Source organism: Oryctolagus cuniculus, chromosome 3 (assembly GCF_051225735.1).
Source record: "Oryctolagus cuniculus isolate XC-2025 breed Fujian yellow rabbit chromosome 3, ASM5122573v1, whole genome shotgun sequence".
NCBI lineage: Eukaryota > Metazoa > Chordata > Mammalia > Lagomorpha > Leporidae > Oryctolagus > Oryctolagus cuniculus.
Genome location: NC_142869.1, coordinates 15,646,014 through 15,718,102, shown reverse-complemented (window position 1 = coordinate 15,718,102; position 72,089 = coordinate 15,646,014). Strand labels below are relative to the sequence as shown.

Sequence of the window (72,089 nt, the reverse complement as noted above, 5' to 3'; positions counted from 1 at the left end):
GGTTTATTTGCATGTCATAGAGACATAAATAGACACAGAAAGATATCCCATATACTGGTTCACTCTCTAAATGACCACAACGTCCAGGGCTAGGTCAGGCTAAACTAGGAGCTCAGAACTCAATCCGGATCTACAGAATGGATGCCAGGGAATCAAGTGCTGGAGTCTTCACCTGTTGGCTCTCAGGGTGCACATTAGCAGAAAGCTGGAGCAGAAGCATGGGAGCCAGGAATCAAACTGGGCACTCCCATATGGGATTCTGGCATCCTAAGCAGCATCTGAACCACTGGGCCAAATGCTTACCCCACTACTAAAAATGTTAAAGGCATCAGACTCATAATTTCAGGAGCATATTTTTCCAATTCTTCATAGAAAACATAAAACCTATGATGTATGTATTTCAACATTGTGTTCCAAATTATCAGAACTTGATATAATACTTTCCACTCATTCAATGAAAATAACTATAACCCTGATATCAAAACTTGACTTGAATAGGAAAAAGTGAAGACAAAAACTGTAGACACTGATATTATATTATTAATAAATTAAAGAGACACTCACAATTTATTTTAACAGATCTTAAGATATGCTATTTAACCATTGATACAATGTGACAGTTGTTTCTATTTTTAAAAAGATATTAGCAGAAGAGGAGTAAAAAGACAATTATTTTATTAATGTTGCCTAATTGAGGTCAAGAGCAAATATTTCATCTAATAGAGATTTGAAGCATGCTCACCCAAATTAGAAAGGAGACAAAGACACCTACCATCATCACTGTTCTTGGCAGTATTGAGCAATGAAAAAAATAAGATACAAAGGTACATATTCACTCTGTAAAGAATGAAATCTGAAGGTCATTATTTTAGATGATGTGATCATCTGTCAACTTGGAAGACTCAAGGGAATAAAAAGAGAAAAAAAAACTCAGAAGAAATAATAACAGAACTACCATCGATTCAGAAATCTCACTTTTGTGAACGTATCCAGAGAAAATGGAATCAGCATACTGAAGGGATGTCTGCACCCCTGTGTTCACTGCATCATTATTCACTATCATAAAGATATAGAAACAACCTGAGTATCCATTAAGAGAGGAATGGGTTTTTTAAACAATGAGATATATTCAGTTTTTTTAAAGAAGGAAATCTTTTCATTGGAAACAACGTGGAAGAACTTGGAAGACATTACGCAAGTGAAATAAGAGTTACAAAAGAACTCATACTGCATGATTCTGCATATGGGATGCAAACTCAAAGAAGCAAAGCGTACAATAAGGGGATGGAGAAAGGGGGAAAGAAGAGGTGCTATTCAATGAGTAGGAAGTGACAGCTATGCTGGATGAATACATCCTAGAGATCCACTATACCACAGTTCTGTGGTTAATGGTATAGAGCACAGTAAAGTTTATAAAGAGGGTAGATCTCATGTTAAGTGTTCTTACCACAAAAACAAAACAGAAGACCACAGGAAACTTTGGAAGATGTTGGATCTCTCTATTACTTTGATGTGATGGCATCACAGATGTCTGCCTATTTCAGAATTCAAAAGATTATGCACATGAAATATGTGCACTTATCTGTGTATCAATAATACCTCATTAAAACGATTTTAAAAGGCTTATAAAATACCTAGCAGCAGAAAAAATAGCAAATAAGAATGTTTAAAAGTGTTCAGAATTAATTGCTTTCCATCAATAGTGATAATTGCTTAAAAATATAATGGCATAAAAGCGTTACAATAAGATTAGTAACAGAAACTACAAAACTACTAGAAAAAAAATCCTAATAAAAATATCAATAGTTATATAAAAAACATGAAAGATGTTCTAGGTAACATACATTTCTAAGTGGAATGTGGGACTTGGTAAACCATTTCTTAAATTGATCTGGAAGATAAAAATGCACAGAAATGGTCAAGAAATTCTTACTAAGAAACAAGACAAACATGGTCCAATGTAAACAGACATCAGTGAAAATTGAAGGCAATGGCAATTTTAGAAACACAGTTTGACTCAGAAGTAAAGAAATAGATCAAGAAAATAAAGAATCCAAAGTAGACCCACATGCACATAACACCTTAGTAACAATGATATTTCAACTTGCTGGAGAAAGAAAGGCTTCCACACTAAAAGGTATTGAAATCATTAACCTGCTGGGTACAGCACAGTAGGCTGTTAGGTTAACCCAAAAGAGGGACTACTTTGCATAGATTAAGGAAGCAGACTCAGATTAAAGATTTTAATGTGGGGAAATCAGGGACAAGCGTCGACTGCCAAAGGTAGAGGCAGAGGCAGAGGCAGAGGCCCAGATGTCTGGTTACTCCAAATATTTATTATCAACAGTGATGTGATCGATTAATCATAAAAAAATGGGCAGTTTCGTGAAAACAGGATTTCATGACGAGGGAGTCTAAACGTAGTTAAACAGGGAACAATGGGGAGTTCTGGTGTTTACAGGAGAGATGTGTTTGCTTGGAAGCTAGGATTAAGAGAACAACTACAGTGTTTAGGAATCTTGAGGGGGACTAATTATTAACTGTGGCGAACACCCCATTGCTGTTCACCAGAGCTCACTGCACTTCCTAAGCTGCTTCAGCGTCAGGTCAAATGGCCTTTGCCATTGCTAACACAACTTGACTGACCACCTCTGCAATCTGGCCAAAGCGTACCTTCAGCAGAATTCTAGGCCTTTAACAGAATTCAGGCATGTGGTAGTCCCCAGCATCTGTGTGGATGCATGTGTATATATATACATGTGTGTATATATAGAATGCACATGTGTATATTTGTGCATGCCTGGGTGGCTATTGATGTACATGAGACATAAATATGTAGAGAAATGAGCTTCTCACTTTACACTGTACGTAGAAATAATTTCCAAATGGATTAAATAAATAAAAGCCCAAGAAAACATGAATGCCATAGGAATACTAGAATAAAATATCTGACAACAAATTCAAAATCTTGGAGATAAAAAGACCGGCCAGAATAACCAACAAAACTGTCAAATGAGAAAAGACTAAAAAAGTTGACTACAGAAATGTGCATTTGACTGGTAATTAAGACGCCTGTATCCGGTAACAGAGTGCTTGGGTTGGATCCCTGGCTCTGCTCCTGATTCCACGTTCCTGCTCACGAGCATTCCGTGAGGCAATCGAGATGATTAAAGCAACCGAGTGACTGCCACCCACATGGGAGACCTTATGTGAGTTCCCTGCTCCCAGCTTTGGCCCTGTTCAGCCTGAGTTGGTGCAGGCATTTGAAAAGTGAACCAGTACGTGGCAGCTCTCTGCCTCTCATATAATAAATATTACTTTAAAAAAAGAAAAAGTTGACCATGTAATAACTTTCAAATTATTTGCAAAAATGTATGAATTTTTTTGCTCTGTACAAATTTAATAACAAAATTATGATCAAAAAGAAAACTGGTAGCATAGTGAACAAAATAATGATATTTATAATATATAAATAACTCCTACTAAGAAGATCAACAAACAAATAGAAAATGACCAAAACATTTGAACAGGCATTTCCAGAAGACAAAACACAAAGCTTGACTAACATGAGAAGATGCTTAATCTAAGAAGTACTTGGGTAAATCCAAGTTAAAACAATAATGGGTGCCACGCCTATGCCCAGCAGATTATTAAGAATAGAAAATGCTGAGAATACTTGGTATGGCCATCTATAAAGGCAATTAGTCACCTGCAGGTCTTCAGAGGGAATGTGTTTTAGACTTTATAACTGTAATCTGATGTCATAAAATTAAAATATACACATTTTTTAACTTAAATATTTTAGCTGTCGATGTCTAATTTGCAAAATTGCTCGACACATGCAAAAATATATTTGTATGAGGAAATCAATAATTGATATTATGTGCATTACAAAACAAATTATTGATAATATCATAATGATTTCATAATGTTTGATAGATGACTCTATAAAATACCGTGCAATCAGGGAAAAAAATGAGAAAGACACACAAACTTATCTTAAGGCATCTCCAATCATGATTATTATTGGAAGCTAATCAGTAACTATTCTGTTCTTTTTCCTTACTGACTGAACTCTCATTTTACTTGAAGTAGCAATGCACCAGGTAAAGCTTCCTTGCTGAAAGGGGTTGATAATGCTGTGTAAGCAGAAGTCAGTGAGCTTCTGGAAGAAGTTAGTAAAAAGAACTAGCTGGCCAGGCCACGGCTCACTAGGCTACTCCTCCACCTGTGGCACCGACACCCTGGGTTCTAGCCCCGGTTGGGGCGCCAGTTCTGTCCCGGTTGCTCCTCTTCCAGTCCAGCTCTCTGCTGTGGCCCTGGAAGGCAGTGGAGGATGGCCCAAGTGCTTGGGCCCTGCACCTGTGTGGGAGACCAGGAGGAAGCACCTGGCTCCTGGCACAGCGCGCCAGAGGTAGCAGCTATTTGGGGGGTGAACCAACGGAAGGAAGACCTTTCTCTCTGTTTCTCTCTCTCACTGTAACTCTACCTGTAGTGTGGGGAGCAACTCGGACTAGACTGTTACTAGAATTAAGACTTATTCTATGCATCTGCTCTCCCACAATATGGCGCTGAGAAGGGAGTAACAACTTCTACGCAGCTGCCTCTCGCCAACTTGAGTGATGACCTGCAGGAGCTGATCCTGCTCCTGATTGGAGGAGAGCAGTGTACTCGGCGTGTGGGTAGCAGAGTTGGGATTGGTGGAAGAGGACTATAAAGGAGGAGAGAGACAACATGCACCAGGAACATCTAAGAGGAACACCTGAGCAGCCCCCGAGAGAGCCGGCCGGTGGTGTGCCACTCCCCCGCGGAAGTGGGGAAAGTGGCAGGGGGAACCGCCCTTCCACGGAGGTGGAAGGGTCAGTAGCCAACCCGGGAAGAACCAGCAGCAAACCCGGGGAGGGCCGAGCAGACGAAAGAACAGCGCAGGGTCCTGTGTCATTCCTCCACGAAGACGGGGAGTGACATTCCATAACAAACAGGAATTGAAAGAATTTGTCACCTCCCAGCCAGCCCTACAAAAATGCTTACTGATGTGTTGTACACAGGAACACAAAATATGGTTATCACTACAAAAGGTAAAAAAAGAAAATCTCTCAGTAAAAGTTCAAAAGAAATTCAAAGCAAGAAAATAATAATATGAAGAAACAGCAGAGCAAAGTCATTACTTTGTCGTTCCTCCATGAAGAGGAGGAGCGACACTGTAGGAACAAACAAACAAACAAACAAGAAAAACTAGCTAACTTAGAACTGAAATCCTTGAGAAGTGGATAAATTCCTGGATATATACTACCCACCAAGGTTAAATCTAGACAATAAAGAAAATTTAAATGAACCAATAAGTAACATAGGTTTGCTTTTACATTTTCCTCAGCTCTTTATTCTTTATTCTTATCTGGAATAGGGACACAATGGCTAGAACTCCAGCAGCTATCTTGGATCAGGAGGTAATCTTGAGAATGAATGTTATATTCTAACGGAAAATGGAAGAAGTGAAAAACAAAAAAAAAAAGAATAATATGTGCAAGATAATATGATTTGTTTTTACAACTGCTTAAATATGCTTGCAAAGGTGTGTGTCCATGTATCTCTTGTGCATGTGAGAGAATATATAGGGGAAAAAAATTTAATGACCTACACAATCTGGTATAAATGTTTTCTTACAGAGAGCAGTCCAGTGTGGTTGGTTATCAGAAACTCCTGCTTTGTTTGCTTTGTTTTGTTTTGTTCTTGCTACTTTTGAATTGCTTTAATTTTTGAAAAATTACATCGTTTTGTAAATGTTTAAAATAATTAAATATGTATTGCCTTATATTCAACTATAATTTTGGTTCTGAATAGTCATTTATTTTTGATTCCTTCAAGAAGCACAACATTGATAAAATGGTACTAAGTTGAAAACAGACATTACAGATTTTTCTATTTCCACCTCCAAATTGTATAGGTAAATATTCCACACCCTGAAAATTGAGTAAAACACCTCAAAGAAATGCAGCTACCTGAGACTACAGGTTGGAAAGAGCTAACTCATTAAGAACTTAGTTTGGATGTCCCAAATTAATATAAGCAAGGCGCCTTCTTAAATGTTATAAGGTTATAAAGTCATTATTTTCCTATATATTTTATCATTACCATTCTTTATTTGCAATCTACATCTCTATTTTATAGACAAGGAAAGTAAAGTTCGAAAAGTTTACATAATCAGTTTCCCTGAGGACATACACCAATTAGGGGAGGATTCAAAATGTAATCTGTCTGCCCCAGCCTCTTTCCACTTCACCATGTTGTCTCCCACACAGTCCCTTGTGCAAAGCTGTTAAAAAGCAGTGAATCCCAGTAGCTCCCAAGTTAATTTCCCCCATTGTTATTTATTTGTTGAGTGTTATGCAACAGCCACCAGAGAACCTCATCCCCAGAGAAACTAGTCACACTAGACTGCCCACTTGACTTGTTCGATATAAAGTTACTCCCAAGTTGCTGAAGAAAGATTGTCCCTTGTTCCGTTAATTGAAGTGGCACGAAATCAAATGTCAGTGATGCATGGCCAAGAGGCTCACAGAAAATAAGGACACATCCAAGAGTTGCAGGCCAGGGATTTCAAAGTTTCCAGAGACAGGATCCTTGGCTGGTGTTCTGCAAATCAATCAGTGCTTGGGCATCAAGAAAAGTGGCAACAAATTCAGAACCACTGACACACGGATTTTTTTTCTTCGGAAGCCAATCCAGTGTCAATACAAGGCATAATAGGGCAAAGGAGAATCCTAACAGCAGAGGAGCAGCGTGAGTCCCAAAAGAGCTCACAGCACAATGAGAAAGTCACGAAATTCTGCAATAAATCCCTTGAATGCATTTTGTTTTGTCATAGATTTCTTCCCATTTATATTTATGTTGGCTTTAGTATTTTTAAAGCTTTCTTTTCCCAAACATTCACTCAAAATTTATATCCAGGCAGATTTGTCATCTTTGGTTAGGTGTTACCACAGAACAGCTGAGAATTATATGGAACTGATAAAAAAAAAGAATTGATAGATTCAGATTTCATCAAATATCAACCATTTTTAATAAAAATAATCCTACACTGAAGTGGAAAAAATAATTCCTATGTATTATTTTAGGGGAATTATTAGACTGGAGTATCAGAATATTTCATCTTTATGCAGGAAGAAGTAAATTCCAAAGTTCCCATGGCTAACAAACAGAAACTACTTAGCATATCTTCCAAAATTAACATCATTAATATGTATATTGTTATTCATAGCAACCAATTGACATAACACAAATGAAAAGCTTGATCTAACAGCTACATGTAGAACTCTGCGCCCAGTGTTTAAATAAGACAGTCATATTAGGCTACCAAAAAAGTCCCAATCACTACCCAAGAACTGCATTTTCACCACATGACAATAAAGTTTGAAATCCATTCTTTATTTTTTTTTAAGTTTAGAGTTCTCCTGAAATTTGAAAGCACATTTTTAAATTATTTAGGATTTGAAGGAAAAAAAATAATCACAAAAGAAATTTGAATATGCTAGAAATTGAGGCACAAATGCCCCACAATTCTGATCACCTGCATCCATGCCTCTTCTTTGGAAAGAATCGTATATTCATGATTTCCCTCTCTGTGAATCTCAGGCAATGTGCTCTCTGCCCTGGGGCAATGTCCATTCACAGCACAGCAAGGTGATGAGAGCTTAGACAATGGACAAGTTCTTGTGGGTTCTCACTTATAAGTGGAACCTAAAAAAAGTTGATCTCATAGACATCTGCAGTAGAATATTGTTTACCAAGGCCTGAGAAGGATGTGGGGGAAGCAGAATGGAGAAATAAGAATAAAACAAAACAAAATAAAATAAAATAAAATAAAATAAAATGGGCCAGCATTGTGGCCTAGTTATCTAAGCCTCTGCCTATGGTGCCGGCATCCCGTGTGGGCGCCGTTTCGTGTCCTGGCTTGCTCCCCTTCCAATCCAGCTCTCTGCTTTGGCTTGGGAAAGATGGTCTGAGTGCTTAGTCTCCTGCACCAACGTGGGAGACCCAGAAGCTCCCAGCTCCTGGCTGTGGATCAGCTCAGCTCCAGCCATTGCAGCCATTTAGGGAGTGAACCCGAGGATGGAAGTGTGCATGGTCTGTGTATCTGTCTTGCTAGATATATTCAAGTATCATAAACATTTTGCCTGTAGATGAGACAACTCAGACCCAGTGAAGATAAGTCGCTCACCCATGGATACATAGCTAGTAAGAACCAGAACCAAACATTTATAAAAAAAATTATTTTTTGGTGACACAGCAATTGCAGTTATTGGTTAGAATACGGCATTCCAATACAGGTATATAAAAGTTCTTTCTGTCTCTCCCTCTCTCTGTAACTCTGCCTCTCAAAAAACAAAACAAAAAATGGAAAAAGAATGGTTAACATGTACAGGCACACAGTTGGCTAGGAGAAATAAGTTTTAACATTCTACCGTTCTACAGAAAAGTAGAATAAGTGTGGCAGGCAACCATTAGTTGTATTATTTCAAAATGGCGTAGAGAGGATTTTGAACCTTCTGGGTACACAGAAATGAAAAAATGAGAGGATCAGGCCGGCGCCATGGCTAACTAGGCTAATCCTCCGCCTTGTGGCACCGGCACACCGATTTCTAGTCCCGGTCGGGGTGCCGGATTCTGTCCCGGTTGCCCCTCTTCCAGGCCAGCTCTCTGCTGTGGCCAGGGAGTACAGTGGAGGATGGCCCAAGTACTTGGGCCCTGCACCCCATGGGAGACCAGGAGAAGCACCTGGCTCCTGCCTTCGGATCAGCACGGTGCGCCGGCCGCAGCGCGCTGGCCACGGCAGCCATTGGAGGGTGAACCAACAGCAAAGGAAGACCTTTCTCTCTGTCTCGCTCTCTCACTGTCCACTCTGCCTGTCAAAAGAAAAAAAAAGAAAAAAATGAGAGGATCGCTATGCTAATTATCCCAATCTGGTCATTACTAATTGTATACCTGGATTGAAATGCCATATTCTACCCAATAACTGTGCAATTGCTATGTCACCAAAAAGTATTTTTTTAATAAATGTTTCATTCTGGTCCTTACTAGCTGTGCATCCATGGGTGAGCGACTTATCTTCATTGGGCCTGAGTTGTCTCATCTACAGGCAAAATGTTTATGATACTTGAATATATCCAGCAAGACAGATAAACAGATGAACAGATAAATGGATGACAGAGAGAAAAAGAGAGAGAGTGCGATGTTACTACAGCTGACATAAAGTAAGCACCACGAAGTGTTTGTTGTTCCTTGTATTGCTAAAGGAATATCAGTGAACAGATGGAGGGGGCTGTTTAGGGAGTGTGAAGTCTCACAAAAGGCCTAAAATCTTGTTTTCACACAGCTCCTTTCTCTGTTTATTGTCAAATCAAACCTGTATTTTAGTTCAACCAGAATTTTAAGTCATTATCTTTCTCCCATTCTTCCATTCTGGAGTTTTAACTGCAGAACTCCCTCAAGTCAGAACCCGAGCACACAGGCAAAGTTGCAGAATTCCAGGATGAGCCTTTCTGCAGACTTCCTCAGCAATATATTGAAGATGCAGGAAAGATTTATTCTATGAGAGAAAAAGAATCACATTCTACTCTAAGATAATTTAGAATTGAATTTAACAAAACCACCTCAGTAACACACAGGGTGTTTGTTTGCAGAAAGCATCCTCTTGGTTAAGAATAATAAATCTGTGTGGTGAGACGGGGGTGGCATTGTTGCTTCTGCTTTGTCCTTCTTGTAGGAGAAAGGAGACTGCAGCATCGGGAAAGGTGGGATTGATTCCTTTCCTGTCTTGCTCAGGCCACAAAGGCCGGGCCTCTCCTTTGAAAGGTAATGGAGCTTCCCCCCAGTCCCCGCAGGTGGCTGTGAAGTGGACACTTCCATCATCTGTGCTTACTGATTATTCACTGCTTCCCACGCGTGGGAGGAGTGACTCATCTGATCATTTAGAGGGAGTCCAGGACGCAGGAGCAGGTTCTGTGCCTTTCTATCTGCCTTCTAGAGACAGCCTGATATTTTCATTTTCTTCCTCTCCGTCTCTCTCTCTCTTCCTCCCTCCCCTCCCTCTACCTCCACATCTCCCTCCAACTTCATGCGAGTAAATCTTTCTGCCCCTGCTCCTCTCTGTCTGGCTATCTCATATTTGTGGTAGAATACAGGAAGGAGGCATTTCTCCCTTTTATAATACAGCCAGAGGCCTAAGTCCACAATACTCTCATGTATGTACTCTCATCCCTCATTCAGAATTAGGGATATGAAGTAAATTATGGGAGCTGATTTTTCCCAGTATATAAGTATTTAATTTATAATATTGAGCACATGAATTAAGAAGTGGTTTTACCATTATATGATAATCTTTACTGAGATGGTCTCTTCTTGAGCTCAAGATATCACTGGAACTATATATATTCAATGATTCTGGTTATTTCAGACCATTTACCTAAACAAGTAACAGAAAACTTTTATAGTTCTACGCAGCTTCCAGAAGAAACAGATGTTTCTTAGGGAAATACCAAGAAATTACACAGGAAGAAAACATAAATAGGCTGCTGATAGGAAGACAAAGTGTCCAAGGAAGATAAGCTGCAAACCACAGGGAGACTTCTCAGTAAAATTTATTTGGATCCTCCTCCAAACAGTAGATTAAAAGGATCTGTGCAGGGGAATCAGAGTTTATGGCAATGTTCTCTAATGGAACAATTTTTTCAGGGTAATTGCAAAGAAAGCAATTTGGTGGTTTTATTGAATAGCACAGGATAATTTAAGGATATAAGAGCGCATACACGCCACAAGTGATGACCCTCTTACTGGAAGGGCGGCCTCCGCGTTGCAACCATCGCTGTGAGCATTCCAGGGCCCTCCATGGCTTTGATGAATTACTTTCCATGTATGCTGTTTTATTAGGTAGTCTTGCAGTGAGAAATGAGAACCGATTTGATCACAAAACAGCTTCTGCTGAATCAAAGGCTTAAAAATATTAATCAAAATGTGGTGAACGAGGGAAAAACAAATGGGTGTAAGGAAGATCTCAAAATCCAGCTGTTTCATAACATGGGGCCACCCTAAATCCTGTGCCACCCTTCACCTAGACTTTTGAGGTAAAAGGTAAAAATTCAACCCAAATCCAATTCCTTTCCAGCTGTCTGACATATATATATATATATATATATATATGAAACCTTTAGTAAAAAAAGAACTAAGTGATCAAATCTGGTTAGACTAGTTAGGGGAGTTTTGGGTAAGCAACCATTACAACTAGTAAAAGGCAGAGCTTTATGTTTTCTATGAGGATGTTTCAAAAAGTTTATAGAAAATGGAATTAAGAGATAAGTTTACTTTGATGGGCCAATATTAAATCTAGGCATAGTTATTTCACAATGTATATTCTCGGTGAGCTTTTTGAAAGCTCTTGATATAGACTGGATTAGGAAGGCTATTTCATCCTCAGACTGATTTAAAGACTAGTTGTAGTGTAAACCCACAAGAAAATTAAGTAGGATGTAACTCTCTGTATATAAGTGCCCTATTCCTCTGTCAGTATCCACTGATTGATCCTCTTGAACTTGTATCCACATCTTAACTCTGGGTAATCAGTCGCTTGGTCTTACCTTTAGTTAATACTAGAAATTGATCAATACTTGGGGCCAGCACTGTGGCTTAGTAGGTAAAGCCACCGCCGGCAATGCCAGCATTCCATATGTCCTGGCTGCTCAACTTCCAATCCAGCTCTCTGCTATGCCCTGGGAAAGCAGTAAAAGATGGCCCAAGCCCTTGGGCCCCTGTACCGGTGTGGGAGACCTGGAAGTAGCTCCTGGCTCCTGGCTTTGGATCAGTGCAGCTCCGACCATTGCAGCCAATTGGGGAGTGAACCAGAGGATGGAGGACTTCTCTCTCTCTCTCTCTCTCTCTCTCTCTCTCTCGGCCTCTCCTTCTCTCTGTTTAACTCTGACTTTCAAATAAATAAATATATCTATAGAAAGAGATTGATCACTAGTTGTTTGATGCTGCTGTTATTTGTTTCTTCTGCCATCTCGGATAACCTCTAGAGACCTCAGGACAGATTTCTTATTTTATTAAAGCTTCCTGTGAATCCCGGGAAATGTAGGGCACAAAGAAATGTTCCACATGAATTTTCATAGTGTCGCTCCTCTCCTTGTCCTTGGAATACAAGCCCAACCGCACTCTGGCTCTCCAGCTTCATTTCCTAGCTCTACCAACACGCACCTCACCAACACTGGTTCCCAGCATACTGGGTCTGGGCCATATTCTCCCTAAGTTTAGCCTTTGCACATGCTATTCCCTATTACGGGGACACTCTTCTCTTCCTCCCCATCATCTGGATTATATCACAATTAATTTGACTTAAATATTTTTTTACCCTGGAGGCTTATCCTAAGATCCCCACACTGGAGTCAAAACCCCTCCAGCGCACCTCTGTAATAACCACCACTGTTGCTCCATTATCCTATAAGGCCTTAGAGATTTCTGTTTGCCTGGGACTGCCTGGAGGTCATGCACTACCCATGCTTCACGGCTGCATCCTTTGGGAACAGCAGTATTTGAGACATATCAGCCTCCCTCTATGTCTGCTGAATTAATGAATGGGTGGATGGCCTATCTTGGTGTGTGGTATCAATGATATCTGTTAAAAGAAATTCTCATATATTTAAGCTCTCATCCCAAATATTCTACTTTTAAGTTTGTTGCTCATTCTGACATATTGTGGGACCATTTAAAGATTGTCCTGGCATCCAAAATTTAAAGTACAGTTCTTCACACAATTGAAGAAAGTGGTGTAGACAAAGCAATGTTGTACCTACCAGAGAAATTGTTCTGAAATATCCCCTATATAGCTTCACGTGGAAATTATAATAAAACATTGAATGCAGTACCTATGCTAGTATATAATAAATGCTGGCTGGGTAAACGAATGCATCAAGTAACTCTTGCTCAGGAAAACACTTTGAAAATAAAGTCCTCACTCATATGTCAAGAAAGTAAAATAAATTGAGACAAACTTGGAGATTCACCTTGAAAATTATTAACTAGTTACTCAAATGCTTGATTTACATGATTAATTTAGCTTAAGGAACAAATTTAATGCAGTTTTCAAAGATTATTTATGTTTCTTTGTGTGCTATAGTAAATACACAATGCCTTGATTATACCTAAATTGCTTTTTCTAATGGGTGCTTTGTGATCAGGTTTACACAGGCAGGGCATCCAGGCCTCTGGCCTTGCCCAGCCTGGAAATTTGCGCATTTCTTTATCTTGGTCATCATTTCAAAGGGTAGAACTATCAGGCACACAACAACACTTTGTTTTCTTTCCCTGAAGTTTTTCTGTGAACATCCCAGAGTGTTTACCCTACAGACAATATTTCTGGCCAGTCCCTGGTTTGCAGAAATGCTCAGGAAAGATTGGTCTAATCAAAGATTATTGAACTCTGTTGACATTTTGGAAATCACCAGAGTTATGACTCAAGAGTTGAAATGATGTTAATGGGAAGGAAGTAATCTAAGCAAACTCATCTTTTAAGGGATTTGAGTTGATTTTCCAAAATTTGATAATTAGTGATATGGGAATCTACAAAGACAACATTTACTTTTATAGCAACAGGAGTTTTGCAGATCAATTTTATTTCTTTTCCATAAGACATAAGTCCTCCTGGATCCTTCAGGCTCAACCTGCCTTTATTTCTTCTTTACCATCTTAAATTCAAAATTAAAAAAGATTCCCTTGATTTTAGGAGCATGAGGTAAGCAGGTAACTCTGACATGCATTACTAAAACCGAAAAAGAGAAGATAAAGAAATGAAAAAATCCAAATTGCAGTGTGGGTAGAACACTAAGAACATCCTTTCTGTGGTGGGCATTTGACACAATGTTTAAGTTGCCACCTGGGAAACTCATATCAGAATGCCTGGCTCAAGTCACACCCCCTTCACTTCTGACCCAACTTCCTGTTAACATGAATCTTGGAAGGTGGCAGGTAATGGTTCAAATACTTGAGTTCCTGCTACCCATGTGGGAGACTCCAATGGAATTCTAAGATCCTGGCTTCAATGTGCCCCTCTTGACTGTTTCAGAGACTTGGGGAATAACCAGCCTGTGGAAGATATCTCTCTCTCTCTCTTTGTGCCTTTTAAATAAAATTAACATAAATAAAAATATGTTTTAAAAATCCTGTCAATCCTTATGAAAATCAAGAAGAAAATTTTTTTATTCTTTGTCAAGTGGGAATTTAAAATGATGTAAATGAATGTTCTAAAGAATTGACACACCCCTTAAATGGAAAAAAGAAGAAAGAAAGAAAGAAAGAAAGAAAGAAAGAAAGAAAGAAAGAAAGAAAGAAAGAAAGAAAGAAAGAAAGAAAGAGAGGGAGGGAGGGAGGGAGGGAGGGAGGGAGGGAGGGAGGGAGGGAGGGAGGAAGGAAGGAAGGAAGAAAGAGAGGAAGGAAGGAAGGAAGGAAGGAAGAAAGAGAGGAAGGAAGGAAGGAAGGAAGGAAGGAAGGAAGGAAGGGAGGAAGGAAGGAAGAAAGAAAGAGAGGAAGGAAGGAAGGGAGGAAGGAAGGAAGGAAGAAAGAGAGGAAGGAAGGAAGGAAGAAAGAGAGGAAGGAAGGAAGGAAGAGAGGAAGGAAGAAAGAAAGAGAGGAAGGAAGAAGAAGAGGAAGAAGAAGAGGAAGAAGAAGAGGAAGTGAAGGAAGGAGAGAAGGATGGAAATTAGAATTATGAGTTTAAAATTGTATATATGAAATACATGAAACCTGTTCTCTTTATGTAAATGAAAAACAAATCCTGACCAAAAAAAAAAATGCTGATATACTTTTCAACTAACAAAGCTTTATGAAATAAGTTGAGAAATTGCATTTTCAATGCATAAATAATAACATAATAAAACAATAATTGTGTAACTCTTTTTAAAGCAACGTCTTTCACACATATCCACTCTTCCTGCCCATCCAATAAACCAGTAAAACAGTCAAAATCCTTTTTCTACTTCACAGATAAAGAAACTGAGGATTGGACAAAAGGAGAAATGAGCAGGCCTAAGTCTCCTAAGTATTTTGCCTCCTTCTCTATCTAAGTCCAAAGAAATCAAATTTTACTCTGGTTAACAGTGTGGCATAGAGCAAAACACATCACTTTTCTGCCAATGTCATTTTAATTCAGTTTAGTGATAAGCTAGCATCATTGTGGACTAAGGAAATGAGTTTCTATGAAGAGAAAATAAACTGTTTCTCTTGCTCATAGATGGGAGAGCAAAGCATTCACCACTTCAGTGATGATGCTTCTACCTAGGCATCCTGTGAACCCAGAAACTTCTCCTGCACAACCTGGGAAGTCCTGGCACCCTCCAGTGTGTCCTAGACGGCTGTCATCGTACTTCAGATTGCTCATTCTTACTTGAGACTTGTATGTCCCTTGAAATGAACATTTCCCTAATAGTTTTCTTTGTCTTATTTAACCAGTAATAAACAATACACTTTCAATGAAAGTTATTTGCTATTATTTTCATATTATTCAATTTGGAAAAGACAGTTACGAACAGACTAAAGCATAACTAAATATTAAAGAAGAACTTCTGACCTCTGCCCTCCACTTTCCATAAAGATTTACCCTAAACCTTTTCAGCCTCTGTCCCAAAATCATTTCTCTCTCGTTAGGGGTGATTCAAGTTCCTTGTGACTGAGCAGTCCTCCTTAGTTTTGGGTGCAGTTAATCCATGTGAAGCTGCAAAGCATGGCATTCAGCCTCTTTTTCCTTCTCCTCTCTGAACCAATGACCTTTCCTAAACTGAAACTTGACCCTGAAAAGGCAGCTCCAAACTCTATGTTAAGTGGCCAGAGAATGTAACAAGCCCACTTGGTTCTGTCTGTAAGCTATATTCTTCACCATTAAGGTGATCAGCAATACTCAAGAGTGTAATATTTTGTTTTTGCATCTGTTGGCTCTTTTGTTTATTTTCTCACTTTTTTTAATCATGCAGGAAAGGAAGAATTATAGCTATTATAATTTCCTTAAAAATCTCACCAGAAAGAATAAGTTTTTTTAAGAATTAAAATAAGGGGAAAGCAGAATACAAATAGAATAAAAGTGAGTTTTGAAGATGGCCCCCACTCTGAAGGGAGAAGAGAACTTCCACTTTGACTATGACCTTGTGTAAATAAAATCAAAGTCGGCGAACTCAGAAGGCTTCCATAGCCTTGGCAACTCATGAATAGAGCCTAGGGAGATTACTGATGCCATAAACAAGAGTGTCAAATTGTTAAGTCAACAATAGGAGTCACTGGGTACTTACTCCTCATGTAGGATCTCTGTTCTTAATGTGTTGTTCAATATGAATTATTGCTATCACTAGTACTGAAACAGTATTTTACACTTTATGTTCTGTGTGGGTGCAAAATGATGAAATCTTTACTTAATATATACTAAATCTATCTTCTGTATATAGAGGTAATTGAAAATGAATCTTGATGTGAATGGAATGGGAGAGGGAGCGGGAGATGGGAGGGTTCCGGTTGAGGGGAAGTTATGGGGGAGACAAAGCCATTGTAATCCATAAACTGTACTTTGGAAATTTATATTTACTAAATAAAAGTTAAAAAAAAAAAGAAGATGGCCCTCAAATCTCAAACCCCTTGATTTTCCTACATGTATAATCTAATTCTTTTGATTCTGAGGGGTACTAGTGAATATTCTAGGTAATCATTCCTGTGATCAGATTATTCACAAGTTGACCACGAGTTAGTCAAAAGGAACTTTATCCTGTGTGGGTCTAAACAATCAGAAAAAAAAGAAAGAAAAAAGAAAAAAAGTGGCTCACTTGGTTAATCCTCCGTCTGCAGCGCTGGCATCCCATATGGGCACCAGGTTTTAGTTCCGGCTGCCCCTCTTCCAGGCCAGCTCTCTGCTGTGGCCCGGGAGTGCAGTGGAGGATGGCCCAAGTGCTTGGGCCCTGCAGCCGCATGGGAGACCAGGAGAGGCACCTGGATCCTGGCTTTGGATCGGAGCAGCGTCGACAGCAGCGGACATTTGGGGAGTGAATCAACGGAAGGAAGATCTTTCTCTCTGTCTCTCTCTCTCACTGTCTATAACTCTACCTGTCAAATAAAAATTAAAAAAAAATTAAATTAAAAAAAAGAAATCAGAGATCATCAAATGTTGCCAAGTTCAACATAAAAACAAAGAAAATTCAAAAAAAAAAAAACATTTGAAGCTTCAGAGAGAGGTACCTACTCCAGATCTGGAAAAGAAAACAGCTGGGTAGTGGATTGCAATACAGAGGAACCCCATGGCTAGATCCCCAGGGAAATGTCTGAGCTCTGAGAGTGATCCCCACAAAAAAGTGGGGAACCTCAGTTCCACAACGGTAAATAATTGAATTCAGCCAACAAGATCAAGGTGCTGGGAAGAGCATCCCAAGTTCCAGATGAAAATTTAGCCAAGGCTACATTTTACTATCTTGCAGTGAGAGCATAAAAAGAGAAGCCGGCTATGCCATCCCGGGAGAGTGTGCCACAATAAACATATTGTTGATTCCACAAGGTTTCTGGTAATATGTTAGGCAGCAATATAAAATTAACACACACACACACAAACACATACATGCATACATTGTGGGGTTTTTTTTTTTTTAATGTAATTCACCAGAATTCAAAGAGAGGCATTGGAGAGGAAATCCAATGGCTGTGAATATGTCATCAGTATTGGAGAGATGGAATGGACCCACTAAATGTAGCATGGTGCAATATGTGTCTCTCTGTCTTTTGTAACTAAGTGAAAATAAATGAATTAATTTGAAAAAGTTGAATAATAAAGAAATGATACTACATCAACACAGAAAGAGAAACAGTCATGCAAATGAAAGTCAACCTATGGATTGTGGAGAAATATATTTTTGAAATTATATATCTGACAAAGGGTTATTATCTAAAATGTATAAAGAACTCAAGTAATTCAATAACAAAAATAGAATTTAAAAATAGGGCCTAATAGATATTTTTCAAAGACATACAAGTGGTTATAAGTTATATGAATTGAGGGTCGACATCACAAATTGTCAGGAAAATGGAAATGAAAACCACAATGAGGTATCACCTAATACCTGTTATGATTGCTACTATATGAAAAAATTTTTAAAAACACTTTTGGCAAAGATATTAAGGGAAGGGAACTCTGGAATATTGATTGTGAATATGTAAATTAATACAGCTGTTACAGAAATCAGTGTGGAAGGTTCTCAAAAAATTAAAAATAGAACAAACACAAGACCCAGCAATCCCACTCTGAATATATACCCAAAGGTAACGAAATCAGAGTCTTGAAGATATATCTGCACTGTTTATTGCAGCATTACTCATAATAATCAAGATATGGAAATAACCTAAATGTCCATCATTGGATAAGTGGGTAAAGAAAATGTGCTATGTAAGTACAATGGCAAAATTGACACTGAATCCAATCAAATTTGTAGAAACTACAGAGGAAAAGACAAGTTAAATAATAGCATAAGGAAGCCATTGGCCAATAAGGTGCCAGGTATGTACAAAAAACAAGCAAACAAATAAACAAACCCAAATGATCCAGTTTCTTTAACAAATCACTGATATAAAAAAGAAAATGGACTGGTATAGAATGAGAGACTAGAGAGACTATCAACTAAGTATGATGAAAGAATGTTGTCGGATACTGATCTGAACAAACCAACTACAGAAAGACATGTGGAAAACAATTGTGAAAACTTGTGTATGACCTGCAAATTATTGTTAATTTTTGTTGATATGATGATAGCATAATTATTATGGAGTTTTTAAAAAGATTTTATTTTTGTTGAATTTTATCTGATATACACAATTCATCAAGACCAGGATACGGGCCCAGGTCTCTGGATTCCTTCCCAGCTATTCTTACATATGATGATGAAGATGAGACGATGTTAGGAACCAAGAAAGCCAGAAAGGGGTCCCAGGAAGAGAAAATGTCAGAAAATAGGAATTCTTGTGATGCCAAAGAAATCCGATTATTTCTCAATTATCCCAGATTAATTAAATTGTACTGGGGATAAAGAGGTGCAGGTGCACATCTCTGCTCTCTCCCATCCCATCCAAAAATCAATCCATTCCTGAGCCTTGCTATTCAAAGGACTCAGACCAAGCATGTGAGCACCATAAAGAAGCTTGTTACAGATGCGCAGTCTCAGTACCACCACCAGGCTCTATTGAATTGTAATCTGCATTTTAACAAGATCTCTGGGAATTTGTATGCACACTAAAGTAGAAGAAGCACGTGAGGTAGGAGCACAGGGAAAGGCCCATGGGAAGTGAATCAGTCCTCCACCTCCCAACCCCCCTCTTTCTTCTGAAAGACCCTGTAGAAATCAATGCCAGCCTCTGGGTGACACACTTTATCTCCAGACTCTGATCAGTAGGACTTTTACATAGCTCCAAAATCCTCAAGGCAGACAAAAGCGCTTATCAGTATGCATGACTGGGAAGAGAATCACCAAAACGTACCTGAACAGTTTGATTTGATTTGATACATTTGTTTCTGCTGTTCTTTTTTTTTTTTCCATTTCAGCTTTCTATATCTGCTGATATAGAAAGGCAAATCAAAATTCTTCTACCCACTCTCCCTTAAGTGTCTCATTCCTCATGCTACCTGCCCAAGGAGCTTAAATACAGATTATCTCATATTTTTCCCAAATATGCACTTTCATAAGGTAATACCCTACCTAGGCTGAGCAACTCAAAAGCAAAATTCTGTTTTATTTATATTTTCCATTCTAACCATGGTGCTGTATATTTAATAAGCAACAAATTATGAATGATTTAAATAGTAAATGAATTGAAGTTAAAGGAAACTGGGATGAATGAATTCAGCAGAGACCTAAGCTCAGACTCTCCTGACTTCAGCTCCAATACCCTGCTGCTGTTTCTCTTGTAGCCTGACTTAGTCACATGACTCATGGGCTTGCAGTTGTGTCATCTATTACAGAGAAGCCAGCCAGACTGAGTATTTCTGTGTCCTGGGATGCAGTAAGAATACATAAGCTACAGTTTGTAACACGCAATCAATAAATCATATCACTTTGAAATCCTCAGGTGAGAGTCACCATCTAACGTGCTTTTGCTGCAAGGACCCAATTTTCCCTAGTATACTCTACTCTTGATTTATACTAGATATTCAAGGGAAGAAACACATTGTCAAAGCAGTGGAAAGAGACAGAGCAATATTTTTCTCTTTCCCACAACACTTCTCACAAAAAAAGGGAAAACATTACAAAATATATAAAATCTTAAAAATAACCATTTCCTGGAAGTTCTTTGCAGAGACTCACAGCAGAATTTTTCTCTACAGCCATTTGCTGGCACTACATGATGAACCTTAGAGTAACAATAATACTTATGATAGTGTCAATTTTTCGTATGTGAAGAAAAAGTATAATAGCCTTATTTTGCCTATAACTAATCCAGAGTTTCTCCCAAGCCACTGGATTAGCAGAAATACAATTTACCCAATATCCAGTAGAATAATTTAAGCAGTCTCTTTAGGAAATTAGCTTTCATTTGTGAAAAATACTAGGTGTCTTAATCATCCATCTCCTCTGCTTTTCTCCTTAAGAGGGAGCTTGGTATGTAGGGGAAGGAGAAGGTGCTCGTGTCCTAGGAAACCCAGGAAAGGGCAGGAGTCTTCTGATGCAATGGCGTCACTTCACTCTGGTCTCTCAGCATTTCAGGCAAGAAAGTGCATCTCTCACATTCCACTTCAAGAAATAGCTCTCTATCCACTGTAATATATTATCTGGGAGCCTGCAGCTCTTAGTTCCCTCAAGATCTGCCTCAACTTTGAAGTTGACATCACATTCTCCTAGGAGGGCCCTAGCCCTCCTGAGCAAGGTAGTAATACCCTAGTTGTGCTCTTCCTGTGATGGCCACGTGCCAATACCTGGGCCCAAGGCAGGACTACTCTTAACAGACAAGCCTACTTTGGAGCATCCATTAGACTAGTAGTGACTTTCAAGTATGTATCAGGGAATGAGCTGCTGAACATGCAAACACAAAAACAAAGTAATTCCATAGTTTCTCCTCCATATTTTATGTCCTCAAGTAGCTCAATGTTTTCTCATGGGGTTACACATAAACAGATAATCTTAATAAAATAAGTGCTGATGGACAAATGGTTACTGTAAAGAAAGAAAAGGTTAAATCTAGAAGTATGGGAAAAACAAGGTGTACAAGGTAAGAAGTCAGAGAGAGCAATGACTGAAGGTTCTTCACCAAGTCAGATTTTAGCAAATGAACAAGAACTTGGCAGAGTGATAAGAGTGGAAGGCATGGAATATGCCACATCACTGAATCACAAACATTGTGGGAGAATATCCTTCTTCCCCTGAATTCTCTCACACAGAAACTCCCCAAGATATGCTGAGTTTCAAAATGGACTGGACCCTATACTTCTCCAACGCTAATGTGCTCTAGTCCCATGGTGCTTTCAAATCACAGAAAAGATGAATAAACTGTGCGTTTATGAAATAGGGCTGATGAATTTTCTTACCCTCTTTGAGATATTTTTCTTTAATTTTATGGCTACAGCTATATCTAAGAAAAGCACTAGGATCTCAGGTGGGCAAAAGAGAACTAATAATTTTATATTAAGAGAAAGAGAGGAGACATATTAGGTGATATTAGCAATTATTAAACTTATTAAAACTGTATTGGCTAATTGTGGACATATATATATTTACATAAGATTATTTTATGCAGAGCAAGGTTTTATGCATATACAAGATTATTTTATGCAGAGCATATCACATGACTGTTGGTTATGTGTAAAATGCCTTTTTATTGCATATATGACACACATATATACATAATGTATATTCAAAATATTTTAACATATATATCTCATATATATAGTATTTATATATATTCTTATATTAAGAAGAATTTTTCACATAATGGATAGACTCAAATGTGAGAATTTTACACTAAAGTATGTGCTCCAAATATTTTAGCTATAATACAGCTTAAATATATCTGAACACAGACATTTCAAGAAATTAAACCTTTAGCTTAGCTCTGACTGGAAATGAATAGAAACATAAAGCATATTTATATAATTAAAAACTCTTCTTTTTTTGCACATAACTTTTTTAATAACATGAGTCTTATAAGGATCAAACCTTAAGCTCAATAAATGAAAGGTACAGACCATTGCTTATTCCATCCAGCACCTGGGAAAGGCTGCAGAACCACTAAAGAGGCTCAGGTTGGCACTGCTGCCTGATTTTTGTTTTCTTAAAGATGCAGGAAGCCTGAAGGTTAAGGCATAAAATTGCTTCTACCAGTCTTATGAATTGTGAGGCACCTTCTATACTGTGCTGACTTCAGATTGCAGAACAAGTCAATGCCATAACCCTGAATCTCCTGCTACCATAGCAACCTGTTGGTTCAAAATGGATTGAGCTTCACAATTACAATGAAGAGGATGGGAAGAGGGGCTTCCGTTTTATTTACTTTTTTGGTAGTTCAGTATGAAATGCCTTCTTTCAAAATCTATGTTGCATGTTCAAAACACCATGGTTATTAAATATCCATGTTATGTTTGTAGGGGTTTTTATTCTATTGTCTTTAGGAAGTAGAGACCAAATAAAAAATTTAACTTTCATTATCTGATTGCAAATTCACTTTTTTAAAAAATAGAATTGATAAGCAGATAGAACAATCATTAAATTGAAGCTTGATTTAATCAGTTTCGCTTCTCAAAAGGGATAATTTTAGCACAAACTGGGATTTCAAGCTTAAAATAAACCTGAAATGTTGTTTCATATCACCCACAAACTTTTAAACATTCTCTTTTCTATGAAATAGCCATGGTTAAATAAGACCCTATGACAGATGGAATCAAAACTCGGTGCTTCATCACAAACCACTTTCTCAAAATAGTTGTAGCATAAGAAATAAATGTTTGTAAATAAAGCAAAAGTGTTTTCACCATGTGGCCTATATGTGTGGAAATACGTTACAGGCAATTCTTATATCCCTTTTCCTATGTAGCATCTAATACTAGAGTTTAAATACAGTATAATATGGTTGGCAATAGTGTTGGTTAACTATTACGTTATGTTTAGCATCTACTTTATTCCCAGCACTGTGAAACACTTCATATACTTTGTCAATGAATTCTATACAGTGGCTCTGTGAGGTGAGTATAACAGGATATCATTTTTCACATGATTTTTTTTCTTGGCCCCAAAATCACTTCTCCAAGTAAAAATTCCAAATGTGTCACATCAGAGAAAGTACTGGAATTGATTCAACTGTTCAGAACAACAAGTTTATAAATGGTTTTAGATATCAGGATTAGAAAACTACCAGTTAGGGCTGGTGTTGTGGCACAGCTGATTATACCACCATCTGCAAGGCTGGTGTCCCATATGTGTACCAGTTCAAGTCCTGCTGTGCCTCTTCTGATCCAGTTCCCTGTTAACGCATCTGGGAAAGCTGCAGAAGATGTCACCCAAGTAAGAGACTCAGGTAGATTTCCAGACTTGTGGCTTCAGCCAGGCCCAGGCCAGCCATTGCAGACATTTGGGAGTGAACCAGCAGCTTGAATGGAGGATTTATCTCTCTCTCTCTCTCCCTCCCTCCCTCCTTCTCTGACTTTCAAACAAATAAATATTTTTAGAAAGAAAAGAAAAGACAACTACCCATTAAAAAGGGATTCCAGTGTGGGGATCTACGATAGGATTTAAATTCAAATTAAGCCTTACAAAACCCTTACAGCATGGCACCATTCTGAGTTTCCTGGTGTTCAGAAAGCACAAGATCAGCCCTCAGATGATCATGTGGCGTGTGTAGTACTTACTTCATTCTTATCTACTATATTGACATGAGGCTACAGAAGGCACATGTATTAGCTCTATGAAGTGCAAAGCAGCATAAGGGGAAGTGGGTCATTACCCTAGTGGTTATGACATCCACAACCCAAGTCGGAGTGCCTGAATTAGATTCCTGGGCTAGCTCCTGACTCCAGTTTCCCATTAATGCAGACCCTGGGAGGCATCAGCGATGGCTCAAGTAATTGGGTTCTTACTACTCACAGAGGAGACCCGGGATAGGTTCCTAGCTCCTGGCTCCAGCCCCAGCTGTTGTGGGCATTTGGGGATAAACCAGATAACCAGATCATTGTTTCTCTCTCTCTCTCTCTCTCTCTCTCTCTATCAGGTTTTTTGTCTCTGAAAAAAAATTTTAAAAATCAGAAATTTAAAACACAGCTTAAAGGAAGCTATGCTTAATAACATCTGCTGATTTATTCAACACACATGTTTTGAGTAATACACATGAAAGAAGTATAGCACTAGGTTTTGCAGAGGATACCAACAGGATATTGAGAACTTGTCCCCGACTTCAAAGAGCTTATGATTTAATAGGTTACACAGACAGATCAACATTGCTAGTCATAGCTTTGTAGCAAGACCAGGAAAAATGAATATTGCAATGAAAGTAAACCACTGTGAAAATTGAGGAAAAGAAGAAATATGGACACTTTTAAAGTAACAGCATGTGTACTAAGACTCAGAGGCTAAAATATTAACAGTAAGTAAAGGAACAGGCTGCAGATTCAAAAGTACCAAGATATATACAGTGGAGCAAAGGGAAATCCCAGTATGGCATTTATGTCATTCCGTCTTAGTGTAAACATTGTAGTCCACTGTTTATATCTTCCTCCTCTCCATTGTCCTGCCACATGATCTTCCTCTATAATGTCTGAAAGGCATCAAGGAAAAAAGTGTCTGATAAAACATCAAATATCAAGATATTAACAATACTTTTTTAATATTTATTTATTTATAACTCAGAGTTACACACAGAGAGAAGGGGAGGCAGAGAGAGAGAGAGAGAGAGGTCTTCCATCCGCTGTTCACTCCCCAAGTGGCCACAGTGGCCGGAACTGGGCCGATCTGAAGCCAGAAGCCAGGAGCTTCTTTTGGGTCTCCCACATGGGTGCAGGGGCCCAAAGACTTGGACCATTTTCCACTATTTTCCTAGGCCATAGGAGAGAGCTGGATAAGAACTGGAGCAGCCGGAAATCAAACTGGTACCCAGATGGGATGATGGCACTGCAGGCAACAGCTTTACCCGCTATGCCACAGCACCATCCCCAGATATACATGTTTTACAATAAAATGCCCTGAGAAGGGAAAATAGAATAGTTATAGGTAGATAGGTAGGTGGGTAGGTAGATAGATAGATGATAGATAGATTATAGGTAGATATATAGATTACAGACATAGATACATATTATAGAGATATAGATATAGGTATATAGATATATGTATATAAAGCAAATGCGATGGAAACTAACCATAGATACATATTTAGTCCTCCAGAAAAAAATTTGCTACTAGTTGTTAAAATAAATTATCTATAACGTAGAATCCATCTGAACACTTGCAGACAATTTGTCATTTTCGTTCCAGGGAAACTCCGCTGGCTTCTTGGATCCTGGTTCTTCCTGCCCTTGGGAAGGTATCTATTCAACGTCTAAGGGGCTGCCTACCCCTCCGACTGTCAAGAATAATGGTCTCAGTATAAAGAGCATTACATATAGTATCTAAGTATTCAAGCTGGCATTACTTCTATCAGTATGCAACTAATCTCCACACCATTAAAATAACAGTAATCTTTTTTCTTCTATGGGTAAAATAACTACAGTTCTTACCTGTACCGATAAAAACACAAAAATAACTATAGTTTTGTAGACTTAGAAAACTGTGGCATTTCAGAGGATTGCCAACTCATGGCATGGACTCCTCTGTAATGCCTAAGTTAAATTAGAAAAAAAAAATAGCTGGGCCCAATTTTCACAGCTAACAACTCCTACCTATTCCTTTCCTGACAAGTTACAAAGATATGTGCGTTCTAAAACTCCAGCACATCTCCTTGGGGCAATATAGAAAATTTAGGAAAGAAGGATATTGAAATCTTGATAAAGAATTTTATTTCCCACATTAATTTTATTCTGCAATATTTAGGATAAGTCTTACCAAATTCGCATTGATATCAAAATTGTTATGTGAAAAAATTAATGGGGACAGTGCTGTGGCACAGCGGGTTAACGCCCTGGCCTGGGGCACCAGTTCTAGTCCCAGCTTTTCCTCTTCTGATCCAGCTCTCTGTTATGGCCTGGGAAAGCAGTAGATGATGGCCCAAGTCCCTGGACCCCTGAACCCACTTGGGAGACCCGGATCATGCTCCTGGCTCCTGGGTTTGGATTTGCTCAGCTCCGGCTGTTGCAGCCATCTGGGGAGTTAACAAATGGATGGAAGATCTCTCTCTCTCTTTCTCTCTCTCTCTCTCTTTCTCTCTCTCTAACGCTGTCTTTCAAATAAATAAAATAAATCTTTAAAAAAATAAATGATATAGCTGAATTGTCTATCAGATATCTTTATTTTTTTAAAAGGACTTACTTGGCTTCAATGTTTTAGATTCAAAGTCAGTCTCTATTTTATTTCTTCTCTTTCTTCCATCCTTCTTTCCCTCATCCCCACTTTGTGCCAGGACATCATTACCTGGACACCAAAGAATGTATTTAATGCCAAAATAGTGATGATATTGTCAATTGCTACTAAATTGGAGGTCATTATTTATCTTAATAAGAGGCAGAGATTAAAGTCTGACTGAAAAAGTTCTGAGAATAGGAGGGAAAATTTGAAGAAGTACACAAGATTCTTTGGAGGAATTTTTGTGCAAGGAGCAGAGACATGAAGCAGTAGGTATATGGGAAATGGTGTGAGAAGAGTGCTTTTGTTTGCTTGTTTGGTTTTGCGGATGAGACAGCAGCCTATTTACATGTTGATAAGAATGATTCAATGAAGTGGAGAAAGTTGGTGCAACAAAGGGGAGGACTGCTAAAAACATTCTCAAGTACACAAGAGGGCAGGACTGAGTGCAAACACTGGTTAATAAAGACTGGAACCCATACCAGTCACCCAAACAAACAACAAGATTCAAGTGGGTGGGTCAAAGTTAGGATAAGAATCTGTAGATCTTATTTTTTTTTTTAGTGGAGCAAACAGCCAGATAATTACCAGAGTCGCAACGGTTGAGACAATGTTGGGTATTTTTGGACAGAGGACAATGTATGATGTCATTGTTGAAGGAGGAAGAAATTAAATGGAGTAGGTCCAGCATCCTGGGTCACTTTGGGACATTGAGCATGAATTTCAAAAAAAAAATCATGTCTGTTGCCTCTGTTCTGTTCAGTTGTGTGAGAAAAGGCAAGAGTGGGTGGATAATTGTGCTTCACTGGAGTTGTTGTTCAGCAAACAGAAACCTGAGAGACAGAAGAGAGTTAGGATGTGTACAAGGGAGTAGTTACAGGGACTAACCATGAAATTCATGCTCGAATAGGTAGGTGGTAAAGCATAAAGCAGGGAGGAGGAAGTGGGAAGATGGTAGAATATATAGATTATATTTTTCTAGTGGGTGAAGGGATTATTGAAACTTAGATGCTAGAGGAAGTATCCTGGGAATTTAGAATGTGATTTGTTAGAGTGGAAGGTTTGGAACTGAGATTCAGGATGGGTTGCAGTTATTAACAAGGAAAAGATCAATGAATTTACCATTATTGAAGAGCTGATAGAAGATGAAGTCTGGGCTAGTGGAAATCAACAAATATTAAGACAGAAGCAATACTAGAAGTTGTGACAGTGAGCAGGAGCTACTAACTTCAATGACTGAGGGGAAATGACCCAGGTCAGTAAATGACCACAACAGCAAGGGGTAGTGATGATGGCATCGTGCTCATAATTGGACATTTTTTCTGGAGGAGAGAAGAAGCAACGTGCTGTCAAGCAGGAACAAGGAAAAGGCTGCAGTGGAAGCAGCAGGCTTAGGGGAGAGTAGGCTTCGATGTGGGGGCAGGTTGAAGAAAGTCTTCACAGAAGAGATTGAAGATGTTGAGTATTTTGTTTATGACTGACCATCAGTATCCGAGGGAATAGTGAAAAAGGTTATGGGAGTATAAGAAGGAAAAGAGTCTGGATTCAGAATGGTGGAATATAAAGGTTAAGGAGGCTTGAGTTTATAAGATGAGGAATGACTTTTTACAAAAGTAATAAGTAGTAGTCTTATTACAAAAGGCACTGTAAGATGAATCTTAATTGTCCCTAAGGCAAGTAAGGTGAGAGACTGAGTGACAAGAAGAGGGAAGGCTTGGTAGGTGGAGGTCTGGCCAAGAACATACAGATCAGATTGAGAGGCTCCCACCTGATTCCTCTGGGTGGGGACATGGAGGGTTATAAAGGAACAATGTTCATGCACTGGCCCTTTCCTTCCTTCTTTCAGCTGTAACCCTGAAGAAGGCATCTGCTTATACACGGCATGAGCTACCCTGATGAAGGAGGCCTCTGGGAAGGGAGAGTGGCAATGTTGCCCCAATTCCAACTGATCCAGCTTCCACATTCTTGAATGGTACTTACAGCTTACCTTCATTTACTACAGTGAGACTATTAAAGCACATACTTATAAAAACACTTTGGATAGGAAGCCAGTCTCATGAGTCAACAGCAGGGGATATGGTGATACTACAAAAAGGCAAGGAAGTTTATGACTAATGTCGGAAAGAGCACGGGCTAATAATACATACTCTAAATTTAAATAACAGTTCTGATGCCTGAAATCTCTCAATTAGAAAACCACAGGGGGCCGGTGCTTTGGCATAGTGAGCAGGGCCACTGCCTGCTGCGCCAGCATCCCATATGGGTGCCAGTTCGAGTCCAAGCTGCTCCACTTTCAATCCAAACTCCTGGCTCCTGGCTTTGGATGGGCGCAGTTCTGCCCATTGTGGCCATTGCGGAGTGAACCAGTGGATAAAGGACCTCTCTCTCTCTCTCTGCCTCTCCTTCTCTCTCTGTGTAACTGGCTTTCAAATAAATAAATAAATCTTTTTAAAAAAAAGAAAAAAAATCACAGCATTTGAAGCCTGAGGCTTTAGACAAAAAGCAGCATGTTGTATGTAGTAGACAGGATAGGGTTTACACCCCAGAGATTTGTGTATAAATCCCACACTGAAACTTAATCAGCTGTGTTGTGTCAGTTAATTTGGTCTCATTGCCTAACCTCAAAATGATGGCAGATACCTGTTGAATGGAGATCCGTGTGCCATGTTTTAATTTCTGATTAGAGCCATCTTAGAAATAGTCACACAGTTGGCTTACAATCCAAGAAGCAACTTACTGTAGTACACAGAAAATTATAGGGTACTCAATGGACAGGACATATATTAAAACACTTGCAAAACTTGGCTTATAAATACGTGCCTTAGGGGTTGACATTGTGGCAAAGTGGGTTAAACCATCGTTTGAGGTTCCTACATCCCATATCATAGTGCCAGTTTAAATACCAGCTACTCCACTTCTTATTCCAGGTTAATGCACATGGGAAGCACCAGCTGAGGGCTCAAGTACTTGAGTCCCTGCCACCCACAGGGGAGACCTGGAAGGAGTGACTACCTCCTGGCTTCAGTCCGGCCCATCTCTGGTCGTTTTGGCCATTTAGGAAGTGAACCAGCAGATGGATGACCTCTCTGTGTCACTCTGAACAGAATACCCTGGACACTGAGCCAGAAAAATATCTAGACTTTTTTGAAGGAGCCCCAATTTGATCCCAGGCTACCCCTAATGTGTGGCTCCATGCATGTCAAAATATCAGACCCACAGGGAAGAGTTCCAGTTCTTCGTGTGCTAAAGTTCCACTCCACAAGTTCCATTCCACCACTAACCAACTGTACAACCACAGCAGCTTATCTCACCCCCTCTGAATGTCCAAAAGTACAAATAGCTTCAATCTCAGAAGGCTATAGGGAGGGAAAGCCCCTTTTGCAGAGCAGACACTCCATAATGTCCAATTCAGAGGACTGCCTTGTGAAAGCATTCCAGAGTTAAGACCACAAATTAAAAATATGGTGGAGGCCAGCGCCGTGGCTCAATAGGCTAATCCTCCACCTTGCAGCGCTGGCACACTGGGTTCTAGTCCCGGTCGGGGCACCGGATTCTGTCCCAGTTGCCCCTCTTCCAGGCCAGCCCTCTGCTGTGGCCAGGGAGTGCAGTGGAGGATGGCTCAAGTGCTTGGGCCCTGCACCCCATGGGAGACCAGGAGAAGCACTTGGCTCCTGCCATCGGATCAGCGCGGTGCGCCGGCCGCAGCGTGCCAGCCGCGGCGGCCATTGGAGGGTGAACCAACGGAAAAAGGAAGACCTTTCTCTCGTCTCTCTCTCTCTCACTGTCCATTCTGCCTGTCAAAAATAAAAAAATAGAAAATAAAATAAAAAAATATGGTAGATATAATCATCTCTAAGGTCTCTTCTACCTATAACTTCTAAATTCCACAAAACTGAATTATAATTGTGCAAAAAAGATTCTAGGAAACATTATAAAGTAAGAAAATCTACATTCAGTGTCTTCTCCAATACATCCATGTCTTCCCACTGATTTGTAACAGTTCAATAAGCATAACCATCACACACACACACACACACACACACCTTCCTTTGGAAATGACCTATACTGAGATCTAATGAGCTTCTCACCATCCCACCACTAATATCCCATTCCTAAGTGGAAAGGGTACATCCCAGAAAAGCAGTATAGTGATTCTGGAAACTCATAACGCTGATTTTGAGAAAATTATTTAATCTGAGTTTTATTTTCCATGGTGAACGAGAAAAGGTGGAAAAAGACCCTTGAGAGTGATATAATATAGGCTAAAGGAAGGAATGCATGAGTAAGTAAACTGTTAGTATAGCAACTGGTGCACAGTAAATACTCAATACATAACTTCTATTTATTTTCTTATTTGTTTATGATCATTATTGTTTAGTTGCTCTGCGTGTTTTTTTATACTGATGATTTTTATACTTGATCTTAGCCAAAAGGCCAAGAAGTGATTATACTGATGGTTTTTGTTGTTGATGTTTTCTTTTGACATTAGGTACAGAGGTCACCTTATTGAAGTGCTACACAAATGCAATTATGCTCTGCCTGGAGCAGGGGAAAGGACCCCTGATCTCTTTCCACTGTGACTGACCATTCACTTATAAAACAATCAATTTGGGGTCATTTGGCCTCTCTCCAACTACACAAAAGAGGCAGCAATGGTGACTTGTGGGGACAAGGGTGATTTGGGAATAGGCTTGCTTCCAAGTGTGTAGTCATTTCCGACCACCATGTATACAAACTTTTCTCTTTCTTTTTATGTTTTAATGCAGGATATGGGTATGACACACTTAGGTGTCCTTTATTTATACAAATCAAGGGTTAAGGATACAAATATTATGCCAAAAGATATATTTTGTAAGTCATATATGTGAGAAAAGCCATGGGTAAACATAATGAGTAGACTGTTAGATGAGAGTGCCTTCTACAAGCACAGGGTGTGATCGCAGAGTTAAAGTTCTGATTTCTTACCTGGATTGGTTGTGGAAGGTAACAATATTTGCCTTTTTGCTCCATGCTGCTCACTCCATAGTCATTGTCTCTGACTTTTCAGAATGAAGAGTCCAAAGGTGTCCAGAAATAACATTTATTAATCAACAATTAAACACACAATAGAAAAGGCCTTATAAATAAAACTATATATTTAGAATGCTTTATTTCTTTTGTGCCAGTACTCCACAAAACACTACAGACAGTAACAAAATAATTCAATAAATATTAAAAACTTTCAAGAGAATTATAGGACACTCTTTTTCATATGAGAGCATCAACAATACCACAGCCATTAGACACACTATTAAACACTATCATAAATTATCTTTCTTAATAAGGGACATAATAATTTTTATCCATGAATCATAACATTTACACATATCCATACACAAGAGAACAGCTCAGAGTAAGTAAAGCAGACTCTCCAGTGACTGGAATCATCTACTTGTACATCATTTAAAGATATTACAGTGTTAACAGGATAGAAGTCAACACACTAAAAGAGAAATGGTTGGGATGGGAGGGGTGAAATTAGGGCCATTAATGAAAGCTGCTTACATATTTTCCATTGCTCTCTTAGTAATATGCTCTTTTCCCTTTTCTGCCTTTTCTTGGTTGAGGTATTCCAGCACTTTCATTAACAGATCTTCATCCAAGTACTGCCTAGTTGGGGTGTCATCATTCTTTGGGGGCCCTGCAGGGAACCTTTTGCTGACTGGAGCCACTTTATCAGTCTCCTGAGAGCTGCCTTGATTCAAATGCTCTTTTATGGCCTGCTCAATTTGATCCTCTTCCTGGATGTCATCTTCAGATGAGCCTTGATTGGGAATTCGCTTCATCTGGTTTGAATTCATGATCTCAGGGTATTTAACTAGCATCCTGGCCAAGTACTCTCCTAAATCTTGATCCTTGTCATTCAAGTTCTCATAAGCTGCTTGTCTGTTTTCAGCATCTGGCCCCCAGGCAGCTTTGGGAATCGGGTTCACTCTAGACCTTCCAGGACCGTAGGGAAGCCTTGACAGGACCTTCTCTCGATTATATTGATTGGGAAAATATGGAGGTTTCTGATTTGCTGCACTCTCCACACCCAGAAGATTTAAAATATCCTCAACACTGAGTCCATCAGGTAGGGCCTCTGTCATAGCACGACCAGGAGTTTTGGGGTAGCCACTCTTGGAGAGCATCTTAGCTTGGAAGACATCTGGGTGGTCTAAGTCAGCCTCCGAGATGTCATCCAGGTCAATGGGCAGTTCCAGCTCCTGCTCTGGTTCCACCAACCCATTTGGCTTTTCCCCAGTTTTGAGCATGTCAATTAAGTCTTCAGGGGGTATCTGCAAATTCCTTGAGATTTCAATCAGCTGATAAATGGACTGAGAATCAAGTGGTTTCTCAAAAAGCTTGGTCGCTCTTTCCCCATTTTGCCCATTCTGTGACCTCCCACTTCCTGCAGCAGTCACTAACCTTTTCAGATAGGCAATTACTTTGGAGACATCATCTGAGAGCTGATCTTTCCCCTCTTTCTGGAGATCTTCATCCTGCAGCCCCAGCTTCACTGAACGTTTCATTTCGTCATTCATTTGTTCATTTTTTTCTATGTTCTCTCTGCTATCTCTCACCTCTTCCTGGGCTTGACTCTCTGATTTGTCCTCTACTGGGCTCCAGTCTTCTCCCCCAACCACATCTTCATAGGCAATGTTATTGGCCTTGTAGATATCATCTTCATCATCTGTGTAAAGTTTCTGATCCTCATCAACCCTTTCACGCTTCTGGTTGTTGGGTCCTGTCAGTTTCCCCAGCTCTTGGAAGACAGATTCCAATGTAGCAAGACTTTGAGGTGTATACTGTTCCTCTACTATTTCATTTGTGCGTTTGAATGGATTGTCCCTGGAATTCTCTTCATACATAGGAGGGAATCGCATGTGCTTAAGTTTCCTCTCTGGCCATTGTGACTCATAATCATCAGGCATGTCCACTGGAAAGCTCTTTTCTGAATTCAAGGCATAAAGCTTGTTTTCTTTCGGTGCAGACTGAGGTTCACTTTCAGCCTGTCTCAAAGCTTCCAGTATTATCCTCATCCACTCATCTTCACTCAGTGAATCCCTAGAACTTTCTGGCAAGTGACTTTCATCACCATTTTCTTTGGGCTGAAGGAGAGCAGGTACACCTTGATAGGGATTATAGTCTGGGCTGCTTTCTTCTTTGTGAGCTTGTTGCCGGAGTTTTTCTATGTACTCCAAAGCCCTGATCATTTCCGGACTGGGAAACCTTTGGACATTTTCCAGTCGGAGTTCTGGTTCTTTCTGAAGCAGCTGGTTTCGCTGAAATGAAGCTGCTTCAGCTCCACAGGTGAGGAAAATGAGAAATATAAGAGATACAGTTGCTCCAAGTCGGTGGGTCTTAACTTCAGCCATGTTTTAAAGGTGTCCTTAAAGCACAGAAAACACGAGTTAACACAAATGAAACAGATTAGAAGACTCTATAGCAAAGGAAAGATTTGACTATTAAGGGGAAAAAAACACAGCAGAGATAATTTACTATAAACTTAAAAGTGCTCTTAAATACATGAATATTTCCTACATAATCTCCACAAGTTAACTACAGGAATCCCTAACAAAATTGTTACTTATTCGCATCAAAGTTGGACAAAATACTCTTGCTTAAAATAATAATAAAATCATTGATATAAGGTTTCTCAAGTTTTGCTTATTTACTTCCAACACTTGTAGTTTGGGTTATAGTACATGTTGTTTCTTTTTAATAAAGGTAAAATAACTTGCCAAAATGAATTTAGATTATCCTACATTGCATTCTTGTTGAAATCATTGACAGCATAATATATTGGCTTAAAGCATGAAAACACACACAGATACACACACACAAATTATGTCCTTAAGGTTGTATCAATAAACATGTGGTTTGTTTCTGGAATTATTCATTTAATTTTGTTGGAGAAGAACAGCAACCATGATATTCCTACATAGATAATACAATAGGACATCACATCAACCACATTAAATAGTTAATGTCAATTATATAAAATTACATTGTAGTTCATTCCTAGTCACACATATTTCCCAGAAATAACTTCTTGTCACTCTGAAACAAATGCAGCCACCAATTAATAACCTACAAAATACAGGCCTTCTCCGATCCCAGCTAGTAAGCTAAAACAATGAAGTTTGTTCCTGTATAAGCATAGTAAAATCACAAATCAAAGTATTTTAAAATCTCTGTGCTCATTACTACTTCTAATAATTTTATTATGACTGTCATAAAAATTCAGTTATGATTATATTTCTCATCAGTGCTCAAGAGTTTATAGTAAATAATAACAGATGACACAAAGAGAACATAAGTTTACTTAACTAGTCTATTTCCAAACTTGTGAATGTTCAGATTCAGAATGTCTTGTGTCTGCATCTATTTTTGTATGGATCTGTGAAATCTTAAATGACTCATCCTGTTAGAAAATCTTAAAATAACCACTGTATAACTCCCAATTTAGATAAACACAATGTGTTGAATCCTTCCCACTAAAAATCTTAATTCATTTTTTTCTATAATGTTTTAAAATCTTGCACATGAACTAGCAAGAGGATTGGCTTTTATGTGTCTTATATTTGGCATTGCTAACATTGAAAAAAATATTTTTAACACTTGCAATTTTGTTGTAAGTAAAATGAATGCAAAGAAAATTTACATGTTTGCTCATGCTATCTTTACAGGATCACAGTTTTGTGATAGATTAGCTAAGTTATGTGGTTACAATTTTCTATTAGCTTAGACTTCAATTACAGAAAATATTATTACTAGATCATATTGATGATTAAGTAATATTTCTAGTTTTTAGAGCTTAAAATGGTTATATTTGTAAAAACTGCTTTAGCATGGATATATATATATATATACATATGATATATATATATGTATTAAAAATTTTCCCCTTAACTAGATTAACTTAGTGAAAGAAAAATCTCAAAAGATATTTCAGAGGAAATTTCCAAAATATTTTCTATAAGCAATCTGATTCATAAAAAGAGTTGAAATAAGAGAGGGAAGAGATGTGCAAAATTCCTAGGTTTAAATAAAAGTTCATTTTATATTCTTTGTCTTATTTCAGGATTTATTTAGCTTTGGTAACTTTCAATATGGGCATTTGAAATAGTAATCTTAAAAACCTTGCTGAACTTATTTTCTTTGAAACAATTTTCTTGAAGTATTCTTAACACCTAGGTTGTATGCTTTTCTTTAAAATCATTGTCTTGGATATGGGCTTTGCTATAGAGTCTAAGCAGTTTAAACCACAGCATAATAAGCACTTTCTATTCTTTGGTCATTATCCAGGTTCAGTTTGGATGACACAGTTAACTGCCTTTGAGTAAGACTCAAAAGATTTCTTTCCCAGGTTGCAGTTCTTTTAAGTAATGAAGATGGATTCAACAGCTCTAATACCTTAGAAAGAGTTCAGTTTAAAATTTGATTTTCTGAAATCCAAATAATAGAAACTATGTTTCTCCTTTGAGAATTATCAGTGTTAAGACCTCTTAAGTTAAAATACGTTTTCCATTTAAATCAAAGGAGGATTGACTCTGGAGCATTGGATGTATCTAATTTAATTTGCTAGGAGATTTAAAAAAAAAGAAATATGTGTCTCATCATAATCTTTAGCAAAATATTGCAAACATCCTTCAATATATACATAATAATAACTAATAATCCATATAATTAGTCAAAGTTATTATTTCTCTGTAACTAATGCTCATATACAACCTATAACCCAAGAAAATATTTCACTCTGGAAAAAGGAAAAAGTCTACATTTAGATTCATTCTAAACTATTTTCCTGGAACTAAAATTAAGAGATAATAATGTAAAACCATTTCATAGTATATCAATTCAGGAAATAATTTATACAGTTAGTTCATTTGGAGCTCTTGTAAGGTAAATATCAAAGAAAACAACTAGTTCCAGAATTGGTTGTCTCTATGACTAATGTGTTTGAATCACTGGAAACCTACTGCTGAGAATATTAAGCACATAAATTATATCCCTGGCTTTGTATCTTGCTTTTAGAAGAAGAAACAATACGTTAAGGAAAGAAAACAAAACAGCACGTTTCGTTAACTTTACATTAATATATGTATTGACACTAAAATCCTTAACTTTCTCATGGTTTTTACATGTGGCTGTCTACATAACGTTCTAGTTAATAAATATCCAACAGCAAGTAGTAGACACCACAGATTCAATCACATGCGTCCATATACATTGAACCTCACATTGGCTGACGAGCAGCAGGTTGCTACTCAGTTATTCATCGATATAAGCTTACCAAAAGACGTCCTTCCCCCTTTTCGGCTAGGAATTAAGGGACGAATGCGCAATCTAGAACTTTCCAGTAAGTCGAAAATAAAAGCTGGCTTACCTTGATTTTTTATTTCAGAGAAGATGCGAAGCATGTTCTGGTCCTTGGCGTGAGCGTCTCGGGCCGTTTCAGCACCCGGACAGCTCCCGGGCTTATAGGGAGCCGCCGCGCCTGACTCCGCACTGCCACACTGACGTCACCGGCCTCAGCCACAAACCCCAGCAGAGGCGAGCTTTTTCAAAGAATCCGAGAGAAAAATAATCACTCGATATATTTTTTTAAAGTGTTGCATGCTTACGCCACCTGTCTTTTTGTGGCAAAAATTGCAGTTCTCTTTCATCGAAACCTTTTGGAGGCTTGAAATAAAATGTTCGCCACAATTTCCCTTAAAAAGAAAACTGTCAGACGGACGTGGCTAATTGTAAAGACCATTTCACGGGTGCTATAATACCTTGTTATAGAGGTTTCTCATCGCCACCACGGCGATAAGAAGCTTCACAGACAAGGACTATTGTGTCTTCATTTCTCACAAGGAAATTACATTGCCAGTTCTGGTAAACCCGAGATGAATAGAGTACACATTACGGATACGAAAGACTGTATTTCATATCTTGGCCACAGGCAACATTCTTTTCAAAATCACACTTATTTGAATAAAAAAGAGAGCTGTCTCTTAGAGAGTCATTTCTAATAGCTTCAATGTAGTTTTTGAAATGCATGTTGATAAGGTTTCAAGTTCAGTAGTTGATAATTCTGTAAGAATCCTTGTACAACATCTGATCTCCAAAAAGTAAGCTCAGAAATTGAAAGCTCATGGAAATATCTATAACATTAATTACTAATGCTAATACTAATCTAGTAATAAAGAAGCAAATCCTTTGAGAAAATATTGGAAAATATGACACATATGTAATCGTGTCATATTTGCAATTAATTTGCAATTGAGAGAAAGTTACACTGTAAATATTTTTCTTCTGTTGAATCAAATGAGTTAAATGCCTTCCACAAATGTGACCAATCTAGGGAATAACACAGTAGTTAACTTCCAACCTCTCAGATTTATAATTCATAATCATAGCTGTGCTTTGCCAGGCAGCCTGATTATATATCTTAATAATTTATGTAGGTCTAAATTTTCAACTTCATTTTATTAAAGATATGAGTTCTCTGAAAAAAAATTCTATGTTGAATTATACTTCAAGTATATAAAGTAATCTTACTATAGAAAGAAGTCCCTTATGCCTCTGCTAAATGGATAAACATTAGTCACTGATTTATCCATTCAGTAGGTTGTCATACCTACCAAATGACAGATACATTACTAACTGCCAGTGATATAAAAAATGAATGGTCTTTTTACTTTAAGAATCCTTGAGTCTAATGAGAATGACAAACAGGTTATTTTGATACAAACTGGGAAGCCCTAAGAGAGTTTAATCAGATGATTCAGCCCACAAATTCTGGAGTGAAGGGACCTCAGAGAAGAGATCCGAGGCAACATTTCTCATTCCACATTTCTTAAAATTATCTCTAACCATACTTAATAAAGCGCAATGCCTTGAAAGAAACAGAGAATAGTTATAATATGAAAAAAGTTATCTTGCGAGAAATGATCCTTGATTCTCCCTATTTGATGTCCTGATGAAGACACTACATTTTGCTAAATGACTGGGAAGTCATCTTCTGAGAACTGACATGGAATTCAGATACTGGGCCTGGAGTCATCTGGTCAATTCATCCGATACATTTATGCTTCATAATGGGTATTTAAAGTATTGGCAAATACTGGGTTGAAAATACCTATGTAAACATGTCCTGATTATCAAGCACTGTCTTAATGGCATCAGCTCATTCACTGATATCCTTAGCTTTGCACTTAGAAGACTTCTTAAAAATCTTAACAAGGGGCGTAGCTAGCAACTCTTGAGTTTGACCTCATTTCCTGTCCAGCACTTCTGCATGACCATAACTAATCAGAGTGAGCACAGCCTTGGACAATTCTGCCCAGTTATTCTTAAAGGGTTGAGTTGAACACAGGTCTCAAAAACCCTCATATAAGGTGCTTTTGAACAAGCCAGTTCATCTGTGTACCACTGAACTCTTTGGCAAGGACCAAAAGCTATAGTTCTTGAAGACCGCAAAATCAGCCTCTTGCCAGGAAATGTCTTTTTATCATCCAAAAGACACAAAGCACAACACTCAATTGTTTTAGAAGTGAAATTCCAGGAGGCAGCCACTAGGATTGACTGACTACCAGACTCAAAGTGTAGGTAGACCAAAAGCCATATGTCAGCAATTAAATTCTTGTCTACCTATAATGCTATAATAAATATCTATGGTTTATTGAGTTTCATTATGTTCTAAGCATTGTACTTGGAACCTAATTTAATCTTCCTAACAGTTATAACAGATAGCTATTTTTATCTCCATTTCACAGATGAAGAAGCTAAAGCTCAGATAAAGAGTAAATTGGCCATTATTTCCTGGTCCATAAAATGTAGAACTAGAAATTGAATCAAGTTATTTCCATCAATAGTTCTACAATGAATCATGATTCAGTAACTCTGCTAGGTGACATAGAGAAATGAATATAGCTTGGATACAATCATTAAAGATCTAAGTCTGAATGTGGTTACTTTGACAAAAAAAAAAAAGGCCCCAGAGATTGTCCCCAGTAGCTCTTCCTGGTCACGGCCCCAACAGCATAGGCCTGGACTACTATACGGGGTACCACAAATATAAAGCAAGAATTAACATGAGATCACTTCCTTAATGTTATAAAGCATACTATGCTGTCTTCCAAACAAAACAATATTGACTGAATTTGGAAAACTTCATTCACCAGCCTGGTTTTTATAGATTTTTCAATGTGTTACACTTATTTTTTTCTCTAAAATTTTTTAATTTTTTGCCAACACTTATGTGTTCTGAAGGGAACTATTTACCTGATATAAATCTATTTGGAGAAGAAGTTAAAATGCAATATAGATAGGGAAACATTTTGTTGATATGAAATATTTTAGAGCAGATATAAAACAAAGATAGCCTATACATCCTTTTATCACTGAGTCTGAGACAGGATCATTTTAACATTCCTTACAAAATTTCAATTTTCTGTTGGGTCTAAATTGCCAGTTATCATTGCCTCTGAGAAACAAATCTCTGTATCATGAACATTTTCAAAATAATTATGTACTGTGTATGATAATGGCTTTACAAAATTAGTTTGCATCCTCACCATGGAGCTGTGAAGTTCAAGCGAATCCTTCACAATTTAACTCTAGGTAATTAGAACAGATTCATTTATTTTTATCATTGAGTTTTCTGAAATCTTGGTCATTTTGTTATTTGTTGTTTAATTTTATATTTCATCTAGATCCAATTTTTATTTTTCTGTTATTCATTCAAGCAAACTTCTAAGTTAATAATCTTTTAATTTGAAAGTTATCCCTCTTCCACTATATTACAGTTCTTATTTTGCTTTGATTTATATGACAGTGATTAAGATCCAGAAGAACAAGGTGTCTTATTTCTCCTCTTTCTCTCATCTCCTTCTTCCCCGCCTCTAAATTCCTCTATGAGGAGAGAAGATTCTCATGGAGGGGTCTGAACTGCAGCACCCTGAGCAGTATATTCTCCAACATAGCCTCACTATGGCCAGTGAAGAGGGTGCTATGTCTTTATTTGTTCCTCAAGGTCTCAGCTATTTTCCTTGCTCATTTTTCACCTGTCTGCCTCCCTCCCTTCCTTTCTCTTTTCCTTTTTTTTTTCTTATCCTTTATTTACTCTTTACCTCCTTTATGTGCTGCTTCCAAAATTTACTTAAGCTCCTTTCTTCAGTTACAGTATACTTTGTTAACAAATGTTCCAGTCATAAGATGCTCAGTTTTTAAACACACTATCAAAGAGGAATGAAATATTTTGCCACTTCTCTGTCAAATCATGAGAGAACACACAAATCAGAAACAAGGTCCACTTTGTTTAATAAATGCAACTGTACAGTTTCCCAGAAAAAGTACTCTGGGATAGAGAAAGTAGAGATTCTTTTTTCATTCACTGAATTCTCATACCTAGACCAGTGCCTTCAATGCAATTAATGGCCCAAAATATGTGATGTTGAATCAAGTTGAATTAATGCATTCTCATTCTAACTGCCAAAGCTTCATACACTCCCTCTTGGAAATTTTTAATCATCTCAAAGTGTCCTTATGCAAATGAACTTCCTTTATTCATTTGAGCTGCAGTCACTGCTAGTAAATTAAATTTAGATTATTTTAAGGAAAATTCTCTTTGACTAATGTAGCACTCTATTTTTATGATCTTTCCCTTATTTTCTAAATAAGAATTTCTAGTGTGTGAGTTAAAATGACAATGCACATAAAAAGAAAAATGTGTCATTTTTAATACTAATTTTTTTGCTCTGCTTATCAAGGCACCACATCTGGTAGTCCAGATGGACTACATAGTATTTAAGGCGCCTTCTAATCCTTGTCTTCTTTTCATTATGAACTGGGAATCTGTTGTGAAATGATTTTGTATTTATCTACAAGTTATTAAAATATGATCATTCTCAAAAACTCTCAATGAGAACTATGTAAACCAAATTAATTCAAACATTTCCCTTCATTGATTTTGGATTCTGGAACCATCTAGTGTTCTGAAGTAAAACAAATACTGTTCTCTCAATCTAGCAACATGAATGTTTGGGCATCTGCTCCCTCCATGGATTTCAGGAGAAGGAAGTTTGTGTACTAGAAGTTAATTGCTCATGGATAGCAGTCCACACAGCAGACTTATAGAATGACAATTGCTTTAAGTAACACTCTGACCTCAGAATCAGTCCCTAAGGCTTCTTGGTCTGGCTGAAAAGCCTGTGAAAGCATTTCAGGCATAGAAAGCCAAGATGCTGTGGCAAAAAATGTTCTGCATGAAGGATCTCTGTGAGTGAGACCCCAGTGAAAAGAAGTGGACATCAAAGAAGGATATATTTTTCTTTAAGGGGAGGAGAGAACTTCCACTTTGCTTATGGACTTGTCCAAATATTGATGGAGTCTGTGGACTCAAAAGGCTCTATAGCCTAGACAGATCATGTTAATAGCTCCGAGTGGTCACTGACATCATACATAAGAGTGTTAATTGTTAAATTAATAATAAGAGTCACTGTGCACTAACTCTCCATGCAGGACCTCTGCCCTCAATGAGTTGTATTTTGAGAGTTAACTGTAAAACTAGTTCTCAAATAGTTTTGTGTGTGGGAGTGAGGGGACAAATTGTTGAAATCTTTACTTAGTATAGAGTTGGTCTTCTGTGTATAAAGTTAATTGAAAATGATCTTAATGAATAATGAGACTAGCAAACGGAGAGGGAAGAGGAGGAGGGGTGAGAGTGTGAGTGGGAGGGCAGGAATAGTGGGAAGAATAACTATATTCCTAAAGTTGAACTTATAAAATTTATATTCCTTAAAAAATAATTTTTTAAAAAAAGAAGTTAATTGCTTTGCTTAAAACAACACTGAGTGTCTCAATCTTTTGGACCCTCTTGGCATATTTCCAGCATTCTTGTGCAAATATTTTAATAAAGAAGTTTTCTGCCTGGAAATCACTCATCTATGACCTATTAGACCTCCTTTTTTTAAAACTTTTTTAAATTTTTTTATTTAGTAAATATAAATTTCCAAAGTACAGTTAATGGATTACAATGGCTTCCCCTCCCCCATAATGTCCCTCCCACTCACACAGCTCCCATCTGCCACTCCCTCTCCCATTCCATTCACATCAAGATTCATTTTCAATTATCTTTATATACAGAAGATCAATTCAGTATATATTAAGTAAAGATTTCATCAGTGTGCACCACACAGAAACACAAAGTGTAAAATAGTGTTTCAGTATTAGTTGTAGCATTATTTCACATTGGACAACACACTAAGGACAGATCCCACATGAAAAGTAAGTACACAGTGACTCCTGTTATTGACTTAACAATTAGACACTCTTGTTTATGGCATCAGTAATCTCCCTAGGCTCTAGTCATGAGTTGCCAAGGCTAGGAATCCTTTTGAGTTTGCCGACTTCGATCTTATTCTGACAGGGTCATAGTCAAAGTGGAAGTTCTCTCCTCCCTTCAGAGGAAGGTACCTCCTTCTTTGTTGGCCCCATTCTTTCCACTGGGATCTCACTCACAGAGATCTTCCATTTAACTCTTCCTTTTTTTTTCCCCAGGGTGTCTTGGCTTTCCATGCCTAAAATACTCTCATGGGCTCTTCAGCCATATCCGAATGCTTTAAGGGCTGATTCTGAGGCCAGAGTGCTATTTAGGACATCTGCCATTCTATGAGTTTACTGTGTATAAAATACCCCAGGAGCATAGGCAGTCAAAGCCAAAATTAACATTTGGGATTGCATCAAATTGAGAAGTTTCTGTACTTCAAAACAAACAGTCAGGAAAGTGAAGAGGCAAGCTACAGAATGGGAAAAAATATTTGCAAACTATGCAACAGATAAAGGGTTGATAACCAGAATCTACAAAGAAATCAAGAAACTCCACAACATCAAAACAAACAACCCAAGGACCTCAATAGACATTCTTCAAAAGAGGAAATCCAAATGGCCAACAGACTCATGAAAAAATGTTCAAGATCACTAGCTATCAGGGAAATGCAAATCAAAACAACCATGAGGTTTCACCTCACCCCAGTTAGAATGGCTCACATTCAGAAATGTACCAACAACAGATGCTGGAGAGGATGTGGGGAAAAAGGGACACTAACCCACTGTTGGTGGGAATGCAAACTGGTTAAGCCACTGTGGAAGTCTGTCTGGAGATTCCTCAGAAACCTGAAGATAACCCTACCATTCAACCCAGCCATCCCACTCCTTGGAATTTACCCAAAGGAAATGAAATTGGCAAACAAACAAGCTTCCTGCACATTAATGTTTATTGCAGCTCAATTCACAATAGCTAAGACCTGGAACCAACCCAAATGCCCATCAACAGTACACTGGATAAAGAAATTATGGGACATGTACTCTATAGAATACTATACAGCAGTCAAAAACAACGAAATCCGGTCATTTGCAACAAGATGGAGGAATCTGAAAAACATTATGCTGAGTGAATTCAGCCAGTCCCAAAGGGACAAATATCATATGTTCTCCCTGATCGGCGACAACTAACTGAGCACCACAGGGGAAACCTGTTGAAGTGAAATGGATACTATGAGAAACAGTGACTTGATCAGCTCTTGTCCTGACTGTTGATGTATAATGTAATACTTTATCAATTTTAGTATTTTCTCTTTGTTGTGTTCTAGTACTACTGGTTGAACTCTGTGATTAACACACAGTTATTCTTAGGTGGTTAAATTTTAACTGAAAAATGATCCCTGTTAAATATAAGAGTGGGAGTAAGAGAGGGAGGAGATGTACAATTTGGGACATGCTCAATTGGACTTGCCCCAAATGGTGGAGTTAGAATCATGCCAGGGGATCCCAATACAATCCCATCAAGGTGGCATGTACCAATGCCATCTCACTAGTCCAAGTGATCAATTTCAGTTCACAATTGATCACACTGATAGGTCTAATAGTCAAAGGGATCACACAAATAAGTCTAGTGTCTGCTAATACTAGCTGATAGAATCAAAAAGGGAGAGGACAATCCATCATGGGAAGCAGGATACACAGTAAACTCATAGAATGGTAGATGTCCTATTAGACCTCCTTTTAATCAGAAGCTGAAAGAGATGCAAAAAGTCTTCAAGGTTAAAGACAGAATCTTCGTTCCTGAGTTTAGCATTTTGTGTTCAGGGCTCCCACTGACTTACCAGATGACTTTTCACTGTTCACTTAGCCTTCAAAGGGATTGTGCAGTCTGGCTTCTGTGGTAAAATGACTATGTCAGGGTAGGAATTTGCAGAGCAGCTGCAATGCCACCAAGGATGCCTGCATCCATTATCTGAGAACCTACATTTAAGTCTCAACTCAAGCTCCTGATTCCCACTTCCTTCTAATGCACTCTGGAAGAAAGCAGTTGATGGTGCAAGTATTTTGGTCCCTACCATCCATGTGGGATGCCTAGATTAAGCTCCCAAATTCTGGCATTGGGCTGGCCAATCAACTATTGCTGCCAACATTTGAGAAGTAAACTAGTGGTGGAAGATATCTCTCTGAAATTTTTTTCTCTTGAGTAAATTAAATATTTTAAAAGAAGAAATAACTATGTAATTTCTGGCAGTAGGGCACTACATGTATAATAAGTTTAGGAGCTGAAGAGGGGCTCCCCAATCCAAAGCCTTCTCTACCAAATATAACCACTGAAATTGTTTTCCATGTAATTTTTAAAATTTAATTTAATTTTTTTTTGACAGGCAGAGTGGACAGTGAGAGAGAGAGACAGAGAGAAAGGTCTTCCTTTGCCATTGGTTCACCCTCCAATGGCCGCCACGGCCAGCGCGCTGCGGCCGGCACACCACGCTGATCCGAAGGCAGGAGCCAGGTGCTTCTCCTGGTCTCCCATGGGGTGCAGGGCCCAAGCACTTGGGCCATCCTCCACTGCACTCCCGGGCCACAGCAGAGAGCTGGCCTGGAAGAGGGGCAACCGGGACAGAATCCGGTGCCCCGACCAGGACTAGAACCCGGTGTGCTGGCGCCGCAAGGCGGAGGATTAGCCTACTGAGCCGCGGCACCGGCCTCACCAAATATAACCACTGAAATTGTTTTCCATGTAATTTTTAAAATTTAATTTAATTAAAAAAAAAAAAACCTAAATGAAAGATCTCCATGAGTGAGATCCCAGTGGAAAGAACAGTCATCAAAGAAGGAGGTACCTTTCTCTGAAGGGAGGAGAGAACTTCCACTTTGACCATGGCCTTGTCTCAATATGATCAGAGTCGGTGAACTCAGGGGGCTTCCTTAGCCTTGGCAGCTCATGACAAGAGCCTAGGGTGATTACTGAGGCCATAAACAAGAGTGTCAGTTTGTTAAGTCAACAACAAGAGTCACTGTGCACTTACTCCCCAAGTAGGATCTCTGTCCTTAGTGTGCTGTACATTGTGATTTAATGCTATAACTAGTACTCAAACAGTATTTTTCACTTTATGTTTCTGTGTGGGAGCAAACTGTTGAAATCTTTACTTAATGTATGCTAAACTGATCTTCTGTATATAAAGAGAATCGAAAATGAATCTTGATGTGAATGGAAGGGGAGAGGGAGTGGGAAAGGGGAGGGTTGCGGGTGGGAGGGACGTTAAGGGGGGGAAGCCATTGTAATTCATAAGCTGTACTTTGGAAATTTATATTCATTAAATAAAAGTTAAAAAAATTTAATTTTATTTTATTTTGGGTACAAGATCTTCAAGGATTCTATTGTAAGAGAGATTCATTAACAAATCATTAGCACATGAGCAGGAATCTGAACACTAATCAAATCATCTAACTACTTTGACAATGAAGAAAGGACACATGACGTACATGCCTTAGGTAGGGTGATTTAAAGCAAGTGTTGGAGCAGTGATTCTCAACGTGTGCTCCCAGATCTGCAATATCAGCACTTTCTGAGCACTTATTAGTAATTCAGATTCTCAGACCCCATCCAGAATTGTTCATGTAGCCTGAAATCAAATTAAGAAGTAAATTCAGTTGACCTTTTCCTGCAGCTTTCCTAGAGGAAATGGTCAGCTTTCCTAGCCCATTATTTATTCCTGATATGGAAATGCTATCAACATTCACAAAGAATACATCTTCCTTAACTCTTGAAGATTTTATATTGATTCTTGCATAAATACAGATGGATTTATCAGAGAACAGATTAGCTCATAGATTGTTTCGATAGGAAAGGCATAGAAAATATCATCTACCTTAATCTAGTCCATCGCTTGCCTCTACTTTATCATATTTTTGAAAAAACTGCCTTCTAGGAAGTGCTTAAGTATCTGCAAAGAATAGCAACTCATCGCTTCTCCCAGGGATACTTGTTTTGTCTTTGGACAACTAGATTCTCAAGTTTTGTGTGTTTTTTGTTCCTTTGTGTTCGGCTGAAATATTCCCCCTTGTGGCTTCTCTAGATCCTAGTTTTTCTACTCCAGCACTATGCAGAGAAAGTCTTAGTCTTCTTTTTTATGACCACAATCATACCTCCTCAGCCAGTTTGCTTTCCTTCAGTAAAACAAATATATTAAATTTTCTTCATGACTCATGGTGCTGGGCCCCAGCCCCAAGCATACCCCAGGCTTAACTCAATATAATACTATAAAATAGCCTCTAACTCAAAATGGGCACCCTTTATGCCAAGACCTCTGTCTAATAAGTTCTCCTCATCTCTATACTGCCTGCTTTTGCCCTCAACCTATTGTTTCAAAGGAAGCTCACTTCCCCAAGGGAACCTGCTATGACTTCCCTGTCTCAGCCTATACTTTCCTGATTATTCTTTTGTGGAAATACAAATCTCACCTAGTTAGTACTTATTTGAATTATAGCGTATCACTTTTATTTATTTGATTCTTAGATTATTGCCTTCTCAATTGATTTTAGCATCATTAAGTACATAAAGTCATAGGCCTCATTTTGTTTTTCTCATCATCATACCCCAAAGTCATCCAAACCAACATTAAAAATAACATCTACAAACATAGCAATACCCAAACCAACCACATTTTGTCTCAACTTCTTATCTTCTTTTCTTTTCATTGACCTCACATGACCAATAATAATTTCTGACCCTCAAGTTCAATCATAAATTATTATCTCTTCAGCTCATACCAACATTTTTTCTTTCTCCACTACTTGCCCCCCAACAACTACTGCCTATTATACATAGTTGTTCCTTTTTAATTCACTGATTTTTATAGATTATTCATATTCCCTTATATTTGGCAATTTAAAAAATCTCTTCATAGTCTTCCCAGTGTCTACCACTAATCTCTTTCTATGCAAGTCTTTTTACTTCAGAAAATTTGACATTGGGACTTTAAGGGAAATAATTTCTACTTTTAACCTAAAATTGCACTCAGGAAATACTGTTGAATGAATGACTGGGATGTTTTTAACAAAAAAATCAGGGAGTCAATTTATATTAATTGCCTACTATGTGCAAGCCAATTCTTAAAAACACTGTACCAAAATAACTTTCAACATTTTCCCTTCTTCTCTGGTCAATGGGTATGAACTGAATTAATTCTCTATAGTTCAAAATCTTCTACTGACTTTCTGAAAGCCTCCCATACCTCTCTAGTACCACCCTCCCTGGATTTTCTGCTCTAGTTCTGTAAATTTCTCAACCATTAGATATATTTAATCCTCTCAGTTCCATCTTCATCTGCATCATTCTCTTTGTCAATAAAATGTTCTGCCTTTCTTCTCCACCACTTTAATTATTTAAAAACATTTTGATTAATGAATGACCTCAAAGAACTCTTCCTTAATTAATCCCCACGCTTTGTGTGCAGTTATCCTATTTATTATAACAAAAGGTTTTAACACGAGGTCCATGGATTCCCATAAAATTGAATGCCCATGTTTGTGTTTACATGAAAATGTGTCATTTCCAGGGAGCTCCAGTACTGTAAACAGATGCTTAACTGAATCTGTGTCTTCAAAATCCTATTGCTGTTCTTCATGCTGTTCACCAAATACTTGAGTTTAATCTCTTTTTGGACCAATGATAGAGTTATGCTTCCTGAACTATTGTGATTGACAACATATGACAAGTTCTAGCCAATGACCTATCACAGAGCTCATGTTCCCTCACCCTACAGCAGACAAGGTTTGAGATGCTAGCTGCTCTACAACCTTGTTTCTGGGTGACTGCAATGTGCAGACTTGCCTTCCAGATCTTTCATGGAGATGTAGCCAGAGTGAGAAATAAAGATGTTGAAGCAATTGTTTTTGACAGATTATTTGTTATAAGCTAGTATATCCTGACTGACATAAATATTGGACTCAATTGGTTTGTAATAGTACTATAACATGCCTCTCTATGGCCTTACTGTCATAGAAGAATGGTCCAGAGATGAATGACAAAAGAAAATCTAATTCTGCTTCCCTTGGGGTTTCCTGTCCCCAAAGGAGTCAATCAGATTAGCTTAATTTCTCAGAGCATGAAAAACATATCCATAGACCTATTGGAAATGATATTTTTGTCCAGGTACAGACAGAGCATTACATAACTTTAAGTTATACAGTCTGAAATTTATTACTTGTACAATTCTCCTTGTTATATAAAGAAGAAAATTCCAGCTGGAGGCTAATGTGTCTTTAACACATTGCTAATGCTTGAAAATTCTACTTTGGGGCATTAGGCTCTGAGCTGTCTGTGGACTGAAGAATATAACCAGAAATTTAATAATATCTTTACTTTTTATTGGATTTATTATTTGAATTGCCTCCCATCTATAAAAGTGATAAAATTATCAAGTTAAGACAGTGATATGAGTCTTATTATAGCTTACCAAGAGATTTGACATATAAAAATTAAGTAAATAATAGGACAAATAATACTTAGAAGTAACAAGACAATATTTTAAATGACTACTTTTTCTGGATATTCTGTGTGATAATGCAGTTCTAATCTGGGTGTGGCTTAATCTTCACTTTTGGGTGCAGAATTGGTAGTTGTATATTCCTGTCTCTTTTCTCTTCTTCCTGTCTCCAAGAGCCCTATTTATTCTTTAACCAAAAAATAATATTTTTTTTAAAATACCTTAGTTTCACAGCAAGCCTTGCCTCAGAATGGATTTGATACACAGCAATTATGTATGGCTGAAAATAGACGTGTGGACTTCTGTCCAGTTTTGTGGTCTTATGCAGGTCCCTCAACCTCCTTGGGCCTTGATTTCTTGAAGGTAATATCATCTAGGCTGAGGGCCTCAGAGACTCAGCCAGGATCTGATTATCTTATGGTTGTATAAGAAAGCTCTGGAAAGTTCCAGGCAATCAGCAATTATTATTCACTGCTCAGTCCCTGGGAATTCACTGAAACAGAGCTCACAAGCACCTGAATTTTAAAATTGTAGCCAACCTAAAAAAATACTTTCCTTTATTCTGATGTGATTAGAATCTATTCTGGAGGCCTTGCAGGGCCTTGCAAGCTCGCCAGAGTTAATATGAAGGGGAGACGAAGCAGGAGTGTGTGCATGACTGCTGGAGGCGAGCTCCTCTCTCCAGCCCACAGAATTGGCGTTTCTTCTGCAAGGCTGCATCTGACACAGGCTGCTTTGACTTCAGCACTGCCTGGCGTCAGACGGGTGGATTTTCAGTCAAAGCGCACATGAATCTAGGGAATGAGAGTGAGTCACTGTCCGCTGGGGCTGAGGGGCTGAAGGCAGCGGCAGCAGATATGAATGAGTGAATAACTCATTCCAGGCCCGCACCAACGCCTCCTCAGCCCAAGGCCAAGTTCACGGTTTTAATCATCAGTATCTCCACACAGCACATCACTCATTCATGAAGGCACAGCCATTCATTACATTCATCCCCCCGGCTTTGTCTTAATGAGACTCAGAAGCAAGGCTTAAATGTCAGAAGCGCTTGCATCTTTTCCTAACATGGGAACGACAGGATGCTGATGATGCTGGCAAGGCAGTCGCCGCCTTCAGAGGACCCAGGGAAGGAGCCTCGCACACAAACTCCAAAATGATTGTCATCCCCCAGGCTCCCAGCGATCTTGGCTGCTTAGGCAATTCGAGCACTCTGAGCAGGCAAGTTTCTTCAGCGTCCCTTTTGGATATTTATTTCCTGACCACAACCCAGAAATCTCTAAATTACCTGTGTCTGCCTCACAAGTATCCACCAGCTGAAGTAGGAGTGGGGTCTTCTAACAATAACAAGCAAGGGGCAAGGAGATAATCTGATTTTTCTCATACTATGGTAAATCCTTTCCCTCTGAACTATGCGTCATTACTCTGCATCCTAGCCAGAAGTTAAGAATCATCTATCTTGGGGCTGGCACTGTGGCTCACTTGGTTAATCCTCCGCCTGCAGCACCGGCATCCCATGTGGGTGCCGGGTTCTGGTCCTGGTTGCTCCTCTTCCAGTCCAGCTCTCTGCTGTGGCCCAGGAGGGCAGTGGAGGATGGCCTGAGTCCTTGAGCCCCTGCACCCGCATGGGAGATAGGGAGGAAGCGCCTGGCTCCTTGCTTCGGATTGGTGCAGCGCCAGCTGTGGCGGCCATTTGGGGAGTGAACCAATGGAGGGAGGACCTTTCTCTCTGTCTCTCTCTCTCACTGTCTATAACTCTACCTGTCAAATAAAAAAAAAAAAACCAGAAAGAATAATCCACCTATTGAAAGGAAAGAGGCAGTTAATGGGGCAAGCTCTGGTGCTGGACTCCCTGGGGTTGAACTCTGTCTCTGCCACTTACTAGCTGTCGAGGTTCAAGCTAGTTAGTTATTCTTTTTGTGCCTCTGCTCCCTGCTCTGTAAAATAGAAATCATAATAGTAAGTAGCTCATAAGGCTCTGTTTGAATTCAACCAGAACAATAAGCATTCAACAAATAGAGTACTATTATTATTACCACACATTTATTGAATATTTGTACATGTGTCAAATGTTGTATTAGCCACAAAGAATACAAAGTGACTAACATTGTGGACTGCTGTTATGGAGTCTAGTAAGGAAATCACCTTTGCATACAATAACACAAAGGACTGAGATAAGCGTGTAAGCAACAAGTAGTGGCTGCAAAGAGGTCAGGATTGGCTTTGCCTACGAGGACTGGAGATAATTCTAGAGAGCAGTGAACCTTTGAACTTGGCCATCTAGCATGGAAGGAAGCTGGTCAGAAGAAGAATAAAACATGCTCAAATGTTACATCCAAACCCACCAGCCAGTCTGTGTCTTTATCCAGAGCTTCCTTCAGCTTTCTGAAGAGCAGGTTAATCCTAGACTCTGCACATGACCAAAAAGTTAGGTAGCTATTCTAGAACCTTCTCTCTTGAGTACAGGGCCTCTTTCCACACCTGTGCTCTTCTGAAAGACTCTACATATTCCAAGGGTTGGCTGTGTCTCCCAAAGCCAAGGATTGCAAGTCAAATAAAAGAATAAGTCTGTTTTAAGCACAACAAAGAGCCAAAACTTTTTCCAGAGGACAAGATATCCTGTGTCATCAGAATATGTCTTTGGGCCTTGGAATTGGAGCCATAGCTTATTAAGTAGCCATAACAGAAGACTAAGCTAACCATTTTTCCTGGATGAGGAAAGATAAAGGAGTTAACTGAAATGTATGCTATAATTATAATAGCTAATGCTTATTAAGTTTACTATGTGTCATGCACTATCTTTACAACCAGCATATTGGGAATATAGCATGTTAATCTATGTTGACTTTCTCAGTTTACATAAAAATGGCTGAACATAGACAATTCTTTGTAGTTTAAACTGAGCAAACTGGGCTCCAAGAGTATCATGAGTACAAACACTCTATATCTCTATCTCTATCTCTATCTCTTCCCCTTAGCCTCTCCCTCTCCCACTCCGTCTCCTTTACCCTCTCTCTGTAACTCTGCTTTTCAAAGTAAATAAATAAATATTTTTAAATGTGATTAGTTAAGTAGAATCAATTTAAATTTGAGAGTGATCATTATTTAAACAAGTGAAATCCCCACTGAAAAAATCTAAATCCAGCCTGGGGTTGCTGGAACCCAGTTTTCCACACCTGTGACATGCAATGGCTACATGGTGAGTATGTTTTCATTCCCAGCCTCCCTGTCATGCCATGAACCTTTAATAGAAAAAAATCCTTCCTCCAAGAATCACCATCACTGTTGGAAATTTTAAATACATATCCAAAATCCAGAATGATGGATATGAACCTTGCTACATTCAAAATTACATCATATTGTGCTGATTTATTTATTACTTATCACTGTCAGCTCAAACTTAGCCCCAAAGAGCTTTCAGAATATGTAAAAAGGAACAAGTGTTTGTCTGGGGTAGGGTCCTGCCCATTTTCTTGGCCCCAGGTAGGCCTGTCTTTCCATAGCTGCAACTCAAGTCTCAGATCATACCTTCCATGAGTGCCAACTGCACTGAAACTTAAGCTCCTTGAAGCCATGCTCGGTGATAGAATCAATGCCATAATAATGACAAAGTGCATCTTTTGGGTAACCTTCAATTTATGCTTTCATTCATGAATTTGTTCATTCATCAAATGTTTTCTGTGGTGATTAGATTATTTAGAGTGATTCACTGTATCCTCTCCCTTAGGACTGGCTGTCTAGAGACTGGGACTGAGAGAGGGTGGTTGGAGAAGGTGGAAAGTAAAGGAGGCAGATACATAAAACCTTGTTAGGTACAGCAAAATAAAACCTGCTCTCAAGAGAGGCACAAGGACAGGGCCAAGAAAGAAGAGATGAGGCAAGAACTTGCTCTGCTGAAAGAAAAGAATGAACAAGATAGAGAGTAGGGAAGAAACAGGGCAGACAACAGCTAACCTTTATTGAATGTTTACCTTGTTCCAAGCACAGGGTTAAGTGATTCACGTAAATTAAAACAAGCAACCCTTATAATAATGAGATCAGAACCCTCATTATTCACACTTTACAGAGAAGAAATCGAAGGCCCTAAAGACCCAGCCATTTTCCCACACAGGAGCATTTACCAAGGGGAGGAGCAGAGAGACTACTGCACACAGCCACCTGCTGACCACACTTCACACTGACAGCCTGCTCTGCAGCAGCAGAGTGCCATTCTTGATGGTCAGGGCTTGGGCTTCATTATTGTCAAACTTTCTAAGAGAAAGGAAATAAATGACAACAGAAGAAAACAACTGGGGCAGCTATGTGGAGAGCAAATTTGCATTTTAATGAGAACATTTAGTGCCTCAAGCCAGAGTTTTTAACAAAGAGAAGTTCAGGCTTTCAGGTAGCCAAAGAGGTTAGAGACTTCTGGATGAAAAGCTGGGGAGGCAGCACCTGCTTAAAGAAGCCCTCACTCCTCTTGGGAAGGTAGCTCTCTGCTCCCGAGGAACCATTCCCCACCCCCACCTGCAAATGAAGTTATCCAAATCAATCTTCTCTCTCTACAGATAAGAAAAGAAAATCAGGGTTGTTTTGCCCAATATCACACAGCTGGAATGTGACTGAACAGACTTACATATACAGGTGTTCTGTCTCCAAGCCCTGTGCTCCTTTCACTGCCCAGTTCAGGCTTAAACTTCCCTGGACTCAGACTGACAGGAGTGTGCCAACAGGCTTCCCCCAGCTACCCTGCCCACCTGTCCCTGGCTCCTGACACACAGAGAGCGCAGCCAGCCCTGGTGGAGCTGTGGCTCCAGCTGCTAATGTTGCGAAAGGGGAGATGCTTTCACTCTTATTTTCTTCCCTGTCTGCTTCAAGGTGACTCCTCTGAAGCCTGTGCCCTCCTCTCCCACTACCCTTTCTTCCCCGTCTTCAAAGCTTAACGTAATCCAGAAGTACCTAGAGAACCGTTAAATAAAACAACTCGGGTTGGGAAAGCAAGCAAAGCAGATGCAGAAGATCAAATTGCTTCTGTATTTTTAACGCAGGGCTCTAAGAATGAAAAATGAATCTGATGACCGCTGTGGGAATTATGCTCCCACAACTTCACAATTGGACACACAGAGCTATTTGCCTTGCACCTAATTGCTCCAAATTCAGTTTTGCATCTAATTGCATTAAAGCCTTGCTAGCTTATTATTTGTGCATTTTTAACAAGAAAAGGCTGGCCTGGTTTCAGCAGGAGCTGCTCTGCATACCAATCTCTCATGGATTAGCTGGTTGTCTCAGGAGGAGGGAGTGCTTCTGGCAGAGCAGCCATGTTTCATGGACTCATTCAACTTCTGCAAATCTGATTAAGGTAAACCCCACCAACAAGCTTCTACCTTACCTTTGTAGACTGAGAGGAAGGCCGGGGCTGTAGGATAGATGAGGGATGGTCTTGACCATAGGTTCTGCAACAAAGGCAGCCAGGAAGGACAAATGCACGCATGGTTAGGGAACTGTCTTTCTGACGACACTGGAAATGAAGAATACAGCAACACTGATGATGAACCTAGTGGCTAGAGGAAGAGCAACATCACATCTGAGAACTCAACCAAGTAGATTCTTGACCACCCCTCCTTTAAACCCTTCTGTGACTGACTGCTGCTCTCAGATTAACATGCTAGTCCTTAACACTGCCCCCCCAGTCCCTCAGGGCATGCCCTTGCTTCTCTCCCAAAGACCTCCTCCTTGTACTCTCCTCTTTGCTTTCTGTTTCACATTCAGGCAAGGTTTCCTACTGCTCTGGGACCTGTGCACTTGCCATCTCTTCCATGGAAGGTGGCTTCTTACTCCTTCTAAATAGTTTCTACTGACAGTTGTAGTCCTTACTTTACTCACCATTTTCTAATGGAAGCCATCACTGACACCCCAGTTTAAAGCAGGTTCCTATGTTATAGACTCTCAAAGAAGCCAATTTCTTGCTGTAGTGATGTATTTTTCTTTTTTTGCTCCTGTATTCTTAATGCTCTACCATTTGCGACTCTGATCCTGGAGAGACTGCCCTTTCAAGGGCGAGCTAATTCCTACGGATAGCAAATGACTTCCTTGTAAGTATGCTTTTGACACACAGACCAACAAATCCATACCAGTCCATACCTTTTTGTTTCACTCTCATAAACAGAGCCAATATTCTGGGCCATACCCCAGAAAACTAGCAACCACCCCAGTAGTACAGAACCTGATGAAATCATTTGAACACTGGAATCCTAGACATACCCAGTGAGCCTACTTGCCTTCTTTCCAGAAGACCCCAAGTAAAGGCTCTGGGCCTTACTATGCACTCTCCCCATCCCTGCTTCTCATCCCACCCTAGTCCTTCCCCAAGTGGCTAAACCTGGCCTGTTTGCCTCCTTTTTCTAGGAATCTGTGAGCATCAGCTTCTTCCCTTATGACAATCATTTCTGTGTCATCTTGCCACAAGTGATTAAACCAAATCCTGAGTACAGTTCAGTATACCTACTCTCATAGAATTTTCCTCAATCATGCCTATGACTTTGTCAGTATCTTCCTCCACCAGATTGTAAGCTCCCTGAGTGAGTGTTTCACATCAGCTTGTGCTAACTTTCCTATCCCAGTCCTTAGCACTTGTAACACATCCTGGTAAAGAGCAAATGTGCCCAGGATCTTGTGGAAGAATAGCCACTCTTGAGGAAGAGTGAGGCAGAAACCTGCTGTAACAGACCAGTGAGACACAAACTTCATGGAAATAAATGTGACACCTAAATGGGTGCATACCCAGTGCACCTCCACAACAGAGAGGATACCAGATAAGGGGAAGTCAGGTCAGCTCTACACCCCATTGGCTGTAGAGATGATCCCAGTTTCCAGGAGGTCTGGCTCACTGGCATACAGGTTAAAATCATGAGTGACTGGTTGAGAGTGTCTAGGGGGCTTGGAGAGACAAGGCTCTTCAAACTGACTAGTGAGTCATTTGGTATTTTAGTGTGCCCCACCTGAGTGAAGATCTCTACCCCGGACATAGGCAACCTGAGGATGGTAAAATAATACATGAGTGAGAAAGCAGGAAATGGGGGTCCCACCTTGCCAAGGTGACATTGCTTTTAATATTTGTCTCAAAGAAGGCATCTGTGTTCTCAGAGCACCCTTAGGATATTGCAGTGTTTCTGAAAATGTGTCCATTGATGCTCAAGGGCATTTGGGAACACAACCTGAGTGATGATTGACACAACTATAACTGTAAAATAACAGCACAGATAGCCAACCCCCAGGGCTTAATCACAGGATGCAGGAGTGTCACTGTTCTTTCTCTATTTCTCTTTAGAATGCGTCACAGAGGCTAAGCAGACATCCTGCGCATTGTGCTGGAAGCCCTTGCTCTGCTCTCTGACACAAGCATGTCCAATTAGAAGCCCAGCATCTAGCACCTCTGACCCCATCTGTGAGGAGCAGGCTCCCGAGCTCCAATTCTATTTCTAGCCATGGAGATGCTGAGCTCGGGAGGTGACGCATGCACACACCTTGCCTGGTGTTTTCTAATTGACAGCCGGAGAGAATCACATCAGATGTTCCTATCTCCAAATCAGTTAAGCAACTTGCCTTTCCCGAAAGGCAAGTTTTTAAAAAATTTCTTTTTATCCCCACTTTTTACCCTCATTTCCCAACTGCTAACCACCTCCCCATAGGCAAGGACACTAATATGTTTAGCTTGTATCTTTCTGCTTGTTGACATTCTAGTGAAATGGGCTTTGTTGTTTTATGTGCATGGTCTTTCATTTATGAACATTGTATTGTGCTAGATATCTCCTTCTATTTCTTGTAATCTTTTACTCATCACTATGCCTCTATGAGTATCCAAGTTGCTAGGTCTTAAGCTAATCTGCATTGTGTAGATGTGAATGTCCCCTACCTCACCAAGCCACTGACCCAGTGATGGATCCTACAATGGTTGTCAACTCTACTTCACTACAAACAAAGCCGCAAAGGGCCTTCTCTACCTGTCTGCTTACATCTCAGCACTTTCTTGTTTCTGTAAGTGGCACATTGTTCTCCATAGGCTTTGAGGGCTTCTCCATCCTCACATTCCCATTCTGCCAACCGTGGGCATTTTTCTATCTTCTGCTTTTTGCCATGGCTACATAGATAAAGTAATATCTAATTATTTGAATTTGTATTTATCAGATTACTGAGTCTGAACAATGCTCCACATAGTGGATGGCTTTTAGACTTTCTCTTCTGGTTAACTTGTCTATTACATAGTTCACTCATTTTTCCTTTGTGATCCCTACCTTGTAGAGTCTGGATAGTAATATCTTGCCAGTTTTAAATATAGCAACTATTTTATCCCATTATGCCATCTGTTAACTCTGTTATAGCATTCTTTGTTGAGCATAAATCTTTAATTTGGATGTTAAAAAAATTTATTGTTGTAAAGTATTCATTCAATGGTTTGTTTAGAGTTTCCTTACTGTTCTGTTTCCAAAAAAGTCTATATCTTATGTATAATATAGACAAAAGTCTATATCTTATGTTCTTAGATTTTAACCAGAGGTTTTTAATTTGGCCAGGCTTTAAACAGTGTCTAACTTTGCCATTCCTGCTGAGCAGAAAATAGGCTTGCTCACTAACTTAGATTTTTAACTCAACACTTCTTACGCTCATTTTTTTCTGAACTGAAAATTATATTTATTTATTTGACTGGTAGGTTAGTTGATCGCTTGGTGTTATTGATTGAATTCTGTTCTCCACCCCACCCTACAAATCGTAAGTTGATGTCTTGACCCTCAATATCTCAGAATGCAACCTTATTTTGAAATAGGACTCACTGCAGATAAAATTGGTTAAGCCCTTAAGAGGTCATCTTGCTAGGGTAGACTGTAATCTAATCTGACTCGTGTGCTTAAAGAAAGAAGAAAAACTTTTTTTTTTAATTTAGTTATTTATTTGAGAGGCAGAGTTACAGACAGAGGAAGGAGAAACACAGAGAGATCTTCCATCCACTGGTTCACTCCACAAAACGCTGCAACATGGGAGCTGGGCCAATCCAAAGCTATGAAACAGAAGCGTCTTCTAGGTCTCCCACGTGGGTCCATCTTCTACTGTTTTCCCAGGCCATCAGCACAGAGCTAGTTGGAAGAGGAGTAGCCAGGACAAGAACCAGGCCCATATGGGATCCCAGTTCTGCAGACAGAAGTTTAACCTATTACGGCACAGTGCCGATCCCAAAAAAGAGGAAATTTTAGCACAGATATGCACACAGGCAGAACATCGTGGAAATAGAAAGGCAGAGATTAGAGTGATACAGCAGAAGCCAAAGAAGACTAAAGATTGCCAGCAAATCACCAGGAGTTAGGCAAGGATGGAATTTGGCCAAGAGAGCCCTCAAAAGGAGCCCACCTTGCTGACACTTTGATCTTGGACTTCTAGCCTCCAGAACGGTGACACAAATTTCTATTATTTAAGATACCCAATTTGTAGTACTATGAAACATCAGCCACAGGAGTTAGGGGAGCAGTGATACAGTGTGAACTCCTCTGTAGACCTTTGTGGGATTAGCTTAGGTTGAGAAACTCATTGTGGAATTTTGATTGAGGGGTTCGAAGTCTGACTATGACAATGGATCAGAAAGAATTGTTTTCCCTGAACTCCTTTGTATATTAATGGAAGTTTGTTCAGTAAATAAACAAGGCATGTCTCAGGAAGTAGTGTGTATGCAGAGGTCCCACTGCCTGTGCAGTCAGCCCTTCATACCCAGCTGAAGGACAAGAGATTATCCCAGAGGTGGTTGCTGGTAAAGAAACTGATCATCCAACAACCAAACACCTTTCTGATTTGAGGAAATCCCCCAATCTAGGAAGTGAGCTTGGGAAGTATACACATTGTTCTTTTTTTATTTTATTATTTTATTATTATTATTTTTTTGACAGGCAGAGTGGACAGTGAGAGAGACAGAGAGAAAGGTCTTCCTTTGCCGTTGGTTCACCCTGGTGCACTGTGCTGATTCGAAGGCAAGAGCCAGGTGCTTATCCTGGCTCCCATGGGGTGCAGGGCCCACACTTGGGCCATCCTCCACTGCACCCCCTGGCCACAGCAGAGAGCTGGCCTGGGAGAGGGGCAACCGGGACAGAATCCAGCACCCCAACTGGGACTAGAACCCGGTGTGCGGGCACCACCGCAGGCGGAAGATTAGCCTATTGAGCCGCGGCACCAGCCCACATTTTTCAAAACAAAGGGAAAAAGACATTTCTCACAGTATTTGGTTTTGCAGCCTCAGACCCAACAAAAAAAAGTGGCTATTGAAGATGCTCACTAATGAGCATCTGGGTTTTGGATATCTGATTGAGGATGAGCAAATCAGAAGCTCCCATTTTGAGTCTTGGTGAGTGTTTTGGGGAAACAGAAACAAGGGAAGATTTGCATAGATGTAGCAAAGAATCCAGCAGCATGGTGACAAGTATCCCGCTGGGAAGATACCAATGGTTGTTAAGATGACCTGGCCGTCATCTTAACTGTCAAACCCTCCTACTAGTCTCCCATTTGTCAGTCCTGTCCCTCAAGCCCTCTATGGTTTGAAGGAGCAGCCTTTAAGCATTGCTATATGATGCTTAAAATCAAGAATATTGGCTTAAACTGCAACTTATGCATTCCACCCAAGTGGACACCCAACTCTGGCAAACTTGGTTCTCTCCAGATTCTGAACCAATATCCATATGGACCCGAAGAGGGCTGAGTCTTTCCTGACACCCTGGGATGCTGCACTGCCTGATGTATAACCCTGCATCTCTGCTTTTCTGCTTTCTCAGCAGAGCTATCAACTCCTTGATGGATAGGAATCAGGCAATACTTGGCTTTGGAGCTTCAGACCCAATGTTGCAGTACATGATAAGCATGCTTATTTACAGAGTAGTCACCTATCTACCCTAAACTTCTTCCTCACTTTTGAGGACTTGAGGATAAGAATATGCCTCCCAGAGAAAATTTAGAAGCACCATGCAAAAGCAGCATGCTCAGATGTTGCATAGTCAAGCTGGCTTGGGACTCAAGTCCCATCTTCCTTAGCCTAGTTTTCCTATCCCTCGGTGAGTACTTTTCTGTTACTTTTGATTATTTATACATTAACACCCCCATTTCTGTAGGTCTAATTGCAAGTTGAAAATATGATATTGTTCTAAATTATCTTCAGATCCTAAAACTAATTAACTAGACTCTCCAAAGGTGGTGGAGACTCTCTGAAGGCAGAGCTTCTAGGACTCCTGCTTAATGCCTCCATAACCCTTCCAGAGACGTGAAGTCTTGCTAAAGTGCACTCCCACACATAGCTCCTTTCACCCTTTCAGACTTTCATTTCTCCAACTGCTCTAAGGTTCCTGGAAACTCCATCACCAGCAGGCAAGGTTATTTAATTAAAGATATTTGTCTACAAGCTTTAAGTAAGCTTTTTTAATTGCAACAGTTTCACATCACTTTCGTTCATGTTGATAAGTTATTTAAACACCATGAATAATGCAAAATCAAGTTTTAAATTGTTAATCAGAATAACGATGGCAGCAGTTCAGCACTCTTTAACAGTTTGATTTGAAAAAGGCCCTGAAATCATTCCCTTATACAAGCTGAGGCTCTGTTCTCAAAGCAAAACAAGAAACATCCAAAATAGAGACTGTGTTGCTCCTCAAAGACAGGATTTCCCTTCCTATCAGCAGTGCCTGTGTTTTATTGGTGATTTTGGACACAGGGAGGGGACCTGTGGCCCACTGTGGGTATATTGCACAACTGCAAATTCCTTTGTACACGCCCTCATTCTGATTTCTAGTTTCTCCATTAGGGAGAGGCCACTGAAAGAAAGGGAGAAAGTTTCTTTCTGCCTAAAGGCAGTCATGTGGCCAGAATTTAATCAGTATCCCATTTAAGGAAAATGTAGATTTACTCTTTTTGCAGGATACTCCTTCCTTCACCCAAGCACTCAGCCCCATCATCTCGACACATCCGTGGTTCACAGGATGCCCTGCAGCTCATTTCATTTCCAAGTCCCCTCCCATGGTTGGTGCAGAGAAGCAGATGAAAAGCACATCAGTAGTGCTTTCCTGCCAAGCTGGAACTCCTGGGTCTGAACTCTACTCTGCCACTTACAGCTCTGTGACCTCAAGAGGCTACTGTGACACAAATAAACGGGCTCTGCAGAAAGGTTAATAAAAGGTTTATTCAGGGTAGAGTATTATTAACATGTCAGAGGACACAAGGACAATGACTTTTCATAAGACTTGGAGGAAATGTTCCAAAGTAGTCAGATTCTAGTCAGAATTTACGTAGTCCATGATTGTAAATTCTCCATTATTGTGGCATGCATTGCCTTGATTCAAAAACACATGCTCTAGATAAGAGGAGGTGAATGTCTCAAAAGCAGCAGATTACTTTCTTTATAGCAAGATTGTTATAAGCATGTTCAGAAACTGTTGCTTCTCTAAAAGAAGCTACTGAACGAAAGCTACTGGTGAATTTTAAGAAAGGTCATTTCAGGGAAGAGATAAGAAAAAAGAATTGTTCAGGGTTGCTCCAGATGGCTAAGATGAAACAGACCCTCTGTGAGCATCTCCCAAGCAGAACTGACCTGGTGGGAAATGCTAAAGCTCAGTCCAGACACTCCATACACAGGTCTATCTAAGTGTTTTTCTTGAGTGCTTTGCAGGCTTTTTAGGGGAGATTTTTTTCTTACTACTCAGCCTCTCTGTATTCCATATGTAAAAATGGGTATGATAACGCTAGCACATGCTTCGTGGAGTTATTTTGAAGATTAAATGTGTTAGCATTTCTAAAGCACTAAGAGCAGTTCTTAGCATACAGCATGCATTAGAGAAATATTTGTTAAATAAAAGCTATTTCACTCTTGATGCTTCCAGTAAACTACCTCCCTCCATCTTTCTTTGCCCAGCACTATCTTACTCAGGAATTTTTTTCTTTATGATATCAGAACACAATAGTCTCTCCCTTTCTCTATTGCAAACAACACATGGAGCTGATGGTGTTCTGTCCCCTCACTGGTACATTTCTGCTATCCTCATTTTGTCTTCCAATTATTTAAGTGATTTTTTTGTTTTTCATTTTTTAGATAAATTCAGAGGCATACATTATTACACTCAGATGTCCATATCTATAGTGAAATGATCACTACAGTTAAGCAAATAACATGCCCATAGTTCTGTAGTTCCTCTTTGTGTGTGTGTGTGTGTGTGTATGTGTGTTAAAAGCACCTAAGATATCTCTCAGAAAAATTTTCATATTACGATATTACTAACTCTGGCACTTTCTCTGTGCATTAAATCTCCATACTTTTCATCCTACAAAATACCAACTGTGTACCCTGTAACTTAACCTCTCTCCCATTCCTTTCCAGAATGTAGGCATTCCAGAGTGTTGATGCACTTCGCCTTTATTAACCATCAAAGATCAGGATGCTAATAATTCCAGCCAGCCTAGTGCTAAACATGTAGTTGGCATTAGTAAGCAGTGGTTATCCAGTCTGGGCAATTGTGTGAAAGGAAAGAATGAAAAAAAAAAAAAAAGAAACAAAATGGAAATGACCATGACAGGAGAATATAAGAAGTATTGCGACTGAGAAAGTGAATCTTGTTCCCTAGTCCCCTAAACTTCTTGTCCACAGCATTAACTTTAATTATTTGTTTAATGTCTGTATCCTCTTCCAGAATGTAACTTCCATAAAGGTGAATAACATGTCTAAAATTACAGGGAAGTGGCCAGTCTTGTGACACAGCAGGCTAACCTGCCGCCTGTGACACCAGCCATCCCATATTGGAGCACTGGTTGTAGTCCCAGCTGCTCTGTTCTGATCCAGCTCTCTGCTAAGGCACCTGAGAAGGCAGGGGAAGATGGCACAAGTGTTTGACCCCTGCCACCAATGTGGGAGAAATGGATGGAACTCTGGGCTGCTGTCATTGGCCCAGACCAACTCTGGCTGTTGCAGCCATTTGGGGAGTGAGCCAGATGGAATATCTCTCTCTGTTTCCTGTCCTCTCTCCTCTCTCCCTAATTGTCTTTCAAATATACAAATCTTAGTAAAGTAAAATAAAAGGAGAAATAACACGGTAGAGAAGACATTACCATTGCTTCCATCACTCTAATCTGAGTGTACATAGCTACCACTCTCTTGATGCCTCCAATCATGGGTAATTGTATGTTCATTGCCAGAAGACTGGCTGGGGAAGAGTTTATTTTTAATTAAATCACCAGAAGTCACTGCAAAGAAAAGAGAATTGTTTACACAGGATTAGTAAGTTAACTTCTGCTAAGAGTTCATTAACTGAGTCCTGAAATTCAGCATTACAGAACTGGTTGCTCCACCTTAATGTCATGAATTTCTGTCATTTGCGACACAAGGATAAATCTATAAATTCAATTCAATGTTGGAACAAGAATTGGGAGAGTAAAATCATCATCATGTACCATGTCACAAAGCACTTTTGTCTCTGCAGCTTGTCCTGACATGCATCCCAAGCTTTGACTGGAATGCAATAAAGGAACTTCAGGGTGACTGACATTTGATGTATTTATATTAATTTGAGAGACTAAAGAAGTCAACAATTTAGCAACTACAAATGACTTCAGTGACATTTAATGGCAGTGAATACAATGTCCCATTTAAATAAATTCGATCTAAAACAGCTCATTTGCCCTAGAAAGAAAGATAGTAATTGGTGAAAAAGTTTTTCAGAAGTTGAAAAGTAATTGATCCATATCATTGCCTATTGGAAAAATAGGTCTTAATGACCCAGATATTCATTCTGTGATCCTAAAATAGAATCTCCATAGTGATTATGAAGGTACATGAAAGACACTAAAGTAAAACATTCTAAGGTGGAAAGACTATTCAGGGAGGAATCCTGACTGTTACAGGGATTCTTTCTTATAAAGCTCGTCAGTGAGGCAAGTCCTCCAGCCAGAGATTTAGTGTTGTCTAAACACTAACTCATTAATGCTCCTATTAAAGTATAATTTTCAGAAAGTTAAAAACATGATTCTCAGATACCATATAAATGCATGTCAAATAAATACTCCATTCATTTCATGAATCAATGAAAGAACCGATAAGATACTAACATGAGTTCAAAGGGACAATTGAAGCAGATAGTCAATAGAAAACTGAAATGACTTTGACAGTTAGAAAACTGGCAAATGTCCTAGGGGGCGATAAACTATAAATTAATATAAATATAAATAAACTATAAATCTTTTGTTTACTTTAGAACATAAAGTACATTGCTATCAGTTTTCTACCAGCTATTATGAAATTGCCTAATCATCAATAAAAAGGAAATTAATAAGATGCAACCCCCAGGAAATTAGATGATCCCACGAGGCTGGGCCTGGTATAAACATATAGTTCTGCAGGGAAAGAATACTCAGTAATGCTGTCTTTGTCAAACTCCCACAACAAGACACAAAATGCCATACACCATGTGGCTTAAACAGCGGGAAGTTGTTCCTCACAGTTGTAAAGGCTAGAAGTCCAAGATCAGCGTGTCCACAGGGTGGATGTGATTCTGACGTCTCTCTCTCAGCTTGTGGGCAGCCATCTCTGTGTGTATTCACATGGCCTTTTCTCTGGGTAAGCCTTATGCTGCCTTTTCTTATTAGGGCACTAATCCCATCTCATCTAACCCTAATCATCTCCCAAAGGGCCCATTCCAAATCCTGACACTGGGGTTTCAGGACTCCATGAACTTGGGGAAGACAAAAACATTCAGTCCATAATTTCCAAGCTTCCGATAATTCTCTTAGCTCTTGAAACATAGTAAGTGGAAAATAGTATCTGTTCCACTTCAAAGGTAAGGAAATTAAGACATCAGAGACGGTTTGAGGAAAGTCATGGGAGAAAAATTGTTCTTAACAAATACAGGAGAAATAAATAAGATGTGAGAAATTCAAGGTCAGAGATGGTGAGTTTGTGAGTGAGGAGAAGAAAACAGAATTCTGAAACCAGGACGAATTCTCACTTCTTGGCAAGCTGACCTGTCCTGGCTGTTCCTGCCCTTTGCCCTGAATGACTCTGGCGATCCATATAGCATAATAAATGTGAGATCCCCCATCTGTGAGTGCCTACTGTGCATCAGTCATTTCCTATGCATAATCTTGAATGCACACAGACAGCCTCCAAGATTATCAATATTATTCTCATCAGGCAGGAAAATGATGTGGCTGTGAACATTTGGTGACTTGCAGGAGGCCGATATTGACAGATGACAAAGCAAGCATTGGGTTTGGCTTCCCTGCACTGGACTCCCTCTGCAACAGAGCCTCCAGTTCCACCTTTTGTCTACTGCTGCTGTACTCAGGATGAGACACCACACATCCATTATCCACTTGCTGAGCCACTTCTATGTGGAAAAGCAATGACACCTGATACACTCAGGGTCCCTCGTACCATTAATTGAAGTAGAAAAGACAAGGAGAGGATCAGGACATCTCTGGAAAGACCAGGAATTCTGTTGTGGAAGTCTGATGTGCCTGTAAGACAGCCAAGAGGAGATGTCAAGAGGGCAGTAGAGCAGCAGGGGGATGGGATGTAAATGTGTGAGTCATGGGCATAAAGAAGTTATCTCACGTGAAAAGCAAATTCACACCTCCAGAATGATGCTACTCTGCCGGAATAATCATCAAAACAGCAGCTAGGCCTGACACTCAGGAGCAAGTGATTAAAATCCTGAGATACTTCCATCCCAATTGGCTACAGCAGCTGCCTCAAGCCTGTCAAACCTGCCTGCCTTCCTACCCACCCCTAGCAGCCCTGGGCCTGCCCACTACCCAGTTACCAAGGAAACAACATCCAGCACAACAAAAACCCGCAGAAAGGGACAACTCAGATTGGTGTTTTTCATGCTTTACCACGTAGCAATCATTTGAAATATCACCCCTGGGGTGGGCCCTGTGACCCACGGGCTTAAGCCCTCACCCAGAACAACCACAGTCTGTACTGGAGTACCAGTTCAAATCCGTGAAACTCGACTTCCAATCCAGCTTCCTACAAATGCATTCAGGAAGCAGCAAAGATTACTCAAGTACTTGGGTCCCTGGCACCCACAGGGGAGACCCCAACAGAGTTCTGGGCTCCTGGCCTCAACCTGGCCCAGGCATTTGGTGAGTAAACCACTGGGTGGAAGATTCTCTGTCTCTCTCCTCCAACGTTATTTAGACAGGGCCATAATCAAAGTGGAAGTCCTCTCCTTCCTTTAGAGAAAGGTACCTCCTTCTTTGATGAGGTACCTCATCAAAGGTACCTCCTTCTTTCCACAGGGATCATTCTTGCAGGTCATTTTATGACATAGTGTCTTGGCTTTCCACACCTGAAATGCTCTCATGGGCTTTTTAGCCAGATACGAATGCCTTAAGGGCTGATTCTGAGGCCAGAGTGCTGAATAAACAGTTTTTAAACTATCAACCCTGGGGCCGGCGCTGTGATGTAGTATGTAAAGCTGCTGCCTGTGGTACCAGCAGCCCATATGGGCATAGGTTCCCATACCAACTGTTCCACTTCCAATCCAGCTCCCTTCTAATGTGCCTGGGAAAGCAGCAGAAGGTGGACCAAGTACTCAGGCCCTTGTATCCAAGGGAGACCTGGAGGTGGCTCCTGGCTCCTGGCTTCAGACCAGCCCACCTCCAGCCATTGTGGCCATTTGGAGAGTGAACCAGTAAATGGAAAATCTCTTTCTCTCTCTTTCTGTCCCCCCCCACACCTTAAATCTGCTTTTCATATAAATAAATAATTTTTAAAAATCAGCCCTGATTCTCAGCAAATATTTCTTGAGCATTTAATACATACTAGGTACTACTTGCAGACTTTAATTGCCTCCCTCACTGCTCATACCCACAATTATTAATATCCTCCTAGTACAGCTTAGAAAACTGAGGCTCAGGGATGTCAGTAACTAGATCCCTGCCACATAAATAGTGAGTGATGGAGCCAGGATCTGAACCCAGGTAGTCTAATTTTGGAGCTTCTCAACTGCTCTGTCTCTCTACCTCTGGAGATGCAGCCCATGTTCTTGGGTGGGAGCCAGGATCACCCTCATTAGGGCAGAAAAACATATTCATCCTGGAACTTTAACTCTGATCTACTAGAAAAGTGAATGAACAGAATTCTTCCCTAAGACCGAGCTCGAAACTTCTGCCTGTGCTCAATACTGCATGGTTATTTATTCAAACTCTTTCCTGTAAGGAACAATAAGAATGATAAATTGTTCTATCTACTCATTCATGGCAGACTGTCTAGATTCTTTGTGTCACCTGTACATATTCACTAGAGAATCACTCTGTTTCACCTGTCACACTTGATTGCCCTTAACTGATATGAGTGTCTAAGCATCCCCATTCATACTTCAAGATTATTATTCAAACACAAACACTACGGCCTTGCAGATGACTTCTTTTATTTCAAAGTCATAATAATGCAATGATGATGAAAAGACTAATCTTAGAAGTAGAAAGACTCCCGAGAAGAAAGGTCACTTCCTCCCTCAACCCATGTTATAGCAGTTCTGACACCATATAGATGAATCTTGGATTTATAGGAAATATCCAGAGTAAGCAAATTAAGAGAGACAGAAAGTAGATTAAAGGTTACCAGAGCCTTTTTTTGAGATTCTTTTTTTTTTAACTTTTATTTAATGAATATAAATTTCCAAAGTACAGCTTATGGATTATAATGGCTCCCCTCCCCCCATAACTTCCCTCCCACCCGCCATCCTCCCCTTTCCAGCTCCCTCTCCCCTTCCATTCACATCAAGATTCATTTTCAATTCTCTTTATATACAGAAGATCAGTTTAGCATATATTAAGTAAAGATTTCAACAGTTTGCTCCCACACAGAAACATAAAGTGAAAAATACTGTTTGAGTACTAGTTGTAGCATTAAATCACAATGTACAGAACACTAAAGACAGAGATCCTACGTGAGGAGTAAGTGCACAGTGACTCCTGTTGTTGACTTAACAAATTGACACTCTTGTTTATGGCCTCAGTAATCACCCTAGGCTCTTGTCAAGGGTTGCCAAGGCTATGGAAGCCTTTTGAGTTTACCGGCTCTGATAATATTTAGACAAGGTCGTAGTCAGAGTAGAAGTTCTCTCCTCCCTTCAGAGAAAGGTACCTCCTTCCTGCCTGAGAGAAAGGAAGACTACATAGCCATTGCTTAATGAGTATAGAATAAATATATTTTGGGATGATTGAAAAAAAAGTTCTAGAAATAGAGGGTGATCATGTTGGCACATAATACCACTGAATAATACACTTAAAATAATGAAAATGTTCATTTTATGTTGTGTTTATTTTGCCACAATACTTTTTAAAAATTATGTACCCACCACACTACTCATACTAGAGCAATTCCCTAAACTGGGCCACTTTTTAAAATGTAGCTAAAGCTAAGAGACCAAATCTTATGCTAAGTGTTTTTAACACAAAAAGCAACAGTAGTAAGAGTAATAATTAAATAAAGGGACAGAAGGCAACCTCTGGAGGTGATGGGTATGTTTATGGACTTGAATGTGTATCTTCAAATCCATCAAACTGACTACATTAAGTATGTATATCTTTTGCATGTCTATAGAAAAATTATGATTTAATGTTTAAACAAAAATATTAATAATGTAGTTTGAGTCTTATTAGACATATAAAGTTAAAATATATTACAGTAGTAGGCCAGAGGTCATAAGGGGAGAAACAGAATTATACCATTGTGAGATTCTTAGTGAGGTAATATAATATCACTTAAAGGTAGACTTTAATAAATTTAAAAGGTATATACTACAAGTGCCAAAGGAATATTAGCCGTAAGTTTATACTCAGAATTCTGGGAGAAAACATAATGATTTCATTAACTACAGGATGAATAGTTAGCCTATTCTGAAAATATGTTGGTTAAAGGATACAAGTTTCATTCATGTGGGAATAAATGAGTTTTGTAGATATCAGAGTATAGCATGGTGACTATAGGTAATAATACTATATTGTATGCTTGAAACTTTGTAGAAGAGTTGATCTTGTAGTCTCACCATGCACACACAAAAATCTGTGAGGTACTGAATGTGTTAATTGCTTAATTCTGGTAGTTCAATTTACAGTGTATACATATAGCAAGCATCATGCTCTATACCTTAAATATATGTAGTTTTTAGTTGTCAAGTACACTTCAAAAAAGCTGAAAATTCTTTTTTAAAAAAAGTCCTTGTTTTAGTTCAGTTTACACTGATTTTTGAAAGAAAATGCATAAATAGATGGGATAAAATGTATTCTATACTACACAAAGAAGCAGTTGTTATAGAATAGGATCACTAACACATACATCTAAAGGGGCAAGTACAAAACTTACATTGGTGGTGCAGAAGGGCTTGCTGAGTGGCAATTAAGAGAGGCAGTAACAACTGCAAAGCAATAATGAGCACATATCCTTCTAAAAGCACATTTTGCCATTCAATTTTAGCCAATGGGTGTTATGAAGCAACAAATTCCTTACCATGGTTGACAGCATTCCACATAATCTTGTCCCTCCCCCATTTCATTCCTAACTTTATCCACATATGCTGCCAAAGTTCTTATTGTTCCCTCTTTCAAGAATGCTGTACTTCTTGGGGACTGTGCTGTGGCATAATGGGAAAAGATGCCGCCTGCAGTGCTGACATTCCATGTGGCTGCCAGTTCAAGTCCCGGTTGCTCCTCTTCTTATCCAACTCTCTGCTATGGCCTGGGAAAGCAGTAGAAGGTGGCCCAAGTCCTTGGGCCCCTGTCCCCACGTTGGAGACCTGGAGGAGGCTCCTGGCTCCTAGCTTTGGATCAGCCCTGCTCTGGCTGCTGTGACCATTTGGGGAGTGAACCAGGGGATGAAAGACTTTCTCTCTCTCTCTCTCTGCCTCTGTGTAACTCTGCCTTTCAAATACATTTTTAAAAAATCTTAAAAAAAGGAATGCTGTTCTTGTTCTTGACCTATGATATCCACATGGTCAAGACCTCACTGTTCTCATATCTCTGTTCAATGAAGCCATCTCTAGTCACATTCAATCACATAGAACCCTCTCTTTCTTACCCAGTAACATGCTGATGACATTTAGCTATTTGCTCTCTAGGAATAAAAGGCCTGGTTTGAGGCATTTTTTTAAAGATTTACTTCTTTATTTGACAGTCAGAGTTACACAGAGAGAGAAGCTCACCACCCTAGTTGGCCTCAATAGCCGGAGATGCGCCGATCCGAAGCCAGGAGCCAGGAGCTTCCTCCAGGTCTCCCGCTTGGGCACAGGGGCCCAAGCACTTGGGCCATTCTCCACAACTTTCCCAGGCCATAACAGAGGGCTGGATTGGAAGCAGAGCAACCAGGACTCAAACCAGAGCCCACATGGGATGCCAGCACTGCAGGCAGCAGTTTCACCTACTACACCACAGTGCCGGCCCCAAGTGCTGTGACTGTCTCTACCATGGCCAATCTCAATCTATCAACATAACGTTATTGAATGCTAACTTAGGAAGAGATGCACACTAAGAGCTCATATTAGTGCAGTGCACTGCAAACTTCATTGCGCCTGACATTCCCCATTGCCCCTCTTTATTTACTCTATAGTACCTATCTGACTTATTACATATTTGCTTATTTGTTCATTTGTGATTTCTCCCCCAATCAAGAATATACAGTGCATGAAGATAAGAATTTTTTTCTGTTCTCTGAATCTAGTACTATTTCTGGCATTGAGTAGGGTATTAATATGTATTCACTGAATGAATACATGTAGGAACAATGCCATCAGAGGGGAAAAAATTAGGATCACCAATAAGAGAGTATTCTTTATGGATAATAATCATAAATTACTACATAGATGGCCAAATGTTAGGCCACCAAAGTTTATTCCATAAGCCATAGACTTCCAAAGATGGAGGAAAGCATCCAAGTATGTGCATGAGAAAATTAGAGACTGAAAGAAAGTATTAGAACTTCCACTTACATTTTTGACATAAAAATATATTCAGCTTAACTGATATCTTACATGAGACTCTACTGTGAAAATCTACTTTGATCAGCCCAAATGTTGTTTGTCATATGCAAATATGAATTTTTAAATGTAAAACATTTTATCTATCCTTCAAGTAAAAGGTGATATTTTACCTGTAAGAAAATGGTTGCTTAGAAATAACAAAATTTGCTCCACGGGGAGAGCATTTTGACAACAGATGTTTGGAAATGTTTGTCAAAGAAATCCTTTATCTCCAACTAATATACCAGCCATATATATTTCTTAATTACACAGGTCAGTATGTAGGAGGTTTTCTAGTGCCCTCTGATTCTACATTAGCTGTTACCAGCAGGCTAGTGATCAGATGGAGCACGTAAATTAAGTCTAAGATTTAGATTTTTTTTTAAGTTTGGTAAGTGGACCATCTACATCAGAATCTCCTGGGGATACTTGTTATAAATGAATGCTGTTATTACTGTCACAGTTGTAACACTTGACAATTGAGTCTTCCCGTGAGATTTTAAGCTTTAGGAGATCAAGGGCTATTATCTTGTTTACCACTACATTCACAGCTCTTAGAATAATGTGTGACAAACTATAGACATTTGGTAAGTATTTATGGAGTGACTGAAAATCAAGGATAAGAGTACAAGTATCATCAGTTCCAAAAAGATGAATAAGAAGGCCTTCTCCATGAATTACATGATGAGTAGTTTCATACATTCTTCTCAGTATTTTCAATGGCTGTGCAAATG

General features: G+C 39.3%; 1 protein-coding gene across 1 annotated transcript; it reads right to left on the bottom strand.

Moving 5' to 3' along the window:
* Positions 1–31,594: 31,594 nt before the first annotated feature.
* Positions 31,595–55,015, bottom strand: SCG2 (secretogranin II). The gene is made up of 3 exons (XM_002712501.6): positions 54,720–55,015; positions 36,940–37,111; positions 31,595–33,939 (listed from the first exon to the last, which is right to left on the bottom strand). The coding sequence occupies exon 3, from the start codon at positions 33,923–33,925 to the stop codon at positions 32,069–32,071; it is 1,857 nt and encodes a 618-aa protein (XP_002712547.4). The 5' UTR covers positions 33,926–33,939; positions 36,940–37,111; positions 54,720–55,015; the 3' UTR covers positions 31,595–32,068.
* Positions 55,016–72,089: the final 17,074 nt, after the last annotated feature.

Excerpts from the sequence above, each read along its gene's own strand:
- SCG2 (XM_002712501.6), bottom strand. The coding sequence starts at position 33,925 with ATGGCTGAAGTTAAGACCCACCGACTTGGAGCAACTGTATCTCTTATA.